Consider the following 72,089-nt stretch of genomic DNA (forward strand, 5'->3'; position numbering starts at 1 on the left):
GTATTTGGTTTTCCTCTAGGTCCATAGGCTCTCTAGTCTCAGGTTCTTGGTCATCCAAACAGCGTTGTGTATGGGTTCCATTTTGCGGAATGGACCTTCAGTCAAATCAGATACTGGTTGGTGACTCCCACGGGCTTTGCGCCACTATGGCATTAGCACATCCTGCAGGCAGGACGCTGTTGTAGAGAGAAGCATTTGCGGCTGGCTGGTGTTTACCTTTCTCCTTTGTATTATGCACAGTACCTTCAGCACCATGAACACCAGTTTGTAGGGGTGAAGGCCCTATGTAGGCAGCACCCGAACTAACTTCTCCCTGTCCCACAAGTTATGAAGGTGTTGCGTTCAGAAACAGGATCTTGCCATCAGTTTGAGAAGAGCAGCCAATAGCCTTGGCAATAGCTGGGGTTGTTTGGGGTTTCCCGTGGGACCCCTTGGGCCAACAGCTTGATTTGATTTAATCCATTCCCAGTACTGGAAGCTTCATTGGGTGATGAGACATGTCCAGCTGGGGCTCTGCTTCCCCCATTATTTGGCAATTTCATTTAGATCAACTTCCTATATGTCTATATTTAGGAAGTTTCTACTTTATTAGATTTTCAAATGATCCCTCAAAGTGGCCACTGGTTTTTGCTATCCCTCTGTGTATTCTCTTTTATCCCCTCCTCCCTCTCCCTCCCTGTTTGATCCTCCTGTTCCAGTCCCTCCCCCTCTTAGATCCATAACTATCTATTCTATTTCCCCTTCTTAGGGAGATCCATCCCTCCCTTCCATTCAATTCTTAAAAATCCACTAGAATTGATTTTATAGTTTATCCCTGGCTTGTGACTCAGTTTGAAAAACTCAGGATGTTATTTTCCCTTCGCTTTGTTTCTTCTGGTAACACTTTGGAGGAGACATTCTTTTCAGTGCTGTCCAAAAGTCCTCCTCGTTGTTCTGCCAAGACCTTGCATGCGGAATTAAAGGAAATGTTGTCCTGGTTAGCTTTGCTTATTTAAATTTATAATGGCACAAACAGAAGACTGTAACCTGATTTCTCCCATGACCTTAAGTCATTCAAGGTCCCCTACCTCCTCTTTTTTCCCTCTTTCTTCCTGACCACATTCCCAGGAGGGGGCAGATAGACCCTTCAAATTGAACCCTGTCATTTTCTGAGCTGATAGGTGGTTTGCTGTTTGAGGGGACTCCAAGGCCATGTCTATAAGAGGCAAATGTAGACAAGTGACCCACTGATTTGCATTTGGCTTAAAATCCCCTGAGTGGGTGTGTTGCGTGGGAGAGATGGTGGAGCTGGGCTCTGTATCATTTACCCTGGCAGTACTCCACCAGACAGAGTGAGCTTGGGTGGCCTGCCATTCCTAACTTATTTCCCGGCGGATGCCATGACGCTCTCATAGGGACCATCTGGGTCACCCATCCGCAGTCTTCCTTGGGTAGTGGTATATAAGTACTTCAAGTTCCTGGACCACGGTGGCATTACTTCTGAAGCTCAGACATTCCCTGGGTCTGTTAGTGATGATGTCTGGTTCTTGGCAGCCCTGACTCAGCTTTTTAGGTTAACAGTGTCACATGGATTATTTTATGGAATCCTCACAGCGGCCCTGATGATGCCGTTGATAGTATATCAGTTTACATTCCACTAAAGCCTTGGCTGGCTGGCAGGGGGTCTTTGTTTGGTAGGTTCTTAGAAGGGTATGGGAATTAGAGAATACGAGAAGAAAGGGAGTAGTCGAGATGAAATTCTCTCTCTCTCTCTCTCTCTCTCTCTCTCTCTCTCTCTCTCTCTCTCTCTCACACACACACACACACACACACACACACAGAATTTCAGTGTCAGAGTCAAGGCTGTCCTGCTTCCTTCTGTTTTAGGATTGATCATCTTGGTTCTCTCATCCTCTGTTGTAGCCCAAATTATGACAACTTTAAATTGTAGAATTTTGTCTTTGCTTTTCTCCTTCCAAAAGATGACTGAGTTTGTGTCTCAGATCTGAGCTTATTCTGTAATCACAGGATCACTCAGCTTCCCAGCAGAAAGTATTTCCTTCCTTGTTGGGTAGTTGTTCTTAAAGTTAGTGCACACACAAATCACTTAGGAATTGTTTCAAAATGAAATTTCCTGGGTGTCAAGATAAATTTATTTAATATGTCAAGAGGCTGATCTTGAACTTGTGACCTTCCTACTTCAGCCTTCTGAGTGCTGTTATTATAGGTGTTTGGTACCATACTTGTCCTGAAGTTATATATACGTATAGATCTAGTGGTTTGAAGTAAGTCATACTATAAACTGAAGATATTATAAGATATATGGAAAAGTAACCTGTATTTTGTCCCATAGATGTAATGTTAATACCCAGGAAGCTGAAGCAAGAGAAGCATGAGATGACTGGGCCAGCCTGGGCTATGTACTGATTTCTCGACCAGCCTGGGGTACATAGTGGAAATTCTGTCTTGAGAAAGAAAGACAGCATAATAACCGTAGGTGAAGAACCAATGAGAGAATGATGTTCTCTTGTACTGAGGGCTCCTTCATGTTTCTTAGCATCCTCTGGAGTTGGGTTGACCTGTAACCAGGTTCAGATAAATGGAATGTGGCAAAAGTGCTTCTGGACTGATTGCTAAAATCCCCGTTACAGTCTTTAATGAGCTGTAACAGATGATGCCAGGTGGCCGAGGAGCTGGAAGATGGTGGAACAAGATGGAAACAGCTGTGTGTTTGAGTCACTGCCTAGAGGAGAGCTGCTTGGCTCGCACTGAATTGTGACATGAGCAACAATAAGCCTGTCTGTGTTAAGCCACTGAAAATTGGGGGATTATTTATTTTGACTACATAGTCTATTGTATATCCATAAATATAATGTTATGTTATTATTGTGATGGAAAGTTTTCATTTACTATAGTAGGAGAGATGAATTGTTACTTAATTCCAGCTGTAGCCAACAACCTAACAGGATGAAATATGGGCAATCAGGCCATTGACTCTTTAAATCAATAGCCAACGAGAACACCTTAAATCTAATGTTTGATGAGAAGCTTTAAAAAATCTGTCTAATTTAACATGCAAGGAACAACTACCTTTCTTTTTTTTTCAATCTAAAAAAGGTTTCTGGCTTTATTGACTCAAACTTAACCACAACTCAATATTTTTTAATTTCTAGGTTATGAACTCTCTCCAATATCAGAAGAGAAACGACATCCATGAGTTAAATGATTCATGTATGCACAACCACTGTGCACTCAGTGTGAAAACAGACTGCAACTGAAAGGGTGAAAGATAATGAAAGCCCAGGAGTCTCTGGCTGCCATTCTTAAAATTTCTTGAGATGGGAACTACTGAACTGTCCTCTATTCTTCCTTCCCAGGAGCATCTAGTTCTGACTCTGTCTGCCACTGTGAGAAAGCCTGATTTCTATTCTATGTACTATGGAGCAGATTATTTCAGTGTTTCCCAACTGCCTGCCATGACCTATTCATGGGCCACAAGACCAGTATTAGGAGCTGAAACATCACGACCAGAACTGAACAGATGGAGTAGACATTGTCAACGTGAACACAGCAAGGCGATCTCAACCACAAATATTATTTCTGATGCACAAATACCCATAGTTTGTCCCTATTACTGAAATAACCATGTTCTATGGAGTTCATTGGACACTGAATCATTGCACTCAGAGAAAATAGTGAGGTTCATGCTAGTCTCTGCTTGTGACATTTTTCATCAACCAATCAAAATGTTCACTTGTTTATGTGTATTTCTGTACACACACACACACACACACACACACACACACACACACACAATTGATCCATTAACACTCAACTCACATCAGCATCTCTGTAACTCTTTCATGTCTGAATGGATTTTTACCTAACACACACAAATCTTTGGATGGCTCATCACAACCTTCTCATGTTTTAAGTCAGTGGACAGTACTCCAGCGCTGTTTGTGGGCCCTTTTAGACAGTCAGCTTACCAAATAAGTCACACGGCCACACCTACCTACCCACACACTTAAAAAGTGGTATTGAAAGGACACAGCAAAGGGACAGTGGTCCCCAACCACAAAGCTGAAGTGCTATTTAGTATTGTAATGAGTCCTATGGAGAAGTAGCTGTATTAGGTAAGCTAAGTATTCGTGCAGGAGATCTGAGATAAGGCTGAGGTTTTCCTCTTCAACTTGTGTTGGCATCATCATTTTTGGGTAAATAAATGTCTGGCTGCTCTGTTCATAAGCTTGTTCTTGACCAATGGTAAAATCATGACCTATACTCAGAGGTTTCACTAAAAATATAAGTGTCCAAGACATAGTACTAGTATTAGATTGTGGTATAAAACTCATTATGTATTGCTATGATTTCAGTGCATGCTGGGAAAGTACCATACTAATTGAGCTAATCCCCAGCCTGCTCCAGGCTTATGATTTTTTAAAATTTTGTTCTCTCGTGTATTACACCCTGGCAGCAGTTTCCCCCTCCCACCCTCCAAGCCCTTCCCCTACCTCCTCTCTCCCCCAAACACATTCCTCTTCTGTTTCCCTTCAGAAAAGAGCAGGTCCCCCAGGGATATCAAAGAAAGACGGCATCATCAAGTTTCAATAACACTAGGCACCTCCCCTCATAATTAGGGCTAGATGAGGGAACCCTGGAGAAGGAATAGGGTCCCAAAAGCAAACAAAAGAGTCAGACAGTCCCTTCTCCCACTGTTAGCAGCTCCATGCGAAGGCCGAGCTACACAACTGTCACATATATGCAGATGCACTAGGTCAGTCCCATGCAGGCTCCCTGGTTGTCAGTTCAGTCTATGAGCCCCTATGAATCCAGGTTAGTTGGTTCTGTGGGTTTTCTTGTGCTGTCCTTGACCCCTCTGGTTCCTACAATCCTTCCTCCCCCTCTTCTACAGGATTCCCCAAGCTCCACCTAATGTCTGGCTGTGGGTCTCTGCATCTGTTTCTGTCAGTTGCTGGATGAAGCCTCCCTGATGACAATTGGATAGGCACCAATCTATGAGTACAGCAGAATATCGTTAGGAATCATTTCATTGACTTGTTTTCTAGTTCTGTTTGGTTCTATCTTAGGTCTCTGGGCTATCTAGCCTCTGAGTCCCGGCCCTCCAGGCAGTGTCAGGGGTGGGCTCCCTCTTGTGGCATGGGTCTCAAGTTGTACCAGTCATTGGTTGGCCACTCACACAAGGTCTGTTCCACCTTTACTCCAGCACATCTTGCAGGAAGGGCAAAGATTGAAGGTTTTATGTCTGGGTTGGTGTCCCAATCCCTCCACTGAAAGTCTTTCCTGGTTACAGGAGATGCTGGTTCAAGTTCTATATTCCCCTATTGCTAAGAGTCTTAGCTAGGGCCACCCTCATAGATTCCTTGGAGTTTCCATTGCACTAGGTTTCTACCTTGCCCCTGAAATGCCCCCTAATTCCAGTCATCTCTGCCAGCACTCCTTCCCTCTCCCCCTCCCCCGCCCTCACCTGATCTCTCCTACCCACATCTCCACCAGTTTACCCTGGATATCTGTTTTATTTTCCCTTCCCAGAAGATTCATGCATCCCCTCTTGATCCCAACCCTGAATACCAGGTGAACTACATTTCAGCCTGCCCTGGGCTTATGCTTTTTTAAAAAGGAAGTTGGAAAGACACTGCTGTAGTGTTTCTATATTTATCTTAGTTTTATAAGCCATTTTCTTTGTTTAAAATCCATTATGTATTAGTGTTTTTCTTTGTGTGTGTGTGTGGCTGATAATAAATATCTCTTTTCCTGGTTTTGGAAAAGGGATTAAAATAAGTTTTCTCATTGTTGCATCGGACCTGATATCATGTTTGTGTTTAGAGCACATGCCAGTTGAAAGTCAGTAAGACTATGAGGTTATTTTCTTTTTTTTTTTTTTTTTTTTTTTGGTTTTTCGAGACAGGGTTTCTCTGTGTAGCTTTGCGCCTTTCCTGGAGCTCACTTGGTAGCCCAGGCTGGCCTCGAACTCACAGAGATCCGCCTGGCTCTGCCTCCCGAGTGCTGGGATTAAAGGCGTGCTCCACCAACGCCCGGCTAAGGTTATTTTCTTTTAGAGTCTTTCCTATCAAACATGTTGGAGACTGAAATGTTGTCATTGTTAAAAGCAGAAAGATTTGTGCCTTTTAGCAAATATGCACAGTGACACTTAATGAAAAAAATAATGTAAACTATGTACAATCTGCCAAATAATAGGTAATTAGTATAAATGACAGGGAGGGGTTGGGGTGTGGCTCCATGGTAGAGTGCATATATAGGTGTCCGGGTTCAGTTTCTAAAACTATAAAGATTGTATGTGTGTAATGAAGAAATGGCAGCTATGAGTCCCAAGTGGACTTTCTTTAAGAGTAAAGACAGGTGGGTTTAGCCTTAACCTTTGTCCTTCATGGAGCCTAGCATGAATTTTGGCCATGTGTTTGCTGACTAAATGATGGTTTGCAAAGTGTGGTATAACCAGTCTCAAGAGAGTTCCATTACAATCTAGAATAGCTGCTCAGCTGAGGCCAAGTGATGCTCATACCTGAGTGCAGGACCCCTGACCCTCTTTAGAGGTATCACTGTCATTTCTGCAAAGAAAATCATTCAGTGATCGCCTAAAAGCAGCCTTGTGTCTGATGACAAAACCCAGTCTTCAACCATCAAGTCTAGCAAATAAAAATACAGAATGCCCAGGTAAATGTGGGCAGTTTCTAATTGTCTATGTTTATGAACACTGAAGTAGAAGAAAAATATTTCCTGAGACCTGAGAGGCATTTAAACATAAACATTTGTTGCATGAAATAAACTATAAATACGGAGTTATGTAACTATCCCTTTAGCTCCATTTTCCTGATGATTTGGGTCCCTTGCAGTTACTTGTTTTGCAGAATTCACTTAGAAAATCCCTTGTGGTGATATATTGTGTATCCCAATAAAACTTACTTGGGGATCAGAGGACAGAGCCAGCCACTAAATTACACGCAGAGGTCAGGCAGTGGTGGCACACACCTTTAATCCTATCACTTGGGAGGCAGAGATCCATCTACATCTCTGTGAGTTCAAGGCCACACTGGGCTACATGAGAGAAACAGAACCAGGCAGTGGTGACTCATGCCTTTAATCCCAGGAAGTAATATGGCAGGAAACAGAAAGGTATATAAAGTCTGAAGAAACAGGAACTCACTCTCTTTAAGTTGAGGATTTCATAGCGATAAGCTAGTGGCTGACTGTTTTGCTTCTCTGATCTTTCAGCTTTCACCCCAATATCTGTCTCTGGGTTTTTTATTATAAGACCTTTTAAGATTCATTTTACAATCGCTGGTGGTTGCAATGCGTATGTAATTTGCAGTATAGCATGCTTTCACAATCTCAGGGCCAATTCTTTTGTCTATTGAATATGCACTAGTGAGAACCAGCTCTCACTACTAAAATTAACACTGGCCAGGAATCTGTACAAAGTCTTCAACTCTAAGAGCCCTTCAAATTTGGTTTGTTGAGGCACACAATGACGTCACACTTCCCAGCGCCGCTGGCTGGATTGCTCTTCATGACTGTTTCTCATTGCTCGGTGACTTTAAAACATTTCCACCAACCAGAGCTCTGCTGTCGCTGCTGCTCCCGTTGTCTCTCAACACAGGATGCTCACCAGTGTGAGTAACACGAAGAGGAAGGATGGCTCTTCCCAGAACTGAGCAGCTCCACAAGACTGGGCTAGTGCTGTGATCATCACCATTTCAAGTTGGAAACTCTTCCTTTCATAAGCAGTGGTGTCCACAAGACTGGGCTAGTGCTGTGATCATCACCATTTCAAGTTGGAAACTCTTCCTTTCATAAGCAGTGGTGTCCACAAGACTGGGCTAGTGCTGTGATCACCACCATTTCAAGTTGGAAACTCTTCCTTTCGTAAGCAGCGGTGTCCACAAGCAGCATTTGACTCATCCTGAGCATGTTACAGAAGCAGGATGCTCTGAACTTTGCTAGATGTGAACAGAACACCACCTACCCAGCACTACCCATGAGGAACACACTTATTCCTTATTCCTAAGAGTAAAAAGAGTTCTGCCTTATAAATTTATCAGAGTATATTGGGATCATATGAGCACATTGTTACATTAAAATCACACCATATAAAACCAGGCCCTAAAACTTACTTAACATACAGACTACAGAAAGGGGGCAACACCCGTACCTGGACACCGTAAAGAGGGGGATGGTTAACCCCGCTCTGCTGAGGGCCCCACTGCTTCCTTGTCTGCATGCCTGTTGTATACTTCAAGACACTGAAGGTAGGAACCTTGCAACTGCCCCGGGGGCTTTAGCTTGGCTCCGTTTCCACTGATAAAGTGGACTATTTGAATAGATGTGCGTCAGTCTGCCTGTCCATACACTCAACCCCAGCTCTGCTCTTTTCCATCACAGTCTCCAGCATGTTGCACCTCACTTGGGTGGCTGTACTTGACCCCGAGGCTCTGTTCAATGATGGGCTTGTAGTTGGACTCAGTAGCAGAGCCTCCTGCAGACCTCCAGCTGAGTTCATTCAAGTCTATGGAACTTCTTGCCGAATTTCCTTGTGTCTGCATCTGCTTCCTGCTTCTGTCTTATAGTAAGTCCTGTTTGGAGGCCCCTGAGCTCTGCCGTGGGTCCTCAAGCCATTTAATAGCATTCTGTGACAGATAGCAGATAGATTGATTAGATCGATAGAGAGATAGACATATAGAGACAGAGACAAATGCTTGCTAGATGATAGATAGATGATTTACTACATGGTCTGCAATGTATGCTCTGAGAATAAATATCAGCAGTTGATATTCGAATAGAAGAACTTGTGTTTGTCTTTGCCAGATATTATGGGGAAATTGAGACTGCTTGGCAAATTTCAAACCATGAAACCCAGCGTAGCTTGTTAATTCACCATTATTCAATAAATTCAGACACTGGAGAGACACAAATGTCTCTGTTTCTGACATAGTGTGTTCATGACAAAAGATCTCTCTGATGTGTACAGTGTGAGAGGGAAAGGGACCAGAGACCAGTGAGTCTGTTAAGAGGCTCTGCACTCACGAGGGGAATAGGAATGGGAGCCATTAACTTATGCTTTTACCAAAGGTTATATTTTACTCATACAATCAGATCAAATAATTAATAAATTTAGTGTTTTTTTTTTTTTTTTAAATCAAGACGTTGCTTGGTCAGTGATCCTAATAAAATTTGTGACAAGCACAAGACTGGCTTGTGGACTATCTTAATCCAAGTTCTCCAGAGAAACAAAGTCACTAATAATAACTTGTGTGTGTGTGTGTGTGTGTGTGTGTGTGTGTGTGTGTGTACACATAGGCTTATTTAAGGAACTGCCGACCTTCATTGTTGACTTTGGAAGTTGTCCACAGAACTCTGTTGTGATGTCATCTCTCTCCTCCTGATGCTGCTGATTGGAATCTTCTCTCCTTTCCCTGAGTCTGCATGAAGTCTTCTCCATTTTCATCAGCTTTTCAAAAGGTCATCCTTTAGCATCAGGACTTGCTGCTTCTTGTTGAATTAATTCCAGTACTGAGCACTGTTATCTCTTTTCTTCTGCTTTTCCTTTTGTTCTTTCTTTAGGTGAACACAGGTGTCTTAGTCAGGGTTTGTACTGCTGTGAAAAGACACCATGACCATGGCATCTCTTAGAAAGGAAAACATTTAATTGGGGCTGGCTTACAGATCAGAGGTTCAGTCCATTATCAACATGGCAGGAAGCAGGTGGCATGCAGGCAGACATGGTGCTGAAGAGCTAGTTCCAGTTGAGAGGTCTACATCTGGATCATCAGGCAGCAGAAAGAAAGAGGCACTGGGCCTGGCTTGTGCCCATCCCCAGTGACGCACTTTCTCCAACAAGTCCACACCTCCAATAATGCTACTCCCTATGAGCCCATGGGGGCCATCTTCATTCAAACCACCACAATAGGTAATTGTTTTGCATCCGTTTTTCCTTTGAAGCAAGTCATTACTCTAAATGTCTTGCTAAGTTTTTACCACTTTAGTGACATCACACACAATTTGCTGTTATACTTTTCTTTTCCTTAATTCAATATATTTTGAGGGTTTCTCTTAGTGTCATCTTTCCCATTGGTTGCTTACAAGTATGTTGTTTAGTTTCCAAATGTTTTCTTTTTTCTATTGATTTCTAATTGAGTTGGATTCTGTTCAACAGACTTTATACAACTTAAATTCTTTTAAATTTATGGAAATTTATTAATGCCAGTACTGGGAAGGCAGAGGCAGGTAGATTTCTGTGAGTTTGAAGTCAGCCTGATCTACATACCGAATTCCGGGTCAGGCAGAGCTGTGTGTAGAGGCCCTGTCTCGATAAATAAACAAACAAACAAACAAACAAGCTTAAGGAGATTTAATTTTGAGCCTAAAATGTTTGCCTTAGTCCCTCGTGCTCTTAAAGAATGTCCCTTTGTGTCGTTGGAGGGGTGCTCTGTGATAATGTAGTCATTAATTACTTCTGTTTAGACCCTGAAGCTCTACCTGACTCTCCATTAGTTGCTGAAAGACAGCTGCTGAACTCTGCAATTAAAACACTCATTAATTCAAGTTAGGAAAAGGAAGTCCAGTTTACTACTTTCCACTGGAGTCTACGTGAGCAAAAGTGCTGGTCCAGTCGGTGAGTTGGGCATTCTTAAATGTGACTGGGCCCTTTAAGATGCTCAAGAAACAGTAGCACTTGCTATGGAAATATAGCTTCAAGGAAACTCCTTCGTTCATCTCTCACCCTATTCAATAGACTGCTTTCCCTACACACACACACACACACACACACACACTCATACACACACACTTCTCTTTGTATATAATTCTGGAGATACTGTTGTTAAATAGTGATACTGTCTTTCTGATCTTACGTGTTTTATAGCCCTCAATAGTAGAACTTAAAAACAGGAGCCCATCCCTAAGTTAGTACACAGAAAGATACCATTTGCCAGCTGTGGAACTCATAAACTAGAGAAACAGTTCAGGGATTATCATGTACATCTAGGGCTCAAGGAAGGATGAGTTCAGGCACGTACATCTCTTTTCTAGAAGTACGGCTTGTTTTTCTGTTTTGTACTCCATCGTTGGCACAAATAATGGAGCGGAGACTGGATCTGTGATGTGTGTGTGTGCATGTTTACACTTGTGCGGAGACACCTTACAGGGTGCTTCACTTTTTGAACAGCTGTTTTCAAAATTTAGCTTGAATACTAAATTAATAGATTTATTTTTAAAACTTTATGTCACTGTTTAGATTAGATCAGAAAGGTTTCCTGGAGTTACTGTTTATAAGTTCTTTTAAAGATCTCTTAGGCAATGTCAGGACTGTTGCATGCGGACAGCCGCTTGAATTATAGCGCATCAACTTTAATATGTACCTCAGGAATGATAGGGGTCTTAAATAGCCAGTCATATTTACCAGAGAAACCTAGAGTTTTCTTAGATTGCCAACCTTAGCAAGACGAGAAATGCAGGGCGACAGAGTCTAAGTGGCTCTTTTCAGATATATCACACTGATTATCTATATTTAAGATGCAAAACAGTCTTCCAGGAGCTATTTAATTAAGTGAAAGTAAGTCCTTTTGGAACCAAGTGGTTCAGCGAACAAACACACACCAGCAAGCCAGGGAGTGGGGCGTTATTACGAGCTCCATGGGCACCGTGACACTTTAAACCCCCACATCAGGGATCCTAAACAGTGATTGGTTGAGAAAATTATCAAACTGAATTTAAATTTCGGCAAGCACAAAATTGTCATGCAAAGGCCCAGGACAGTGTACCACTGTCAGCCTGGAAAGAGAGATAAGGGGATCTGGATTTTCAAAGTCCCCTTGAAGGCTTTCAAGGTAAGATGGATTCTCCCTTCACAGGCGCCAATTGCCTCCTGTTGAAAGAGCTTTCAGCTTCAGAGATGAGATCTACTTGGGTTAAAGCTTTCTGCCTCTTAACTCTTCACGTCTAGGGTATATATTAAAAGAGTGGATTGTGTGGGGAGGGATGCTAAGCCCATCTGATAAGATACCGAATCACGGTAGAGTAGAACTGATTTTTGCCCCCAGACAGTGTTTGTTGAAAGACTACTGCCTATCAGAAAGATGAAACAAATACAGTAATTGTAATAATCTTAAAAATCAGCAGCCGGAATATTTTATGTATAATTCACTATAGCTGTATTTTTATTCAGAGCTTTAAATCGAGTCAAAGGCAGTTTTCAGTCTCATCATCATCGGGATGTGAGGAGTGATGGGATTTAACAGAAAAGGACCACACTCTGTCCTCCTCTTGAGAGAGGGATGATGGTGGCGTCCAAACACCAACTCTTCCTGAGAGAAAAGCAGGGTTTGGGATTTGATTTAATCACGTTTCTTTGTCTCAGGCTCTGCCCGTGTGCACAATTAAAGCTCTATGGTGAGGAGGGTTATGTTTTTTGTTTTTGTTTTTTTTCCCCAGGGCTCAGTATCTGGCCGACATTAGTCTTCAGATGTTTGCTGACTGGACTGAATAAATGAATCTCAGTTTAAATTTAATACCTTGACTCAAAGTCAACTCAGGGCCCGAGACAGTAGTTTTCTGGCATTTGACATGGAGTTCTAAAAGCAGACTCGTGAACGATTCTACATAGAATGCTCACAGATCTGATTTCTGTCAGACTGAGTTTTCTGAAGCTTCAAACTTCATGATGATAGGTTCAGAAAAAGGAGGATGTGTTGCCACAAGTTGGCAAAAATTGATGTGTGAATTCGATAATTCAGTGGTCACTCTTAATGGTTTTGATAAAAAATTAGATAATTTATGCTTTAAATCTCTTTAAAAACATTTTATTAGTTCCTTGAGAAGTTTGTGGCCTATGTTTTGATCACATTTGCCCCTCCCCAACTCTCCCCAGACCCACCTTCCTTTTTTACTCACATAACTTTGTGCCCTTTTTGTAAACAAATGAACGAACAAACAAACAAACAACAAACAAACACCATCAGGACCAGTCTTTGCTGCCCAAATATTCTCAGATGTGCACCTGCCGTTGGAACATGGGCCCTTGCCAGGGCCTACACTTTTAGAGAAAATTGCTTTTTTCTCTTCCAGCACCTATCAGCTGCCAATAGTTCTTCAGCTAGGGGTGGAACTTCATGCCCAACTTCCCTCTCCATGAGAGGATTTGGTCAGGCTTCGCCTTGCTCAGGTCCGGTGCATGCTGTCACACTGATATGAAGATAGCTCAGGTGGTAAATCCTACCTCCGGCATCCCAAGAAGGCCCTGATAATTAGGCCTTGCTCCCCCCATCTTCTTATTGACATATTCACATTAACCTGCCAATCACTACATCTCATTTAATGTGACTACAAATTCCATAACTGAACTCTAATGAGCTGGCCATTTCCACTGGGTCTTTGACATTGCTGACCTGCCTTGCCATCAGGTATGAGCATCACATACTGTAGTGCTGGAGTGGAAAGGCGAGAGACAGGGCAGGAAGCCTTAAATGGTCAGACTTTGGTTTAGAAATGAGATGGATATATTGATGAACTTTATGACAGGTACCTTTCCTGGACCAGGGATCCCAGGGTCATGGTGGAGACAGGGCTTCTGCCGAGACATAACTGGGTTTGGACTTGCCAGGGGCAGTACAAGCTTCGCTTGATAGACAGATGGCATTGACCACCTCTTTCCACCCTGCCCCTGCCAGCTCTGTCTCAAGGCACCTTAGCCTCATTTCAGTCTACAGACTAATTGAGTGGACCCCAGCTCTTCTTAGTACCTTTGTGCAGAGCCCTGGAGTTGTGTTCTTCTTCCTGTGAGGCAGTGCCCCCAATCATTCCTAATATATATTCACTGATACTTTTTTCTAGTCTATTACTAACCTTGAATTTAATCGAGGCCATTTTATGACCTGTGTGGCACTGTAATCATTAAACCTTGTTGTAGAAGGTCATGAAATAGGAGAAAACAATCCTTCTATAGTCACAATATCATGACACAAGGAAGTTAACTCTTAGAAAATACGAACCTAAATTTTTCATTTACATTGATTTTTATATGTTTATAGCCGCCATTCCATTGTATGCAAACTATGCATGTGACTCTTGGTGAATGTGCATTGTGACAGGGGTGAAAGGTTTTGCTCCCGAAGTCCCCTCATTCAGGAGGAGACGACGAAGTGCCCGGGGAAGGGCTGGGTGCTGTACGTACTCATAAGCCCTCCTTCTCCAGCACCATTTGCAGGTCCCGAGTCTGGACTTTGCGTCGGAAGATGATGATAGTCAAGATACTCCCCTGGGCTCCAGGGCCATATACCAGCGAAGAGGAACATAGGGGAGCCAGGCAACTTCCAAACAGTGCAATGTGCTGCCAGCCAGCTTGTGAAGCTGCTGGCTCTGGGGAAGGAGAGCTGAAGATGCCTTGAGAAAGCTCAGGGATGGTTCTTCTGCCAACCCTTGGGATATTCTGAGGCATGGTATTATTATTCCAGACGGAGGAAACAAAAGCCGAGTAAAGCTATTTAAAGTGCTCAAGCTCAGATGGCAGAGAGCAGGGGAAGAATTTGAATTCAGGGAATCTAAAGCCAACCCTGCGTTCTTTCTCCTTGCCCGAGCTCCTTCAGCTCATGGATTCCTCCCTCTCACAGTATTTACAGCCCAACTCTCTAGTCAGATGGCAAGTGCTTCGTCTTTTAAGTCACTCTTGGTAGAGTGAGTTAACAGAGCTGAAGGCTGATCCTGAAGAAGAGAGCTGTCACCCTCGTGGGTAGTAACACAGGGCCAAAGCCTCAGCCATGTGCTCTGTACCTCCATGGCTGTTGCCCCCACTGGCACAACGTGCCAGAAGCCATGACAGTATTGAGCATGCTGAGGACCCAACATGTCTCCACCACCATCCCAGCTTTATTCTGCAGCCTGGGAAGCCCTCTCATGTTAGTGCTCTCTCCTTGTCCTAGGAAGGGGCAAATGTAAAGACCAAAATGATGAATTACTATGCTTATCATCTTTCACTTTATGAGTAATTTTGTGGCATTCTTTGTTCTAAACAGACACTGACTATTATTCATAATGAAAATGAAGATAATTATATATATTTGCATTTGGGCAGCCGCATGGGCCATCCCTGTAAGTACACCTTCCTAATTAAGCCTTCTTACTTTGCTGTATCTTTTAACCCAGTATTGAAATGCACATATTTCCTTAAGGTTTTACAGAGAAGTTGAGTCCAAACAGATTTGCACCAAAACTATTATGTGATATCATTTGGGATCTCAACCAAGACAAACACGTGAACCAATCCATGTTCCCTTTCTTCCCATTGAAACACGTCTTATTAGAGGATGACATACTTTTAAAAGTTCATTCACATTAATTCAGTGTCCAGAAGTCACGGAGGCTTTTCTACCTCCGCTTCATTACATGTGAATTTCACTTCAATGTCAACACAGCTTAGACTAGTTGGGAAAAACTGAGGCAAGAATAGGTGGTAAAGTCAGATTTTCCAACATATGATCAAATCAGTGTTTCATGTGTGTTATTTATATGTTCACTGTGGAAAATCTGGAGCATATGAATATGTACAAATACAGAAACATTAAGAAAGGCAACCACTTGTAATTTTTAGGCAGCCTTCATGTCTAGCACTTTCATATGATTTCACATGACCAGGTGCTGTGTTGTTGCTGTAGTTGAGAATTTTCGCAAGCACTTCAAGCTGACTCTGGCAGAGCTTAAGTCGCAATGGCTTGATATCGCTTCTCCTGCAGCCCCTACTCACTGCTGTTTCAGGGGTTTGGGTCTGACTTTGAACTTGGGGTGGGTGCTGTACAGGTCACTGCTAGGAGTGGTCTCACAGAACAACAAGGGTTCGCCTTGTCTTTATACATGTGAGAAGAGTGGGCTTGTGATGCCCAGTAAAACTGATGACAACATTATAAAAGTCCTCCTTTGTTCAGTTTGAAATTCTTCATCAGCACTGTAACGGGCTGCTTTTCTTCTCTACCTGTCAGATCACGTTTTTTCTTATTCATAAAACAAGAACCCGCATAATATCTATGTTTTTACCTTGGCAGCTTCCTCAAATCATACCATTGGAAAGACGCATTGTTGAAAAATCTGGGAATGTACCTTTTCTAGCACACTCAGGAACTCCAGCACAGGTAACAGATATAAATGTTCCTTTCATTTTCTGCTTTCAAGACACTTTTACACTATGACTGTCTCTAAAATTTCTACCCATTTTTTTTTGTCAGTTGGTTTTATTTGAAAATGATACCCACAATTGACTTGGAATTGTGTCTCTTTTTCAGAATGAGTTGTATGTCAATGACACTGTTAAGGACAGTAGTGACCCCCCGAGAGGGAGTGAAATAGGAAGACAAGCGTATGCCAAGGACGGCTACGAAAGAGAAGGGATTGGCTCTGAGTCAACAGATGCGGGAGGGACAAATTCTACACGGCCCGTTTTAGCACACGAACAGGGGAACATTGCAGATGAAAATGAGGACGTGGAAACTCATGGTCGTGGTGAGATACATGTGAAAGGAGAGAACAGCACAGCAAAAGACATCAGTGGCCAAGGGAGCGTCACTGAAAACGCGGGAGAAGCAAAGGAGAGAAATGTCAATGGACGCGCTGGTCAGGACACAAAAACTGGGGGTGCTGATGATGCCAGCCAGGATGGAGAGGCCACCCTTGTCCAGGGAGGTGGACCTCAAGCAGCTGGAAGCGAGGGTAGTACAAACCACGAGGTTGGCATACATGGGGACGGGGTCGGTACCCATGAAACAACACCCCAGGGAGAAGAGGAGGGAAGTGGGATCAAGGGGGCTGAGGTAACACCAAGCATCGAGGGGGACCCTGGTTTGGATAATACTGATGGGAGTCCCAGCGGGGATGGGGAAGATGGGGATGAGGACATGGGCTCTGGTGATGATGAGGGTACAGAAGCAGGAGATGGAAAGGGCGGCCGTGATGTCCGTCAGGGCCAGGAGGACCAGTCTCATCAGGGGAAACAGGACGACAGAGGTCAGAGTTCAGTTAGTAGTGAGGATGGTAACTCTAAAGAGAAAGAAGGCTCCCCAGGTGGATGTGATGGAGACAACGCCTCTAGCAGCGAGGAGAACAATGGTCTCGATGAAGGCAATGGCAGCCAGGCTGTGCAAGAAAACCAGAAGCTCAGTCACAAAGGCAGCGGAGGAGGTCCGGACGGCGGAGTCACCTGCCAGTCAGAAGCGTGTCCTCTTGGGAAGAGCCAAGACCAGGTCAGTTTTGAAACTGATTCCGGATTTCTATGGCAGTTCACATTCTCCCATCCACGCTCCGATGGCTGTGCAAAACAACCACCACAAATCCAGACGGATACAAGATAAAACCCCAAACTAACATAAAAAAAAGTCACAATAGGTGTCTGGGTACTATTTTACCAACATTGTGTGTTTTAATGAGAAAGCTGGAGTCCTTAGAGATTTTGATGGAGAACAGTTTTTAAAAAGTCAACAATTTCTGAAAAATTAGAACTCTAGAAGTCAAGCTGAATAATGATTCAATCATGCTTGTGTAGAGCATTGCATTACTGTTACATTCATTACTCAAAACGATGAGTTTCACCACGACACTTCCATTATTGTGCACCTGTTTAACCCAAGGGCCTATGGGGTAGAAACCCGGATCGTTTATTGGAGGATTCGGACCCTGATACTGAGCACTTTGCACAAAAATCGCACTGGCGGCCAGCATCCTGTTCCCAAGGTCATTTCCCTGGACAGTTCTTCTGGGACCGTGGGCTTCTACAGCAAATATTCACTAATTAGTTATTCTTCTCTGTATTGTTCCACAGGGCGTAGAGACCGGAGGTCCCAGCGCAGGCACCACAAGGAATGTCACCAAAGAATCCGGGAAACACGGTGGAAATCAAGAGAGCAGTGGGCACCAGGGGAAGGAGGTGGACCAAAGGAACAGCCCGAGGCCCGGGGAGCCCGGCCGGCCTCAAGGGCCCGTCAAGGACTCAGAAGCCCAGAGCAAAACGGGGCGCAGCAAGATAGGGAGCGGCAGCAACAGTGACGCGCGCGACAGCTACGACTTGGATGACGAGTCCATGCAAGGAGACGAGCCCAACAGCAGCGACGAGTCTACCGGAAGTGACGGTGCCAGCTCAGAGCGCGACAGTGAGAGCGGCAGCCGCGGGGACGCTTCCCCCAGCTCTGAGGAGTCAAGAGACGCCGGCCACGGCAGTGACTCCAACGGGGGCGACGAGGACAGCAGTGACGGCAGTGACTCCAACGGGGGCCATGAGGACAGCAGTGACGGCAGTGACTCCAACGGGGGCCACGAGGACAGCAGTGACGGCAGTGACTCCAACGGGGGCGACGAGGACAGCAGTGACGGCACATCTGATGCCGAGGACAGCGACAGGGACAGTGAGAGTGATGACAAGGACGAGTCAGAAAGCAGTGACCGTGACAGCGGCAGTGACAGTGACAGCGACAGCAGTGACAGCAGTGACAGCGACAGCAGTGACAGCGACAGCAGTGACAGTGACAGCAGTGACAGCAGTGACAGCAGTGACAGTGACAGCAGTGACAGTGACAGCAGTGACAGCAGTGACAGCAGTGACAGTGATAGCAGTGACAGCAGTGACAGTGATAGCAGTGACAGCAGTGACAGTGACAGCAGTGACAGTGACAGCAGTGACAGTGATAGCAGTGACAGCAGTGACAGTGATAGCAGTGACAGCAGTGACAGTGACAGCAGTGACAGCAGTGACAGCAGTGACAGCAGTGACAGCAGTGACAGCAGTGACAGCAGTGACAGCAGTGACAGCAGTGACAGTGACAGCAGTGACAGTGACAGTGACAGCAGTGACAGTGACAGTGACAGCAGTGACAGCAGTGACAGCAGTGACAGCAGTGACAGTGACAGCAGTGACAGCAGTGACAGCAGTGACAGCAGTGACAGCAGTGACAGCAGTGACAGTGACAGCAGTGACAGTGACAGCAGTGACAGCAGTGACAGCAGTGACAGCAGTGACAGCAGTGACAGCAGTGACAGTGACAGCAGTGACAGTGACAGCAGTGACAGCAGTGACAGCAGTGACAGCAGTGACAGTGACAGCAGTGACAGTGACAGCAGTGACAGCAGTGACAGCAGCGACAGCAGTGACAGTGACAGCAGTGACAGCAGTGACAGTGACAGCAGTGACAGTGACAGTGACAGCAGTGACAGCAGTGACAGTGACAGCAGCAGTGACAGCAGTGACAGCAGTGACAGTGACAGCAGCAGTGACAGCGACAGCAGTGACAGTGACAGCAGTGACAGCAGTGACAGTGACAGCAGTGACAGCAGTGACAGTGACAGCAGTGACAGCAGCGACAGCAGTGACAGCAGCGACAGCAGTGACAGCAGTGACAGTGACAGCAGTGACAGTGACAGCAGTGACAGTGACAGCAGTGACAGTGACAGCAGTGACAGCAGTGACAGCAGTGACAGCAGTGACAGCAGCAGTGACAGCAGTGACAGCAGTGACAGCAGTGACAGCAGTGACAGCAGTGACAGTGAGAGCAGTGACAGCAGTGACAGCAGTGACAGCAGTGACAGCAGTGACAGTGAGAGCAGTGAGAGCAGTGACAGCAGTGACGACAGTGACAGCAGTGACAGCAGTGACAGCAGTGACAGCGACAGTGACAGCAGTGACAGCGACAGCAGTGACAGCAGCAGCGACAGCAGTGACAGCAGTGACAGCAGTGACAGCAGTGACAGCAGTGACAGTGACAGCAGTGACAGCAGTGACAGCAGTGACAGCAGTGACAGCAGTGACAGCAGTGACAGCGACAGTGACAGCAGTGACAGCGACAGCAGTGACAGCAGCAGCGACAGCAGTGACAGCAGTGACAGCAGTGACAGCAGTGACAGCAGTGACAGTGACAGCAGTGACAGCAGTGACAGCGACAGTGACAGCAGTGACAGCAGCGACAGCAGCAGTGACAGTGACAGCAGTGACAGTGACAGCAGTGACAGCAGCGACAGCAGCAGTGACAGCAGTGACAGCAGTGACAGCAGTGACAGTGACAGCAGTGACAGCGACAGTGATAGCAGTGACAGCAGTGACAGCAGTGACAGCAGCGACAGCAGCAGTGACAGTGACAGCAGCGACAGTGACAGCAGTGACAGCAGCGACAGCAGCAGTGACAGCAGTGACAGCAGTGACAGCAGTGACAGTGACAGCAGTGACAGCGACAGTGATAGCAGTGACAGCAGTGACAGCAGTGACAGCAGTGACAGCAGTGACAGTGAGAGCAGTGAGAGCAGTGACAGCAGCGACAGCAGTGACAGCAGTGACAGCAGTGACAGTGAGAGCAGTGAGAGCAGTGACAGCAGCGACAGCAGTGACAGCAACAGTGATAGCAGTGACAGCAGTGACAGCAGTGACAGCAGTGACGACAGCAGTGATGAGAGTGATAGCAAGTCTGGTAACGGCCACAACACCAGTGACAGTGACAGTGGCAGTGACGGCAGTGACAGTGACCACTCGACCAGTGACGACTAGAGCACAGAAGCCCAGACCCTGTGCGCGGGCCTTTGGTGAGTGATGGAGGCAGCGGGACTCCTCACCCACTGGGGACAGGCGAGGAGCAGGTCACGTGGGACCCCACAGCTCGCAGGGAATCAAGTCAAACCCAGATTTGGAGCCAAGTCCAACTCTCAGAGAAGATCGGGTGACCAACCTTGGCTCCTGTCTGTTAAAATACGTTCATGTTCAGAAAATATTTTCGGAAGTTTAAGTCTAGACGTAAAATAATTAAACAGAAAGTGAGGTAATCGCTTACTGTGACCCGTAGCTTTGATTTGAATAGCGCGTGCTTTAGAGAGCAGAGCAAGCCAAGCTACAGATGGCCCGCAGCGCCATCTTCATCCGCCGGTGGTCTGGGTACCAGAGAGCTGGTCTTCATGCCGTGGAGCGAGCGATGCTGTTCTCTGACATTCAGCCCAACTGCTGTTGAGCTACCTGTCCTAGGAAATACGCATTTGTGACATGAGCAAAGCATTGCAGCAACCATTGGCCCCATCCAAGGCACGGGGACGATCTTTGTGATGATAAAATAGGGCAGTTATGAACTATGGGTATTCTGAAGAATGAATCGGCAAGGAGTTCTGAGGATGGCTCGAACAAGATCTGACACATGCTATCACATTTCTGCAAAGTCCCTAGTCCCCTGCAGCGCTTTGAACAGTGTCTCTTTTCCGGCAGCCGCTCTCAGATCTTAAGTAAACGGGCAATGCAGATGGGTGAACTCGGGAGGTGGGATCATCGTCCGAGTTCTCCGTGCACCACTGTGTTATTTTGTCTTCCATTGGTCTCACGGGACACACTGGGTTCCACTGCTTAATCAGGAATTGTAAAGGTGTATGAGAACAGAGGGACCTTTTGTGGGCGCTAGGGCACTTCTGAAAGTTAGAGAGATGGCGAGAATGAACCACCAAGACAGGAGGTGTGAATTGGGATTCTCCCAAGGGAACCTTAAGCCCTAAGCCTGAAGCATACCTTTCAAGATTTGGTGGTGTGCTTCGCCATTTCTCTATTTTCCCAGTTATGTCAGATTTGGGTTGAATCAAAGCTACTAGGTATGTTAAGACATTAGTCAACTCTATTATTTTAGACAGATTTTTACCCAGCATTTCAGGTTTTTCCTGTACTCACTTCCTTTTGCAAGAGATTCTTAGCTAAGGAATGTTGGGAAGGCGTTGAGATGCTTTGATCTATAAACTCATCTATGACTCCTAAACTGTAAGACACCAGGCTTCTGCTTTGCCACAGCCCATGACACGGCTCCAGACCTCTTACCAGAAAATAACGGTTTAGACTTTGACTCCTACTAGACTGCCAATGTGCCTCTGTTTGCTTAGGCTAACTTGTGAATCACTGCCTCCAGTACCTGTCATACCTGGTCACAAGCGTTGTGGTGATCAGTAAACAATGGATAGGAAGCTCAATGTAAACTGTATAAGAAATGTAAATGAAGAGGTACTGCATTTCATATTACAATAAACATGTTTACACAATTGCTCCCAGGGGGAATTCTTCATCCTACTTAGTTTGCAAACAGTTGCCCTCCCTACATTTTGTACACACGTTAGCCATTTTTATTGAGAACCAGTATTTGTGAACACAAACTACAAACTTTCAATACTACAAAAAAGCATACACAACACTCAATCTTCACCATCCACCCTTCTATGTCTTTTCCCTAGAGGCGATTCCTCTTACTAATGTTTTACAAACATTTCAGAAACGTAGGCACATATAAATGACTATGTCCACCTTTAAAAATTCTGAGGTAGTCTACTGCATACAATGCACTAAGATCATCTTACATTTAAGCAATATACCTTGAATAATATTGGCTCATAGTGTGTCAATCAGCTTCTTTCTAATAGCTCTGCTCACTTCATTAACCTATGTAAGGTTTATCCTTTTCTCATTGTGTTATCATCTGGATGATAGCCTAAGTCAGTGTCTTAGTCACTGTTCTGTTGCTGTGAAAAGACCATGACCACAAAAACTCTTATAAAGTTGGTGCTTGCTTATAGGTTCAGAGGTTTAGTCCATAATCATCATGGTGGGGAGTATGACTGCTCACAGGCAGACACGGAGCTGCAGAAGTAGCTGAGAGTTCTACGTCTGGATCCACAGGCAGCAGGAAGAGAGACACTGGACGTGGAATGGGCTTTTGAAACCTCAAAGCCCACCCCCAGTGACATACTGCCTCCAACAAGCTCACACCCCCTAATCCTTCTCAAGTAGTGCCACTTCCTGATGAGCAAGCATGTGGAATCCATTCTTATTCAGCCCAGCACAGTCAGATACACTTGTAGTCAGATCTCAGAATGCTTTCTCCCTAAAGAGTGTTTTTATGAAGTTGGATGTTTAGGACCCAGACTTATATCAGAACTCATGAAGGAAGATTATGGTCTTGATTTTCTAAACACATTTGCGTTTGGAATTTCAAGGCAAGAATGTAAAAGACACAATTAAAAACATCTCAAGATACGATTTTCTGAATACCAGAAGTGTAGTATTAGAGAAAACCTTATTTTACTTTCTGGGGTAAAGATTAATAAGCAATTGTCTCATATTACTCATGAGGGCAACATTTTTTAGGTTTTATTTATTTTTTATTTATAATCGTGTATTTGTATGTGTGTGTGAGCACGTGTGTACAGGTATCCATGGAGACCATAAGAGGGCATAAGATCTCCTGGGGCGGGAGTGACTGGCAGTTGTAAGCTGTGGATGTGGGTGCTTGAATCACACTTGGGACCTTTCTAAGAGTAGTACATACTCTTAATTTCTGAGTCACCTCTCCAGCCTTCCAGAGCAGCGTTTCCTAAACCCCATGTTGCTAATCATAGCAACTCATTACATCAATTTTTTTTTTTTTTTAAGATTTATTTATTTATTATGTATACAGCATGTATGACTGCAGGCCAGAAGAGGGCACCAGATCTCATTACAGATGGTTGTGAGCCACCATGTGGTTGCTGGGAATTGAACTCAGGACCTCTGGAAGAGCAGTCAGTGCTCTTAACCTCTGAGCCACCTCTCCAGCCCCCTCATTACATCAATTTAATGAGTTACAAAAATACTTGATAGATGAAAGAGTAAGGAAAAATTATCATGCGAGATGGCCAGTGTGCTGTGAAACTTTCTATACACATATCTACAAATATGTCTAAGTGTCCACAGACTAGGAGAAGTGTGCAATGTCTTTCTTATTGTTGGCTGCAGCTAGAAAAAGCAGAAAGCCATTGGTTTAGGATGGCATTGCTGCACTAATAATTTGATAGTGAATTTCAGCATTCCAAACCTCTAACTTTCATGCCCTATTTTGAAGAGAGCGGTTTAAAAGAAAGCAAAAGAGGCCTGGGGATGTAGCTGAGCTAGTGGAGGGTGTGTCTAGAAGCCCCTGTTCCATCCTCAGCACCACAAACAACTAAAACTGGACATAGTGTCCCATTCTTGTGACCGCAGCACTCTGGAGGCAGGGGAACCACAAGCTCAAAGTCATCCTCAGCTACACAGTGAGTTCCAGGGTAGAACTCAGTGTGGGTAGCATAGCATTCTCAAGATCTTGAATGGGGGAGGGGGAGAGAGAAAGAGGCAGACAGAAACAGAGAGAGAGACAGACAGACAGACAGAGAGACAGAGAGACACACACAGAGAGAGACACAGAGAGAGACACAGAGAGAGACAGAGACAGAGAGACAGAGACAGAGAGACAGAGACAGAGAGACAGAGAGACAGACATATATTCCCTGGGTTTACTTAGGTCATGGAGGAAAGGTCTAAGTTAACATTGACATTCATGGTCTCCTAGCTGTGCTGGGGGATCGTTGGGAATTTAAGTTGTCTTCTTGGCTGTACACACAGGCTTCTCCCTGTGTGACTAAAGACAAAAACATAAAACAGGGTCTCTCAGCTTGTTCCTCCTGCTTGACCTGGCAATTCCTTACACACCTGATCCGAACACCAGTTAGGAAACAGTGACAGTCTTCTATTGTGGTAGTTGATGCTTTTACTTGAAAACCTAGTTCTCGAATAGCATGCTAGCATTTAGGGAGCCATACGTCACCATATAAATACATTTAAAACTATTAACTGCAGTAGAGTTTCCCAGAAGCCAGCCCTGCTTTATGGTTTAGTCATGGAAGTTTTGAAAAGCCATCGACCAAAATAACCAGGAACAATTTTCCTCTCCCTAAAAGGAGCAGGAACAGAGTAGAGCTGAACAGTCATGGATGAAAATACCATTGTGTTCTCACAGGGATCTCTTCACTGCTGTTCGGGAGTAAATCCTCTAGAGACCGAAACAAATCAGCTACACAATGTTCCCAACCTCACCCTCCAACAGGGTTCTAAGCTTCTAATGCCGTTTTTTTTTTTCTCCGAATGTTTTGCATGAGTTCACACAGTCCCAGCTCCGGTGGAAAGGTCTGGGTTGACAGACAGGGCTCTCATGGGATGCTTCCCTCCTTTCCAAGCGCTATTTTGGGATTTGCCACTGGCTTTACCCCTCCTTTCTTTACTCTGTTTCCTTCTTACCACCCTTCAAAGCCTTTTGCCCTTCAAAGAGCTAAGTGCATTGGGGAGGGCGTCCTTGACCTTCACAGAACTGAGTTCCCTGTGGGAGTCCAGAACTGCTCCCCTTCTGTCTGGTTCCTAAGTTCCTGGGTTCTGGTCTCAACCAGATGGCTCCAGCTCCATATTCTGTGTACTTTCCTCAGCTAAAACCACTGAATCATTGTTGGTGCCCACTAATTCTATCTCCATGTGATGAGATCTGACTGAACTACAGGTCACAGATGGACCTACAGGTGGACTTCACATATAAGCTGCAATTCTCTCCTGGGTCTCTATTCTGTTAGCTCACCTGGAGCAACTGAGTCAGCCAAGTCCTTGAAACAGATCTCGCTCTTCCTGTCTAGCCACACTCTTATACCCTGGTCACCTTCCTGCCACTTGACAGAAGATGATTCCTGTAACACTTGTCACTCTGAAAGGTGACAGTCGAAAGAGTCTTACTCAGCTCTGGAGATCACCAGTAAATAAATATTACATGTTTTTAGATAAAAAGTTCCCAAATAAATTTGATAATATAATATCCCATCCCTGCTATAGATTCCATGCTAACCACCAAGGGAGTTCAGGCGAGTTTTCAGAATTGATATTTAGCAATGTCGCTTTCTTTTGCTCTAAAATTTACCTCCATCCCTCTGCTCTCGTTCTCTTCCTGAGCTGGCCCACCTGTGTCTTATGTCTCGCCACCTGCCTCATGGGAACACTTCCCTCTGCAGCTTTTGCAAGGCTATTTTCTAGGCAGTAGAAATGTGGAAAGAAACCTCAGATGACTCAAGTCCTATCCAGCATCTGAGAGGCATCCTCCACTGAGAACCACTCGCCTGCGTCCACTCACAGAAGTATGAGATAGAAATAGATGCTCTAATCCATTAAGTTTGGGAAGCTGATGTGCTTCTTCAAAATTCATTGACCGTGATTCATTTGATGTGATGGGAGTAGTGTAGATGTAACCAACCATCTTATTAAATAAGAAACACAGAACCAATGCAAAGAAGAAAGCCAAGAGGTCAGAGCTCAGAGCTAAAACCTTACCCTTCCTCCTGCGGTGGTCCTACCTCTCTGAACCAGAGCTACTTCCTGTGTCTGTCTTTTTATAGTGTTTCTGTTCTGCCTTCTCATTGGTTGTAAACCCAATCACATGACTGCCTCGTCACAGCCTGTCTGTACAGACCTCCAGGTTTTCTATGATTGGTATTGAGATTAAAGGCATGTGTATCCAATACTGGCTGTATCCCTGAGCACACAGAGACTTACCTAGCTCTGCCTACCAAGTGCTGGGATTACAAGCATATGCCACCACTGCTCTGTTTTCCTATGGCTTGCTAATAGCTCTGACCCCCAGACAACTTTATTTATTAACATACAAATAACATTTTAATACAAATAAAATATCACCATAGAGTAGGGGTGAGAGTTTTTGGAGATGTAGGTTATGAGGGTGAGGGCTTTGTGAATTGGAGTCCAGAGAGCTACATTGCTCTGTCTCTCCATTATGCAGAGACACAGTAAACCATAGCCTGTAGAAGGTCCTCTCCAGACATCAGCAATGGAGCACCCAATCTTTGGCTTCTAGCTTCCAGAGCTGTGAGAAATTAATCTCTGTTGTTTATAAGTCACCCAGTCTATGATGCTTTACTATATCAGTGGAGGCTAGGACAGATTGTCTGTCAAAAAGCAATAAATACATGGAATGGTTGAATCAGGTCTCCTGCCTCAATGTCCAAAGGACCCCAAGGCTGTGTGCCGCTGTCATCGCTGTATTTTGTTATGGTGAGCAGTTTAGGTCCCTGCTTAACTTACCAAGGAACAGATGCTACGATCTATTCTTTTTTGTGTTCCCACTACAGTGCCCGGAAATCAATTTGATCAATAAACATGTGCTACACACTGAATGAAGGATAAACGGCAGGCAGTTTTTATGAGTGGTGACCATAGATTTGAAGAGGTGCCTTTAAAAGATACGTAGGTGGTTGACGGGGACAAGCAGGGCATTTCCAATATGGCAGACTCCTGTTTAGAAGCAGAGTATATTGAGGGGTAGAGTGGTCAGATCAGCATAACCACAGTGCAAATTCACAGAGGCATTAAGAAAAAGGAGATAGGGAGACATGACAGAAGTAACATACCGTAGTTGCTACATCTCAAGGGTTATATTTTTAACTTAAAAAACAGAAATTTCATATAGTATGATATAAAGCAATAATAAATCTGAGATAAACCTATTTGTTCCTTTAAAATTTTGCAAGAAATGTACGACTTTTCTACAGAGAACCTGTGTGGAGGGGGTCTGACCTGGTGATGAGCAGATGCATGCAGAAAGAAGAGAAGGCTGGAGAGGAGAAAATACAGAGATTAAAGCATTCAGGGAAAAGGAAATTAGAGTCAGCTATTAGGAACAGAATTAGGAACTATATAAAATGGGCACATAATTAGATTAAAATTCAAATTTATGTATATAATTTTAGGTTCTAAGGAAATGAACCTACTAGATACACAGATATTATATTCTATTGGCAAGAAAGAAAGAATTACTTTTTGGCCTTGAGGATAATATATGAAAGCTTTGAAAAGGTTAACAATTTATATATATCTGTATTTAATGAAGACAGGTCTAATTTAATTCACACAGACTCTCAAACACACAGATTACACTAAGGACCAAGAACACAGTAATATTCATGAGAATTCATGTGCAGCTGAGTGAAATGTGTGCCTGTCTGTGTAATAGTCACTGCTGTCAGAGGCGCCATTGATGATTATACTTTTGCTCATTGATGAACACGAGAGCCACCCCACTGTGGCATGTTACCTTCTTGACTTAACTGCTAGGTGAGTTAGAAGCCCATTTCATCTTCAGATTTCTTAAATTCCTCTGGCAAGTTGATGGTGAGGCTGGTGAATATTTTTTCACCAATATCAATTAGACTTATGGAAGTGTAAATACATGCCTAATCTGTTTTTTCAAAAATGACAGGCTTTTATCAAGAGATAAATATCACATCTTTTTTGTGAGTACAGGTGTGAACAAAGCAACTGGGAGAAATACACTCCACCAGATTTGTCTGCAGACCACCACTTGGCATCCATTGCGCTCTGAGGGGCTTCTGTCAGCTTGTCTGTCCATCTGTCTGCACTGCTTTGCCACTGCCAGCACACACACTCAGGCCAAGCCAACCCTTCTTCACACGGTTGATTTGACTCTTGAAGCCCAGTCATCAGCTCTGGGAGGGGTCGGAGCCTCAAGCAGGAACTTGGAGAGATTCTCTTTTCATCTAGTCTAAGCATCATTTAAGGCTGGCAGAGGAAACCCATGGATGGACAGAAAACAACATCATCCAACATTATTCTACTAGCAATTTCCTCAAGATCAGAACATTCTGAGGTCTCCAGATTAGAAAGGAATCCATTTTTGTGTAGATTGAAACTCAACTTTTTCAAATCACCAAGCTATGGTATTGTAAATTCAAGACTAGACTCTAGGTAGCTGTAATTTTCAAATGCTTAAAAAGAAAATTGGCCAAGTTATTTTTATATACTCCCCAGCCTGAAAACCACCACCACTACGACAGTAAAACCCAATTTAAGTACACTATAGAGAAGAGGAAGTGTTTGAAACACCAAGACTTGTGCCTCTGTTGCACTATTGAGTACATGTCTTGCCAGACAGCTTAGCACGCAAGGTCTAGAGTTGGGTGTGGTTGGTGGTGTCTTTTCTCCCCAATGGCCTGCTTGTCATCTCCTGGCAGTGTACACCAGCCAGTGCAGAGGACCTTTCCAGCTCAGTTTCAGTTTGATTTCTCTGCAATACAATACTTTCACAAAGATAGACCGTCCTTACCTCTGCTTTGGTTCAGGTCATACAGGGTTGGAAGAATGCTGCATCCTTTCCATTTAAATGCAAGCCTTTGGGTTAATTAGCTGGTTACCTCTCATCACCCTAAGGTGTTCAGTTCATTCTCTGTTTTATTTTTGGAAGGGCATTATAGAATCAAAGAAAAAAATTATTGAATTATTTACTGGCTTTCAGTGTGCTGTAATTTATTGTTGCCTCTTTAGCCAGTGAAGCCTATTCAAGTTCTTCCTGCGCCCATTTGACAGACTCCTAGCCTCGCACAGCTTCCTGCAGTTTAAGCTACAAGTGTTCTAGATTCACCTTGAAAATGTACAAGACCTGCCACAGACCAATAATCAGTCAGCTCCCCAGGAGGCCTTACATTCTAGAAACACCAGCTACTTCCTTATTTGTCATGACTTTTAGGTTTATACAAGGAAAGAGCAAATATAGCCTTTGTATGTGAGAGATTTGTGAGTAATTTACTTATTTAAAACTCACCTGATTATGGGATTTTTTCTTCATCAAACCTGTATGCCTTGTCCTTCAATCTTAAGACCTTGAGTCTTAAGGACACATTGGTCAAAAGAAAGGGAATAATTCAAAATAACTACATTTCTTTACCCCACATTATAAACACAACAGTCTTGGGATTACAAGGATATTATGGTCACTGGTATAATTCCTAAGAATATTCTAAATTACTTTTGTGTATGTATTCTTCATTTCTACCTCATTCTAAAAAGTCGTACTTCATCTGTGCTAAGTATGAATCTATTATATACTGTGGTCTTCCTCTTTAGTCTCATCTTCTTTTATTTGTACAGATAACACGTGTTACTGCTCACCACCTCTTCCTTCCATGACAGTTTTGTGTCACTGTGGTTGTGTTACACTTGTGTTCTTACACTGTCAGGAAAAGTTAGAGTTGACACTCACTTGTCTCTACGGTGCCGATACCAGTTTGTCTCAGGCCTGTCCACTTGGAAGTTTGAGAGTATGACGTCCTTGATTTACATATTCTCACACCGAAAGTCTTAAATATGTGATGGTTTTATTTTCCCTGCCAGAGAACCCTGCTCTCCACAGGACACAGCGGTCCAAATCGCTCTCCCTTGTGAGTCACTTCTTTTGCGGAGGAGCTCTGCCCATTGTCTTTTCTGGGCGTGTATCTATCAATAATAACATTTTATTATCCATCGGCCACTCCCAGATCTAAAACCCCAAACAGGTCCCTAAGATTTGAAAAGCATTAGTAGATAGAAAAAGAAATCATAATAAAGCAAAGCAAAGCAAAACAAAACAAAAACCAAAGGCACAAGACAACTGATAACCTGCCAGGCACACGGGCCAGAGAAACGGGCAGGCTAACGGCAGAGCTTCACCTCTCCCTCCCCTCTCCAAATCCAGGCTCTCAATCTCACCCCCAGATCTGCAGCAGAGCTCTCCATCTCCCTCTCTTGTGGATCACACACATCTTCTCCTCCAACCTTCCTTTCCTCCACTTACTGCTCCATCCCAGCCCCCAACTCCAGCAGGCATTCCCTGGGAACCTGCAGGCCACTCTGTATATTCACATGTATGTGGATGTTAGCTGTTAAGCTGACGCTAACCAAGCGGCAGTCTGTAGAAATACAGAGGTCAGGTATAGAGTCCGGGACTGGTGGTAGGTCGGTGCAGATTCATCTTCCTAGGAAAGGGGACTAGAGTAGATAGTTGTGAATGAATGAGTGGGGAGTGGAACATGAGGATCAAGTAGGGAAGGGGAGGGGGAGAGGGGGACAAGGGAGAGAATATGGAGAGAGACAGTTAAAATTAAGGGCATTTGAGGTGTAATATGGAAACTGAATATAGTAGAACACACACACACACACACATATTTATATATATAAAATGAAGTTGATCTAAATGAAATTGCCAAATAATATGGGAGACAGAGCCTCAACTGGACATCTCTTGTCACTAAATGAAGCTCCCAGTACTGGGAATGGTTTACTTCTAATTAAGTCGTTGGCCTAAAAGGTCCCATGGGAACCCCCAAACAACCCAGGCTGTTGCTAAGACTCTAGGTTGCTCTCCACAAACTGACAGCAAGACCTTATTGCTGAAGACAACATCTACACAACTCATTCAACATGGAGAAGTTGAGCTGGTGTCTACATAGAGCCTTCACACCTATGTGCTAGCAGGTTTGATATAGGAAGGTACTCTGCATGCTACCAAAGGAGAAATGTAAACACCAACCCAGCAACAAACACCTTATCTACAATGGTGTTCTGCCTGCAGGATATGCTAGTGTGATGGTGGCACAAAGCTTGTGGGAGTAATCAACCAAACTTTGATTTGACTTAAGACCCACTCAACGAGATGGAACCCATACCCAACACTGCTTGGATAACCAAGAACCTGAGACTAGACAGCCCAGGGCCCCAGGGTAAAACCCAAATAATAGTGGTCTATGAAAAGAACGTAACAATACAATGATTCCTAATGACATTCTGTTATACTCATAGATCAGTGCCTTGCTCAGCCATCATTAGAGACGCTTCCTCCTGTAGCAGATGGGAACAAATAAGAGACCTCAGCCAGACAATATGCAGAGAGTGAGAGGCCTTGGAACACTCAGTCCTAAATGGGATATTTCCATCAAATCCCTGTGGAAGAAGAGTGTGAGAGCCAGAGAGGATGGAGGACACCAAGAAAACAAGACTCTCTAAATCAACATGATCAAAGCTCATATGAACTCACAGAGACTGAGGCAGCATGCACAGGGACTGCACAGGTCTGCACCAGATGGGGACTTAGGGCTGAAAGGAAAAGTGGACACACACCTCCATCCCTAACCCAGAAGCTATCTCCAAGTGATAACCACTGCCAATGAAAAATTAGTTTTCTCCAACAGTCTCCCTGGGGAAACAAACCACTCTTAAGGGTAGGCCCCATGCCCAGCAGTAGAAGGCTCAGCAGCAGACAACCAACAGGAAATGAACTCAAGGGTGTCTTGGGAGGTTCCTTGTCTCATAATGTTGTATCAGGGCTTTTGGTTGTTTGTTTTATGATATATATATGTCATAAGATATATATCTATGTATATGATAAATATACATCTTTTTCTTACCCTATAGGTCCTTTGGGTATGTATATATTATGGCTTCCAGTTTAGTGTTTTTATGGGATTCCTGACTGTGCAAATGAGTGGATCTCTCCATATCTATATCTATTTATCTATTTCTTATGCCTTTTCTTGGGCTCTATTTCTTCTATTTGCTTGTGTTTTGTTCTATTCCAATGTGTTAGTTCCTTTTTTTGGTATTTCAAGACAGGGTTCTCTGTATAGCCCTGGATGTCCTGGAATTCACTCTGTAGACCAGACTATCCTCAGAGTCAGAGATCCACCTGCCTCTGCCTCCTGAGTGCTGAGATTAAAGGTGTGCACTACCACTGCCCAGCTCAATATGTTAATCTTTGTTAGAAGCATGCTTGTTTTCTAATGAGAGACAGAAAGGGGGTGGATCTGGATGACAGAGGAGATGGGGGAAGACTTGGAGTAGTGGGAGGGGTGGTAATTAAAACACATTATGTGAAAAAAAAGTCTATTTTCAACAAAAGAAAAAGAAATGTCACAAAGCTAATGGTGCAAATCCAGTGACCTCAGTACCAGGAAGGCTGAGGCAGAATAGATTCTCCAAGTTCCAGGCTGGCCTGTGCTATAGCATGAGACCATGCATCAGAAAACAAAACCAACAAGAAAAAACAAGAGCGTTGTGGAACAGGCCTGTAACCAGCCTTTTGGAAGTAGAGGTAGGAGTTAGTTCAAGGTCATTCTCTGCTATTGAATTGATGTCTAGCCTGGGGTACAGGTGACCTCTCGTGGAACAGATACAAGAACCTGGTCAGCAAGGCCTGGAAGGCGCTGGGCAGACATGGCTTGGCACACAACAAATCAGGCTTGGAGGGTTTCTGAATCTGTAGCCGGGGCCTCCTGAAGAACCAGTAGGGTCACACGCACCCCTCAGGGCCAGGTTCACTGATTTCTGCCTGTCTGCAAAGGTCCCTCAGTCAGCTGGAGGAAGGGGTTCCTGAGTCTTTTCTTTACCATTGAAGCAGTAGCTTTATTGGCACATGTCTCAGTGGGCTGGGGAGATAATTCTGTAAAGTGTTGATTGCAAAAGCATCCCTGTAACCCCTGTACAAAAGAGCCAGATGTGGAGGCTCATGCTCTTTACTCTGTGCTAGGGAGGTGGAAACAGGTAGGCCAGTCAGCCTCCTGCTAGATGGCCCCTGGCTAGTGAAAGTAGGCGGCCCCCCGGCCAGTGAAGATGTGTCTGTGCTGCTTAATTTTGATTGTCAGCTTGGTGGGATTTAGACTGGTCATGCTCAGAAATCTCTGGGGGTTGTGGTGGTATTGTGTTCCCCAAAACATTGTGCATGCTAATAAACTTATCTGGGATCAGAGACAGAATAGCCACAATATAACCATAGAGGATAGGCAGTGGTAGCACATGCCTTTAATCCTAGCATCTCAGAGCAGAAATCCATGGGTTCAAGGATACAGCCAAGCATGGTGACTCATCACGCCTTTAATCCCAGAAAGCGAGCCTTTAATCCCAGGAAATGATGGTAGAAAGAAGAAAGGTATATAACGTGTGAGGACCAGAAACTAGAAGCATTTGGCTGGTTAAGCTTTTAACTGGTTAAGCATTTGGCTGGTTAACCTTTCAGGCTTTCGAGCAGCAGTTCAGCTGAGACCCATTCTGGATGAGGACTCAGAAGCCTCCAGTCTGAGGAAACAAGAGCAGCTGAGAAGTTGGCCAGGTGAGGTTAGCTGTGGCTTGTTCTGTCTCTCTGATCTTCCAGCATCCACCCCAATAACTGGCCTCAGGCTTGAATTTATTCATAAGAACTTTTAAGATTCCTGTTACAGGGGGTGTCAGCGAGGGATTTTCTAGTCCAGGTGAAAAGGCCCACTCTAAATGTGGGTGGCACTGTTCCATAGGTTGGGGGTCCAGACTGAGTGGTAAGGGAGAAAGGGGTTAGCTGATGCAAATTTTTGGGGAGGCCTCGGGGCAGATCCGTCTTAACTCTTCTTTACAGGTGTTCCTTCTGTTGGCCACAGGAAAGCTTGAAGAATGCTTTGGATTACATGGATTTCAAGCAGGCTCAGGGTATCTGGTTACTAGGAACCAGTGAAGCTAGGGGAGAAATGTAGGGAGAGAGGCTAGTGTGCTGTTAACCTCTTCCAAAAGCCTTACTGCCTGGAGTTCTGCTTTCTCTCTCCTAAACACTACAGTTATGGTACAAGCCATAAGTCACCAGCAGGTTCTAATTCCTGGTTCTAATCTTGTGATGTAGGCTGGGCCTGAATGCACCCAAGGAGTCTCCTTCCCCACTGAACATCATTGCCCCCAAATAAGTTATGTGGGGGCGTTCTTTCTTGTCTTTTTTTTTTGTTCTTAAACTATTACCTGAATGGAGCATGCCTCAAAGTGTGTACCTTAAGCTGAGCATGTTCAGGAAAATGCCCACTTGTATGCCTTCCCACGTGAATATGTATAAGGCCCCCAAATAAGTGGCTCATCCCTTTCTTTGTTCAGTGAGAACACGCCATTTTGGGGGATGCTGGGCTGTCTTGCCTGCAGGCAATAAAACTGTGCTTAGCTCTCTCATGGCCTGATTGTGATCTGGACTTGGTACTCAAGCTGAGTGAGGCTGACCTGACTGTAATGTAAATGGATGTTTCCTGTCCAGACCACTGGGTCCCGAATAATCACTCAGAGGCTTAATATTACTTATAAATGTTGGGTCAGTAGCTCAGGCTTGTTACTAGCTAATGCTTAAATCAGCCCATTTCTATTAATCTATACATTGCCACATGACTCATGACTTGTTACCTCATTTCTATATGCCCTGTTTTTTCCATGGCTGACTGGCTGGCTGGTGTCTCCCTTACTCTGTCTTCCCATAATTCTCAGTTTGGCTTTCCTGCCTAACTTCCTGCTCAGCTACCGGCCTGTCAGCTTTTTTTAAACCAATGAGAGCAACACATATTCATAATGGAGAAAAGGATTGTTCCACAGCACTGTTACTGTTTTCTGACTGAGGACACAAGTGATTTCCTTCCCGCTGCTGACAGATGGGTCCTCTGAGAACAAAATAACTCCTTCAACTTTCCTTCCTTAAGTTGCTTTTTACATTTCTTATTTGTTATTATCATATGTGTACATGGTGTGTGCATGTGTGTTTGTGTACATGTGCATGTGTCAGTGTGTGTATGTGCTTGTGAGCACATGTATGTGTGCCACAGCACTCACATAGAGACGATAACTTTGTGAGGTCTCTTCTCTCTCTCCACCTTTATGTGAGTTCCAGGGCTGGACTCAGGTTAACAGGCTTGTGTGTAGCAGGCTTTATCTTTTGGGTCACCAACCAGCTCCCAAATCAAGACACGGAGACTTCTCATTAGTTATATTCATAACTAATCAGCCTTATTATGAGCTCTTATTTTAATCTGCTTCTCTTTATCTATGCTTTGCCTTGGGGCTTCTCGTCTTTCTTTCTGTATATCTTACTTTCCTGCTGTCTCCATGTCTGTCTGTCTGGCAGCTGTCTGGATTCCGGTCCAGGTGTGTCCCTCTCTTTCTTACCGTTCTCTTCTCCTTCTCATTCTGTCTTTTCTTGAGCCTAGATTTTTCCTCCTGTTTGTTCTCACTGCCTCCAGCCCCACCTATCCTGCTCCTGCCTTGCTATTGGCTGCTCAGTTTTTACTAGACCAATCGGGTGCTTTAAGCAGGCAAGGTAAAACAGCAACACATCTTTTCACAATTAAACAAATGTAGCAGAAACAAATGCAACACATCTTTTCCCAGTTAAAATAATAATGCACAACACTTGTGTAACAGGTGCCCCTGCCCACTGAGGCATCTCTCAACCTCCTTAGGATGTTCTGGGGCAGATATCTTGTCAGAACAACAATGAGACAAGCTATTAATATAGTGTTAAGGCTCATCTCTGCCTTCCACACACATACACACATATGTGCGCTCACACTCCCCCTTACATACTCATCAGTACACACTCAACAGGCCTACACACACACACACACACACACACACACACACACACACACACACACACACACACAAATGTGTCTTGGTGGTGGACATTCTGGACCAACATTCATGCTCTTCAAATATTGGTTTTAAATCTTTTTTCAACTCAGGAATGCTTTAATTAATTTCTTTAATTATGAAGCTTTTGTTCTTGGTAATATATCTATGGTCACTTATAGAAACCTTCAGGGCTCCTATCATCTAATCTGCATCTTCTGTGACCATTATCAATAAAAGTCTCTCTCTCTCTCTCTCTCTCTCTCTCTCTCTCTCTCTCTCTCTCTCTCTCTGTGTACATGTATGTGCCAAGTGTAGTGACTTGGGGTACCTTCCTCTATTAATCTCCATTTTATTAATCAATCGATTGATTTGTGCCTGTCTGTATACACATGTTGACGTTGGGCATCTTCCTCCATTGCTCTCCACTTTATTTATTTATTTATTTATTTATTTATTTATTTATTTATTTATTTATTTATACGCAATAGGGTCTCCAGGAGCTTGCCCTCTTGGCTGTACTGGCTGGCCAGCAAGCCCCTAGGACCTGCCTCTTTCTGCTCCCTCCCTCCCTCAGCGCTTCAATTACAAATGAGTGCCACCATGCTCGACCTTTATTTGGATTCTGGGAAGGAAAACTCAGGTCTGAGGCCTGCTCAGCAAACACTTTACCCCTAAGCTGTCTCTCCAGCGTCTCTACCTTAAGTTTTCAGAGTTTCTTTAATGAACCAAACTCATTGTTTGAGCTAACATGACTGATCAATGAGACCCAGATCCTCTTGTCCCTGCTTTCCAATGCTGAGGTCACAGGTGTGCACCCCTCCTGCCCTTACATGGTGCTGAGGTCACAGGTGTGCAGTATCCTGCCCTTACATGGTGCTGAGGTCACAGGTGTGCAGCATCCTGCCCTTACATGGTGCTGAGGTCACAGGTGTGCACCCCCTGCCCTTACATGGTGCTGAGGTCACAGGTGTGTAGCACCCCTCCTGCCCTTACATGGTGCTGAGGTCACAGGTGTGCAGCATCCTGCCCTTACATGGTGCTGAGGTCACAGGTGTGCAGCATCCTGCCCTTACATGGTGCTGAGGTCACAGGTGTGCACCCCCTGCCCTGACATGGTGCTGAGGTCACAGGTGTGCACCCCCCTGCCCTTACATGGTGCTGAGGTCACAGGTGTGCACCCCCTGCCCTTACATGGTGCTGAGGTCACAGGTGTGTATCCCCTGCCCTTACATGGTGCTGAGGTCACAGGTGTGCAGCATCCTGCCCTTACATGGTGCTGAGGTCACAGGTGTGCAGTATCCTGCCCTTACATGGTGCTGAGGTCACAGGTGTGCACCCCCTGCCCTTACATGGTGCTGAGGTCACAGGTGTGCACCCCCCTGCCCTTACATGGTGCTGAGGTCACAGGTGTGCAGTATCCTGCCCTTACATGGTGCTGAGGTCACAGGTGTGCAGCATCCTGCCCTTACATGGTGCTGAGGTCACAGGTGTGCAGTATCCTGCCCTTACATGGTGCTGAGGTCACAGGTGTGCAGCATCCTGCCCTTGCATGGTGCTGAGGTCACAGGTGTGCAGTATCCTGCCCTTACATGGTGCTGAGGTCACAGGTGTGCAGTATCCTGCCCTTACATGGTGCTGACGACCCAAACTGAGACACCTGCCCTTACATGGTGCTGAGGTCACAGGTGTGCAGTATCCTGCCCTTACATGGTGCTGACGACCCAAACTGAGACACCGAGGCTCAACATCAAGCACGCCATGCACTTAGCCGTTTCCTCGGCCCCATCACATTGTCTCTTAAACACTTTCTCACGCTGCAATTCTCTCACATGCAAAGCAATTTTCTCATTTTTTCTATTTCTTTAAGGGGTTGTTCTAATTTTTTCCTTCTTGTTTTCATTCTTGATAAGTCTTCAGTTTTAAAATAATTTTTCTTCTTTTATTTTAGATCTTTTCTTGATTCCTGACACTCTATTTCTGGGTAATTCAAATTTTATTTTGTTTTCATAATCAGTTGTGCTATTTCACTTGTTACTTTTAAAATAGAAAATTATAGTATTCCTCCCCCTTTAACTAGATCATTTTAACATACTTTCATTATCTATCAGGTTATATATGCATCTATGAGGTTTAGCTTTCAGAACATTTTTCTATTTTTTCCATGCTTTGACAGTTTCATGTAAGTCTATGATGAACTTTGGACATTTTCTTCTTGTTGTTTGTGGCTCTCCTGCCCTCACATCGACAGCTAGCCCATCGCTGTCCACTGCTCACCCGCACAGACGATGCAAGCCTCTGGCAGTTTTGTCCTCACTCAATTTGTAGTTTGTGGGACTGGCCTGCCATACAGGAGCATGACTTATCTTAAAGCCCGCCTCAGCATTTCCTGTTCTCTGCACGTCTACCCTGACCTTCAGATCGCGACGTAGAGTCTATGTTCTCTTCTGAATCTGATTTGTGACCAATAGAATGTGGAGAAAATGACATTCTGGGTAGCTGTTAGGGCGCCGCCACCATATTGTGAGAACACCTACCTACATGGACAGTTCACAGCCAGAACACAGTGATGGTTCTTGCTGAGTTTTCACGCAATGACCCCTTGAAGGGGTTATCTTGGAAGTCAATCCAGTCAAGCTCCCAGATGACTTCAGACTCCTCTGTAAGAGGCAATAAACTACCAGCTGTTTTCAAATACAAAGTATTAAGATAGTTTTTTTTTTTTAATGCAGCAGTAGATAATAAAACATCCAATTTTGTTTTAACTATTGTCTCATTTTTAGTTATCTAGCTAGTTCTCTGTTTGGGTGTGGGGATTTGGAGAGTCTAAATGTCCTCCTCCCAAGTCTTCCCAGAATTACTCTTGACATAAGATTATACAGTTTGTCTAGGATAGACTTCGGGCAGGATCGTGGAGCCACCAGGAAGTATAATTCAGAACAGAACATGTGTCATTTAGAGCTTCTCTCCATGAACACTATCCTTCTAACCAACTCTGTGTGAAAATAGACCCCTCCCACACACATCCTGCTCCTGCCCCCTGCCCAAGGCCCTCCATATCCTGCCCCCCCCCCCACTTTAAGTTCACACTGAGTAAGTCTAATAATCTACATATTTGAAAATGGTTTCCAGGTTGTTGTTTCTAAAAAAAGTGAATGAGTTGTGCAGGCACTTACTTCAGTCAAGGTAATTGTATACCTCAATCCATCCATTCATTCAAAAACATATTTACTGAGTACTTATGATGACCCAAGAGCTGTCCCATGTATTAGGGGCATTGTGGCATTGCGTATCCTTCAGTTAACAAAGCAAGCATCCTTACTCTTGGGGAAATTAAAGCCTGGTGGCATGTGTTATATCATTTTAGTGTTTATTTAGTGGTATGCTCTTGTTATTTGAGTCTGCTCCTGAGCAGGTGCCAAACCCACTTCCAGAACCCTCGACCAGCTTCAGCACACTCCTCAGGAAGAACTCGAGTAAACAGTGCTTATCCATTTCATTTCATTTTTGGTGATGAAGTCGACTCTCCTGGCAAAACTTCTCTGGATGTGATCCACCTCTTTAGCATTCCCCTAATCCAGATCTGATTTCAAAAATTACTAAAATGTGCTAAGTAGTTTCAGGGGATAGTGGAGGATTAAATTCTTTTTTGTTGATAAAAATAAAAGTTACTTGAGGGAGGTACTTTGACATTTCCTGTTCACATGGAACTGCGTGTATATGGCTTCCTTAGATCTGTAAGAATTTGGAGTCTCTGTGTACAGATGGGGTAAGGGGTGGGTAGAGACCGTTAAAAGAAAGGAGGAAATAGAACCCATATTCTCAACACTAACGACTTAAGAAAATCTAAACCTTGAGTAGCTTCCCTCATGTACTACCTGGAAGTATACATCAACAGACAATTTTCTGCCCTCTCAGGCTCTCCTTTTCCCATCCCTGGGTCTGCTGGGGTCAGTTAGTGGGCGGGAGACATTGTCATTGTTTGTGATGTCCACAAGCTTGCATGGATGAGAATGACATATATTTAGAAGGCAAAATGAAGCTTTAGGAAGATCTTCAATTTAATGGGAACTAGTCTAGTCATTTGAGAACCACAAGAGCTTTTTAGAGAACAGCCACTCTGCCAGCTGGAGGAAGCGTGGGTGGATGGGGTCCCGGTGACACCTCTGATGTCAGTCCCCGCCAGCCTGGGGCTGATTGGCTTCCGAGGACCTGCAACAGAGTTTAAATTCTGCACTGTCAGGCCAGTGCTCAGAGCAGCAGCTGGAGAGCCACTTCTTCCAGATTTGTCTGTGAGAACTTCAACTTGGTTTTTGACCTTTTGGGAAAAGACCTTGTGAACTAGAGAGGGTAAGACATTTTCATCATTCCTTTTTTTAAAGTAACTTTTGCTTTGGTGTTTGATAAATATGAAATATGTACATGTTACAAAGTATTGGTTCTCAGAGGAAGGTGCGGAGAGCTAAGCTTTGAGGAAAACAGACTCTTATTTTTGTTTGTGTGGTCAATGTCACAGGAGAAAATGATATTAAAGTGACAAGTTAAGTCAAAGAAGCCAGGTGCTTCCCTGGCAATGCTTTAATTGGATCTCTGTGTAATTACTTCTGAAAGAGAAAGTTTACTAAACAGGGGCTGATGGGAAAGTCTCCTTGGAGTTTAGCTTTAATTAATCAAACTCTTATATGTATATGTCTTAGATGTGAAAATGCGAAAGGATCTAAACTTGTGTGGCAGGAGTTTTAAAACACAGCCATGTAAATTAAGCAGCATGTAGCCTTTCAGAGAACAATGGTAGTCACTATGAGTAATGTATGCAATTGAAAGATGATGCCAAGACCATTGGGATGAACCCAGCATATGATAATTACGGTGTGTATTTGGGTAGCTGGATATTCACGTTAGTATGATGCTTTATATGCAGATAGACTTCAATAAAGTTTGAGTGGGATTGCCTTTTAGAACATTTTCTAGGATAGGACACTCAGGTACACACACACACACACACACACACACACACACACACACACACACTCCCATCAGACATGATTTTACTCTCTACATCACCTCATCAATAGCTGGAGTATCTGTCCTCCACAACAGAGAGTGGTCAGGCCATGTGCTCCTTATGACACCGAGAAGATGCTGCTTGGAGGAAGCAAGTTGTTCTCTGCAAGAGAAATGACTCCTGGTTACCTCAAGTTTCTGATTAACTGATACTCTTGTGGCCTCTCCTACCTTAACCTTATTGATTAAAATCATGTGAAAAATTTTCTAAAGGTTATTTAGTCATTTTACTGTTCACCAAATGGTGATGTGGACCAGGGTGTCTCAGATATCTAGAGGTTTCTTGTTTTTTAACTACCTATATTTGGGGCACTTCATGGTTATCCCACTGTGGATGAAGGTGTATATTAAGTATAATATTGAGTTGATAGCAATTGTCCTAGAGGCAATCTCAATCACAGGAAAGATAGGGAAATTTTATTTATTCATTTAGTGCTTTGAATTCTAATAGAATATACATTCTGATCAAATTCCACTTTATTTTCAAAGAGTTATGGTGAAGAAATTAAAGTAGGCACTGATTAGTTGATTGTAGTACTAACATTTTTTACTTTTATAGTATAGTAAGTATTGTTTTTCAGCACCTAGAACAGTGCCTGGTACATTGGCTGTTCTCAACAAATATTTCTCAACGGCTAATAAGTAAATACATTGTTAGTTAGTACTCTCAAGGCTAACAATAAGAAGAAAATACACTTAAGTTGTTTCCCAAGGGTTTAAAAAGAGCCTGTGACTCTCCACTCTTTGATTTCTTTCCTTTGGCCCATCCCTCATTTCAGTCCACACCAAAGATCTATACCTTACAAATGAAGCTTAGCTTTGAGGAAATTCGAAAACAAGTAGCTTTACTTGACACAGAGTTTGGACAAACTTAGAAACTAGATAGCAGTCCCTTTCCAGACCTTGACTATCAGATCTTTTCAATTCTGGGCTAACCATTCAGAAGGGCAGAAAGACCCTAGTACAGTGTCTTCCCAACTGACGAGTCAAGTCATGGCTGTTGAATTCCCTCACTTGAGTGCTCTTATGAAATGACCACATATTGAATGTAGAGGTCCTATAACCAGGAGAGAGCTTGTGGCTCTGGACTCATCATATACACACGGGCCTGCAGCTATCCTGTTAACCTGTTATACAGAATTTTCTACTCTTTCTTGGAGAGGAGCTAAAAAGTTCACAGGAGTTTGGTGTTTTCATTTGGAAATATGTTTCACAAAACATCATTAGACAGCAAAAATACTTATTGAAGACCCAACGTAGGCTTTAACATTTGATTTTCTTCAATGGGGCTATGTTCTCTAGGAGGCAACATCAGCTCTCCTGTGACACTAGGTTGTCTTGTTTTGGATTCCAGTCTTCTACTGAGGAAGTTACTGTTTCAGGTTGGGATTTAAATGGCATTTCTAGGGGCCTGAGCAAGGAAGTCCTTCTTCCTTGTGCTTCACCTCACTCCACTCCTGAGAAACTTCAACAACGATGCCACCCCCTTCCTGGTGGAAACCCACCCACAGCCTTCAGTGGTTCAGAGTAACTGCATATTGCATCTCCACATTTTTGTTATTAGGTAATAGAGAAATAAAAGGAAATGCAAGAGAACTCAGTAGTCACCGGTGTTTTCTGGGATATTTGATAAGAGTTATGAAGTTATAACTCTTCTCAAATTGTAAAGGAGATTTGCATTTGGGAATTTTTTGAAAAAACTTTTTCAAAAGAATGGATCTAAGAACTTTAAAAAAATGTTTTGATTGTAAGAAACCACATCTAATTAGACTTAATTTAGGTACAGTTGAAAATTTTTTAAATATGTTCTTCCCAGGTGATATTAGGTAAAGAACTTAAGAATAAAATAATATGTAGTATGTAAAATTATAATAAAGAAAATGTTTTTTAAAATTCTCATCTTATAGTAATAGATAGGCAAAGTTGAGAATCTATGGCTTAAATGTCTTTTCCCTTTATAACATGTATTTATATATAAAGAAAGAAACTAATGAATAGGGAGTTTGAAATGAATTTGCAGAATTTTTAAAAGCACATAAAAGTCAATCAAGTATGTCTGTCAGAGCAGCTGTGAGGTTTTACTATCATAGGAAAATTATTTTCCATCAAAGTGTCTTGATAGCTTTTTACATCAGCGTTGGGTAGGTCTGTGTTGAAATAAAGAACAAATTATTTTTGAAACCAGTGGTTCACAAAGTTTGAAATGAAGTGCAACTTGATTTGGGCTGTTTTTCTCAATGTGACTCACAAATGTACCCCAAACCTCCAGTCTTCTCCAGACCCTTCCTTGCTGTGAACAACACCTAAGAGAATTTAGCATAATCATGTATAATGTATGACTGAATGCATCACAGTAGGCATTAAGAGCTTTCTGCGGCTGTAATATGAACCCTGCCACAGTGCGTGGTTGGAAGACCAAAACAAAAAGTGCAAAACCAAGTTATTTTTGTCTAGACTTTATTATATAGCTATAAAAATGGGTGAGTACTCTCTCTCTCTCTCTCTCTCTCTCTCTCTCTCACACACACACACACACACACACACACACACACACACACACACACACAGAGGGAGAGAAGGAGGGAGAGAGAGACAGAGAGAGAAAGAGGTACTAGTTTTAGGGGAATAAACTGGCTAGGTTGCTCTGTAATACTACACCTCAGAATTATTATAAAGTATTTATATTTATCTGGAAATGTCTCTATTCTCTCTTTCTCTAAACCATTTTCTCATTTATATCTTATGAATTAGTAAAGAAATGTAGGTGTCCTCTTTGAGATTTTGTTTTGTTTCTGAAGAGTGAGGTTTTCGTTGACATTTTAAACAGCTTTATGGAGGTGTAATTTATATTGCACTTCCTCTGTTTGAAGCATACATACATCACAGACATGAACATTTACCATAATCCCTTTAAGGATACTTTCATCACCTACAAAAGACATCTGCACCTCACAGTTATCACTTCTCAACACCCCATCTTTCTAAGCGCTGAAAACCATGAATCTGCTTTCTTCGCCTAGAGATTTGCACATTTTAGATGCTTTATATAAATGAGTCATACAACTGTGTTTTTTCTATCTGTCTCCCTCTCAATCTCCTAATGCTCTCAAGGCTCCTCTACTTCGCAGCACATATCAGTGCTTTGTTCTATTTTATGGTCAAATGCTGTTCCATCATACAGATGCAGCACGCTTCTCTGTCCACTTATTCAACAGAAGATGAAGCTATTTAAGAGGGCTTTTTGATAGGAAAAACAAAGTATAAATGAAAGCATCCTTGTTTCTGTATCGTGAAGTGAAACATCCATGACTTTCTTTACAGGTGAAGGGATCACATGCAAATATGAAGACTGGTATCCTTCTTATGTTCCTGTGGGGATTAGCCTGTGCCCTCCCAGTAAGTACAATGGTAGTGATATCACCCTCATACTGAAAACAACATCGTTTTCAGTGACTATGAACCAGGTGGTTGTGCATGCTTCAGTAAGATAAGAATAATGGTCATTTGTTTAGGAAGCTGTTTTCTTTAAACATCAGCCAAGTCATTTCTTATTCTGTTCACCTCCGTTCATACAGCTATGATTCTCATCTTCTTCCTCATAGCAATGGTCTTCAAGGTGTCACCCCTGAGTTGAAGAATCAGCATTAATTAGGCATCTGTTAGAAATTTGCATTCTTGAATCCCATCTCAGACCCACTCCCCAGATTCTCTGAGAATGGATATAGAAAGTTGAGTTTTAGCAAGACCCCCAAGATGGGCTAAAATTCATCTCTCACTGCTCCCCAGGATGTGAAGGGTTAACAATTGCTGCCTTGGGAATTCCCCTGTGGGTTTATTGTGTGTATTCTTCTTTCTAGGTTGCCAGGTATCAGAATACTGAATCCGAGAGCTCAGAAGAGTGGATGGTAGGTAGAAAATAAAACACTCTGAAATATTGTAATTTAATATATGATTAGTATAGCCTAGTTGACTCAATGGCAAATGATAAAACTGGTGATAACTCAAAAGCATGTAAATACCAAGTAGTAAGAACTATGACTTTTAGTTCATTTAAGGAAATAATGCTTCAGTTCCCACGTAGTGTAATTTGATGAGGAAATCTTTTTAAGTTTTATTTTTATAATGATGGGGACCACAGGACACGGGGATGACTAACAATGACCTGGCTGTTCTTGAGAGACCAGAACTTGAAGTCTGCAGACAAGAGCTGTCTAGAAGGCAAGGAGTAGAGAACCCGGGAATGAGCGAAGAAGGATGAAAAGACACTAGAGTTCTTGTCACGATGGTGATGTTGACTGAGTGCTGAACTCTCAGTCACTTCATGATTGCCAGCCACCAGTCACGCAAGAACTGCTGCTGGGCAGAGTTCTGACTGTTTCGTATGACTCCTATTTCTCATGTTCCCACCAACACAATGAACTAGGTGTATTTTATTTCCACTGTAATCAGCAGAAATGGAGGCACAGGGATTGATATCGTCTGTCCAGGGTATATGCTTGACAAACGTTAGAGGAAGACCTTACATTAGCGACACTGTGCCTGAAGGGTCTACATTTTTACTTCATATGATAGATCACCGCCACCTCTCATCCCCCTGAGAAGGGAGCCAGGCCCAGGAGGTCTGCATTTCTTGAGACTGGTGGTGCAGGTCAAGGTTAAAGACTAACTCAGAGTGCTTTGCACATTGCTTGGCTTCCTGTTGGCTTTTTCATAGGATGCGGCTTGGGCCCAGCATTCTCACTGTTTACCAAACAAACTCAGAAGCCTGGAGTTGGGTCCTGCCCCTGCCTAGGGCGAGAATAGAGATTGCAGGATATACTATGAACTTTTTTGTCCATTGGCTGACTGATTTAAAAGCATCCACTGTAAATCTTCTCTCTCATTTAAACGGAGACTTACAACATGCCTTGCTCTCAAATCATGGGAAAAACACCAATGTTTTGTTCTCTTCTGGTAATTCCAGGCAATAGCTGATTGGAGCAGTTTGCAGCTGGGCCTGCTTGCTGCATCATGGAGCAAAGACAAATGTTTGCAGCACCTTTCTCTGATATCCCCCAGGCTAGCACTGTTGAGAGGCAGGTGGAAGATACGCCAGTAGCAACGGTCCCCTTTCTATTCAGTGCCTTGGGTGTGTCACATGGGACTTCTCTGTGTTTAGGAGAAGGAGAAGAGCAGAGATGGTGGGGGTAGAGGACCGGGCAGAATGTGCCCAGCAGTTCTTAGGCTTCTCATGAGAGCAGGGGAAGTGAAAGAAATCGCAACTGTGACCGCTGCAGTTACATTGAACATTGATGTCGTCCTCTGCAGACTCCACAAAGGGCTGAAAGGCTTTCTCAATTCAATCCTGTCTATTCCTGAATTTTGTAAGGTGGAAATACTTAAAATGGATGATTTCTTTGATCTGCATCACACTGAGCAGTATCCATGACGTTCCCATGCCACTGGCTGAACCCACTCTCAGCCATCTTGTAGTATCATGCGGTGCACGGTGATTTTCTCAGTGTATGAGTAAGAAACTGTCCATCAGTCGAAGAGTTGCCTCCTCTTCCATATATAAGCAGCATTCCAGATTACCTGAGCCTTAAGAGTTTCCTGGACACGTGACTGGAAATGCCAACAACAAGATGGCTGTTTTGAAGGTCGAAGCCAGGAGTCGGCGAGTTAACTAAGACTGACTCTGGATTCTGAGTCCCAGCGCTGTCCTGTATTACATTTCCTTTGGTTGTAGCAGCAGCCAGCTTCAGAGCAGATGTAGTTGGAGAGGTGTCAGAAATACAGGAATCTTCCATATCTATTTCAACATATCTCAGGTTTTTGCATATTTTTGCCTCAGATTTTAGACATTTTATTATAATATAAGAGTATGGCACATACCCCTTAATGTGGCTGGAGAATTTCTCTCCAGCTCCCACCAAGTCCTGCCATTCCCAGAGCCCACTTATAAAATAAACACACAGACTCTTACATTATTTTAACTGCTTGGCCATTAGCTCAGGCCTATCATTGTCTAGCTCTTACTCTTATATTCAGCCCATTTTTATTAATCTATTCTTTGCCACATGGCTCATGGCTTACATCTTCCTTGTCCTGGCAGCGGCTTCAGGCAGTCTCTTCCTTCCCTTCCTGTTTCCTCAATTCTCCTCTCTGTTAGTCCCACCTATACTTTCTGTCTGGCTATTGGCCAATTCGTGTTTTATTTATATAGAGCGATATCCACAGCACCTCAAATTTAAAAATCACTGGAAATGATTGTAAATATTTGCAGCAACGTAACTACTCCTGGAGAATAACCGGCTTTCCTTTCTCCACACAGGGCAGTCTGGCTCATTCACCACCCCCGCCCACGGTAACTCTCTCTCTTATTACTGTCATGAATGTCTCGTGAAGTGATTTTAGTACTCTATCCCATTTCACCGTTCTGAAAGCAGTAAATAGAAATGTTGAGCAAGTGATGCGTATCATATTTTTCCTTGGAAATTACAGAAGGGAAATAAACATTTTTCTTTTCCCTTTCAGAACAGTGAGTCATCAGACGAGACTAAAGTTAGCTCAGAGGAACAGGTAATTAAACAGGCTTCCTCAGCTTCTCTGGCTCCTTAGGACTCAAGGGAAAACGATGGGAGATTAAATTACCTGGCAACGGTTCTAAATATAATATTTTCTAACCATTGGTTATGCAGGATAAACAGTCCTATAAAATAAAAATGGAAAAGTGAGAGAAGAAAATTCAAATGTGAACATATTGTTCCTTTGTTTTTTTTAATCACATGAGATATTGTGTCCTTAAATGTCCCTCTTAGTTAAAAAAAAAAAAAAGACAAAACAAGGGAGGAAACCAAAACAACTGAAACACATACACACATACACACAAACACATACACACATACACACAAACACATACACACATAGACATACACACATATGTACACACACACACACACACACACACACATACACTGCACACACTGACCATGCTAGATAAGTAATGACTTTAATAAAAACAACAAAACAACTGCTTTAAGGGTGCCTATCTTTTTAAGACAGTTCCAATGTGGTCCTGGGGGATAAGAAAGGCAGAAATCTTTTATTTAAAGGTATCCTGTGTGTGTGTGTGTGTGTGTGTGTGTGTGTGTGTGTGTGTGTGTGTGTGTGCTGTCATACTTGGTAAGGAGGGCTCTACGACCGAGTGAGTGATCTCCCTAGCTCTGTTCTATTGTTATGCTCAGTCCCATGAGTACCTCAGCAGGAGTGTGGTTCTTTCCGAAGTGCAGACTCCTTTTGTACCCTACACAGGGCTAGGTCTAGGAGATGAGTCGTTAGCCTGCTTATCCGTATTTACTAGACTTTCATCAAAGACCTTACAGAAATTCAAAACCATAGCATTTTGGAAAATGCCCCTTTAGGGGGGAGTTTGTGATTTATTGACTTAGGATTCTCTCATTTCTCAAGGGTGGGTAGAAACTGCTGCTTAAGAAAGGTGTGATGTATCATACACGAGGCAGTCAGTGTAGGGCTGCAGCGGAGGGATGTGCCATATACAAGAGAAAGTACCTAGGTATGGTGGCTCATGTCTGCAATTCTAGCACGCAAGCAGTTGAGGCAGGAGGATCACCGTTAGTTTAAGTCCAGCCTGGGCTACACAGTAAGTTCAAGGTCAGTTTAGTGTGCAATATAAAACACTAGAGAGAGAGAGAGAGAGAGAGAGAGAGAGAGAGAGAGAGAGAGACAGAGACAGAGAGAGACAGAGAGACAGAGAGACACAGAGAGAGAGAGCACAGAAAGAAAGAATTCCCTTGAGTTTCAACCTATTCCTGTAGCTAGAGTTTTCCTGCCTTGCCCACAGTCAGGACAAATCTCTGTCACCTGCCAGTCCCACAGCTGCTCAGACCCAACCAAATAAACACAGAGACTTATATTGCTTACAAACTGTATGGCTGTGGCAGGCTTCTTGCTAACTGTTTTTATAGCTTAAATTAATCCATTTCCATAAATCTATACCTTGCCACATGGCTCATGGCTTACCGGGGGCAGCTGGCAGTGACTTCTTCTACCTTCCTGTTCTCTCTTTTCTCCTCTCTGTTAGTCCCGCCTATACTTCCTGCCTGGCTACTGGCCAATCAGTGTTTTATTTATTGACCAATCTGAGTAATTTGACATACTGACCATCCCACAGCATATTCCTCCTTCTCATGTAAGTTCTGATAGTGATGTGGGAACACGTGGAGGAGAAGCAGAGAGAGCTCATCTCTAGATAGTTCCCTCTCCATCAGCTCATGGACACTGACTGCAGCTGTTTACCTTGACTTCAGGCAAACGCTGACCCCAGTGACAGCACTGAGTCTGAAGAGGATGTGGACTCTGACGGTGACCAGCATGCTTACAGACCCGCGGGTGGCCTCTCTAAGAGTGTGGGGACAGAAGCCAACAAGGAGGATGACGAAGACGACAGCGGGGACGACACCTTCGGGGACGAGGACAACGGCCCAGGACCTGAATGGGGAGGACGCTCCAGACCGGACAGTGATGAGGACTCGGCAGACACCACACAATCCAGTGAAGACTCTCGAGAAGACCATGCCCAAGATGCCCCCAGTGACAGCAGGGACCGTGAGGACGAGGCGGACAGCCGGCCTGAGGCCGGTGACTCCACCCAGGACAGCGAGAGCGAGGAACACTGGGTTGGAGGTGGCAGTGAGGGAGAGAGCAGCCACGGGGACGGCTCTGAGTTTGATGATGAAGAAGGGATGCTGAGCGACGACCCCGAGGGCACCAGGAGTGACCGAGGCCACGCCAGGATGAGCAGCGCCGGCATCAGGTCCAAAGAATCCAAAGGGGACCGGGAGCTGGCGAGCGCTCGGGATCCAGACGACAGCCAGTCTGTGGACCCGCCAGGCAGCAAGTCCTTCAGAAGGTCCCAGGTCTCCGAGGAAGATGACCGAGGCGAGCTCCCAGACAGCAGCAGCAGGGGAACCCAGAGCGACTCCACAGAGGACACCGTCTCCAAGGAGGACACCGCCGAGAGCCGGTCCCGGGAAGACAGTCCAGAGGGACAAGACACCAGCAGTGAGTCCAGCGAGGAGGCCGGCGGGCCGTCCCAGGAGAGCAGCAGCGAGTCTCAGGAGGGGGTGGCCAGCGAGTCCAGGGGTGACAACCCGGATTACACGAGTCAGGCGGGCGACCGGGAAGACAGCAGCGAGTCCAGCGAGGAGGACAGCCTGGACACACGCTCCAGCTCAGAGAGCCGGTCCACAGAGGAGCAAGCCGACAGCGAGTCCAGCGAGAGCCTCGGGCTGTCGGAGGAGAGTCGGGAGTCGGCCCAGGATGAGGACAGCTCCAGCCAGGAGGGCCTGCAGTCCCAGAGCGCATCGGGGGAGAGCAGGAGCCAGGAGAGCCAGTCCGAGCAGGACAGCCGTTCCGAGGAGGAGGAGGAGAGTGACAGCGACTCCCGGGACAGCAGCAGGTCCAAAGAGGACAGCCACTCTACAGAGAGCACGTCGAGCAGCGAGGAAGACCGCCACCCCAAAAACATGGAGGCGGACAGCAGGAAACTCACAGTCGATGCCTACCACAACAAACCCGTCGGGGACCAGGATGACAACGACTGCCAAGACGGCTACTAGCCTCAGCTTGACTCAGAGAGGGCTCTCACAGGAGGGGGTCTTGGGGGCCCAAGGGTAGGGAGTCCACTGCAACTGTAACTTATACGTTTTGATCAGACGGAAAACCAGGACCTTTGCTTTCTGTGAGGAATTGCTCACGGTACTCTGTTTCCTAGGGAGGTGAAGTAACGCGGCACGATGTCGGAACACACACACACACACACACATACACACACACACACACACACACACACACAGTGAGGGTGAACAAAGGGAGGTGTGCACAGTGGCCTCACGGATGAAGTTGCCCTGACTCACTAACCCGACAGTTGTTGGGGTTCTGTGAAGCACCAGGCACAGCACTAGGGGCTGGGGACGACGGGCGGGTGTTTCAGGCTACTTTGCTCCCGAGGAGCCTACAGAGAGACCCGCAAAACGGAAACACTGAAGAGCGCCAGTGAAGGGGGCCCATGCCACGGCAGAGGTCTGCACAGAATGTATGGGGCACGGCAGGGGAGACCAGATTCGCCCTGGAGAACTAGCGGGTTTCACGGCCGCAAAGCCTGAGTTGGAGGGTTCCATAGAATCTCTCAGCTGAAGACAATATAAATTCTATTTATTCTTGAGGGAAACAGTATTAAATCTTGTACAATCAATGTGTAGTTTGTAAAGGAGTTCTCAAGCCATGGCACAGTGGGTTATCTTGGATAAACATTTTTTCCCCCCAATTCATTTACCCCATTCAGTGCTTTTGTGGACCTTCTGTAAACACTGCCTCATTGATGTTGATATGGACAATTTGGGGGGGGATAGGAGAAAAAATTAATTTTAACAAGGTTGTATAGCTTTATTTTCCCCCTCCATAACTATCCAGAGTCTTTTACATGTGTTGCACATAGCAACATTCTGTACATAGGACTGTTTTTTGTTTTTTTGTATTTTTTTTTTTTTTTGGTCAAGTGCTATTGAAGTTTTACCTCATGAAAAAGTATTTGTTTTGTAATAAAGATAATAATAACCAGAGGAATTGTGTGCTTATTTATTATGGTGCCTTTGATTATTAGGATATATTCATGGTAGACAATTCTTTCTCTGAAACATTTCTGATTATTTTATTAAGATAAACATATTTTCTTAAATTACTTCATGAAAAATTTCTTTGTAATTGAGGTAGCAGTATGGTAAAAATGATATGTTGAAGAGGGCCAGAGAGACAGTTTATTGGTTAAGAGCTCACCCAGGTTATGTAGAGGACCTGAAGTTGGGTCCCAGCACCCACATTTGGTGGCTCACAACTGTCCATAACTCCATCTCCAGGGTGCTCTTATGCCTCTAGCCTCCAAGCACATCTGTACTCGTGTGCACATACACCCCCCCACATACATACACATAACTGAAAACAAAGAGGTATGGGTTTGTGATAATTCACTAAATACACCTGCTACAGATAAGGAGGGGAGATTTGATTCTTAGCTTTGGTATGAAGCCACATCAAAAGCTTAGGATGTTTGAGATCGGTATTAGTTCTTACTATTCTCCAGAGGCTCATCTGCGTATTCTAGAAGGTCCAGGAAAACAAAATCCTGAAGCATTTGTGTCTGGGAGGGAAACATTTCACCTCTGCACTTCTGGCTGACTGGTGTGTTTACTCTTAGATGCACACTGCAGGACATGTGGATTTCCCCACCACTGAGCTAAAAGAATCCAGACTTAGGTGTGATGCCTTTAGCTGTGTTCCTTTGAGGATATATACATGCATGCATATGCACATCTAAATATGCATGTGTATTCTCTGGTCCTTCCCTTTGAGATTTTAATTTAGGGTGTCTGGAGCATGACCTGGAATTAATCTGCTATAGCCCACTCACACATGTATGTCTGGGTTCTTGGCTCCTTGTAGTGATTGTCAGAGTTCCTGCGAACTCACAGCTCCTTCAAAGACAATTGTCCCATTCTGAGGCCTCTTAGGTGCTTGAGGCATAGGTGACAGTGTTTTGAAAACTCATTAAGACAGGTTAATATTCACCCTCACTATATATCTATATATCTATATATAATATGAATATAACATGTATCTATATAGTAAGAGAACACACAAATGTATTTGTAATTACATAATATTCTGTTTCTTAGCTCAAATATTGAATGTCTTTTACTAGCTGAAGAGAAAAGTATTTACTGGGCTTTAGAATGATTGTACCTTACTGGCTTTTAATTTTATTCATTTATTATTTAATATTATTCAGATGAAATTGATTTTAGACTGAATTATCAATGTGACATTAAAAGATGCACAAAATTCAGTTAAAATCAGTAAAATGTTGGCCTTTGGAAATGTGGGCAATGGCCGAATGGTGGTGGCACACGCCTTTAATCCCAGCACTTGGGAGGCAGAGCCAAGCGAATCTCTGTGAGTTCGAGGCCAGCCTGGTCTATAGAGCGATATCCAGGACAGGCACCAAAACTACACAGAGAAACCCTGTCTCGAAAAACCAAAAAGGAAAAAAAATGTGGGCAAAGAAGAGATCCCTCAGTGTGTAATCCACCCTGCAGGAAGTTAAACTGTCTCATGGCCTGATACCACTTGGTAAATTACGACATCAAGAACTGCAATTATTCATCAGAACTTTAATTCATACACAGCCCGTGGATCCTGCTGCTATGAGTGATCATGGGAACATGAGACGGGGACGTAAACAACCCTCTTCCATGCCACTGTACGTATCCAGTGACGGTGGCTCCATGAGATGGGGACGTAAACAACCCGCTTCCATGCCACTGTACGTATCCAGTGATGGTGGCTTCCAGGCCTGCCTGCAGCCCACCTGAGGGGCTTTAAAAAGCCTCTGTTCTGGCTCTACTCATAAAGTTCTGGGGTTAAAATCAGCCTGGGGTTAGTTTGGGGTTTGATGGTGTTTTAAGGTACCAGGTCGTTTTAAAACATAGCCAGTGTAGAGAGCTTGTACTACCCTATAATAGTCCATTCTGGAACCTTCTGACTATTCTTAAGCCTGAGTACAGGTGAAGAAAAAACCCTAAACAAATTATAACCCTACTTCATTTGATGGATTGGACCCCACCCCTGCTTCCCCCAACCCTCTCCTCCTCCCTGCTCCTCAGTTTTACAGGTAGGCTTGATTCCCCTGGCAAGAAGTTAACCAGAGCAGCCTCTTGGTATCTCTACATGCACCTCATTAGCTCCCAGATGATAACAATTACGACAGAGCCATCAGAAAACAAACAAGGATGTTTTGCCTTTTGAGAAAATGCCTATGGCAGGTTTAGTTAAGAGGGGGCTCCCTTGAGTTTTCCTCTCCCCGGTTTTCCATCAGCGTTGGTTTTGTGGTCAAGATAAATCAAGATTTACATGTGTACAGGGTTTCCCTCTGTCTTTGTACCAGGACACACCGGACAGAAATCACAGCCAGAGAAGTGTCTTCAGGTTAGAGGGCCCATGGTCAGAAAGCCCGGCGGCCTTCGCACAGATCCTGACTACGTTTGAGATAACTGAATATACATGAAGGGACTGCTCAGAGGCCTCTTTGTGTGGCTGACCCGGAAGTAATGCTGCCGCCCTCTTGTGTAACACGGTCCGGCCTTGATAACCGACAGGCCTGCAGATCTGCTGGAAGTTCCCCGTGGGAAGAAGGCCCTGTGATCCTGGGGGAAGGTGAACCACCGCGGTCACTATGGCTTTATCGTTTCACCCCGTCTCCTCCCTGCGGGGGGCTGTGCTCTACCCCCACCCTGGCCGGCCAGACTATGTAGGTTTATATTCCTCCGTGCCTTGGGAAGGCAGGAGTGCAAGTAAGGGGGATATGATTCGTCTTCAGCTGCGTCAATCTGGAGTCCCCGAGGGACTGCCTCCCCAGCTCTGTCCCGCGTAAGGCCAAAGGGAGGTGAACCACTGCCTCCAGCCTTCCCTGCTCCAGCCTTACCAAGGGGAGAGATGGATAGAGACAGGGGACCTGGAAGGATGAGAAAGTTCTAGAACAGGGAGCGAAAAGAGGCAGAAACAGGAAGACACGGAAGAGAAGCCCACACGAGACCCCCTTGTTCCCCTGAGAATGGGCTTCCATTTGGGTTGATAATTGTCTTTTGGGGGAAAAATGAAGTATTTCCACCATTTTCTAAAAACTGGGAGTGCAGTTAAGGGGCCCTGTTGGGAGTTTCTCCCTGGAGTACCGTTTGCTTGCTTTGCTTTTCAAACATGAGGAGAATAACCAGAGCGCCATGGAGGACACAGCTCACTCACCCCAGTGCAGAAGGTCCCTGACGTGATTTTCCCGTTGGCAGACAGTTCAGCCTCTTGGCCATGCTCTGTAAGCATCTTCTATAGTTCCAGACAGAGTCATTTTCATTTGCTCATCAGTAAACGGTATCTTTCAGTGTTTTATAGTTTTCACATCATCACAGGCAACCTAGAGCATCTGTGGACTTTATTTTTTATTAATAATATTAGTAATGAAGCAGCAAACAGTTTTGTACTAATAATTTGCTACTTACATTCCTAAGATGACCGGTTCTGAATTAAAAGTAAAAAGTGCATCCTCTACTAAAAGTCTGCCACGATGCCCGGCCATTTACTCCACCAGCCAGTCTGAATGGCGGAGCATCCACGCAGGGTATGGAGTCTATTCTACTGCAAAGCACATTTAGCTAAGCTGGATTTCTTGACTTAAAGTTAGAAGTTTGATGGTATCATCTGAGGGTAAAAATGCAACTTACTCAAAGAGAACAGCAATTCCTAAATTGCAGCCTTTCCAGAGTTCAATGTAGACAGTTACAATTTAACAATACCATTATGATTTAAAAGATGAACAATATCATTATGTGTAATTGGACCCCCCCCCCCCCCAAATTCTCCCTCCCTCCTTCCTTCCTTCCCTCCCTCCCTTCCTCTCCCAGGCTGGCTTCAAGTCCACTGTGTAGCTCAGGCTGGCCTCCAGTTCTTTATCCTTCTCAGACTTCTGAGTACTGGGATTAGCTATGTATGCCACTATATCCGAATCTATGTTTCTTTTTCTTTCTTTTAAATAGGATTCTTTATTAAACCTTCAAATCCTGAAACTAAGTAACATTTGATTGAGAATGATCCAGTGTTGTAATTTCTACAAACGCCAGAAGATGGCAGCATTGCCTGCCGTTGTAGCCCTGAAGCTCCTGGTGGTGATCCAGAGCACAGGCGGACAGGTCGGTGGTGGACAGAATGCAGTTCGGGCAGTTCTTTCCTTTATCTGCCGCCAATAGCTTCATAAACTATGTATTACACTGATCTAACTGTACGACTTAAAAACAACGACCCCTGCACAGGCCTTGTGCATGATGTCACGCTTACTGCTGTGTTCATATGAGCATCAGTGCCCTGGTGTCAGGAAGACACGATTTCCTTGGGATCATTCATCACCTCTGGCTCTCACTATCTCTCTGCCTCCTCTTCTACATATACTGTATGAAACAAAATCAATAAAAAACAAGTTAAAAAACAAAAAAACAACTTCCCCACACTACCTCTCCTTTAAATTGTCCTTTTTACTTGAGAAATCTACTACTTAAACTAGAAACCAAGTGTTTTCATCCTCTGACTCCTATTTGCTTTCAGGTCAATGGATAAGGAGTTAAGTTACACTATCCCTAAATAGGTCATTCGCTGCAACACATTAACTGTTTGGAGATCACGGTCACCCCTCTCTTACCTGTTTCTTGAGAGCAAAAGACAAAATTCACATGTGAAAGATGCCCTCCCCGCACCAAAAGGAAAGGATAGCTCTTATCATCCCTGAGGGGGGTAGAGGCTGAGAAATAGGAGCAAACATCATTTGACATTAACCTCATATATACTGACATTTCTGCACCCAGCTAACCACGCCCTCCTCCAGCCCCCTTTCCGCGGTCTGTCTCCACAGTGTTCCTCTCTGTGTCCACCTCTGTGCCTCTGGGTCTTCACTTCAAGCTAAGGCTCTCAGGTCATTCTGAAGAACCCACACATAGAGATGAAGTTCTGTTTCCCCCATAGAAGCACACACCGCCGAATCAGGAAGCGAGAAGCACAATTAGGAGATTCCCAGGGTGCATTAGTTAGGACTATTTAAATGACTGGAGGAATTAAAAATGGAAATTGTCATAAGTGTAGCTAGAGTTTTCCTGCCTTGCCCACAGTCACGACAAATCTTTGTCACCCGCCAGTCCCACAGCCACTCAGACCCGACCAAGTAAACACAGAGAGACTTATATTGCTTACAAACTGTATGGCTGTGGCAGGCTTCTTGCTAACTGTTCTTATAGCTTAAATTAATCCATTTCCATAAATCTGTACCTTGCCACATGGCTCATGGCTTACCGGCATCTTCACATGCTGCTTGTCATGGCAGTGGCTGGTAGTGTCCCTTCTCTGCCTTCCACTTCCCAGAATTCTTCCTGCCTGGCCACTGGCCAATCAGTGTTTTATTTATTGACCAATCAGAGTAATTTGACATGCAGACCATCCCACAGCACATAAGGAAACAAAAGATTGAAATGCAAGAGGCCCAAGGAAGGAGATGATGACCCAGACTTCTGCCTTCCATGCTTGTCTCATCTCTGTCCTTTGCATGTTCTCTTCCTCTTCCTCCTCCTCCTTCTCTTCCTCCTCCTCTTCCTCCTCCTCCTTCTCCTCTCTCTCCTCTTCCTCTTCCTCCTCCTCCTCCTCCTCTTCTTCTTCTTTTTCTTCTTCTTCCATGACTGGTGTTCTCTTCTTTTGTTGACATGTGAGGAGAAGTATGACTACCAATAATCTAGACCCAACATTTCCAGCACTGCAGATGATTTCTTTTTTTGTCAGATCTAGGGAAAGACTTCACCTTGCCTAATTTGGACCGATCCAGTGTTATCAGCGGAACAAGATCCAGTCATTTAAAGTGGATGTAACCTAGCGTTATGACAGAAGCAGACCGTTTCCAGAAGATGTGAGATGGCGACACACAGATGCAAGAATGTGTCTAATACACACCGGGACAGGGACAAAAAGTCACAGCATGCAATGCCTTTGTGACACGGTGTCATGGTGCCAGGTGCCATGATGTAGGGTGTAATGCTGACACAGTGTCATGGTGGCATCGTGGTGTGACAGTGATAAGGTGACTGGAGATATGGTGTCATAGTGTAGGCTGTCATGGTGATATGGTTTGATGGAGATATGTGGTGCCAATGAGATATGGTGCCATGGCATATGATGTCATGGTTCAATGGTGAAATGTTTCCCTGGAGATATGGTGGAGTGGTGTTATGATGATGTGTGGTCATGATGATGTGGTGAAATGATGATGTGGTGACATGATGATGTGGTGACATGATGATGTGATGCCATGATGATGTGATGCCATGATGATGTGGTGACATGATGATGTGGTGACATGATGATGTGGTGACATGATGTGGTGACATGATGATGTGGTGACATGATGATGTGGTGACATGATGATGTGATGTCATGATGATGTGGCGCCACATAGTGACATGATGCCATGGGTGATTGGAGAAAATAAATAAAAAGGACAAGTAGATAAGATACATTTGAAAGAAATAATTTGTAGGAATGGAGATGATGAGATATGTCACGGCTTGTAGATATCACAAACTAAAACAAGAAAGGGTTATAGTTGGGCATGTGGGAGGAAATTTTGTGTGTAATTTTGTGACTTGGTGATGTTGATGATTTTAAACTGGCCCAAAAAGTCCACTTGCATTTTTTGTAGAAGATCATAACATATTTTGAGAGGATTCAAATTTAGTTTTTACAACCTCCAGTTGAAAATTCAGTAAATTGCCTTACATAGTCATATCTTGTAACAGAGCAGAACAAAGGCGCTAAACTGATTTTTTTCTTTGCTTGTATGTAGACTGTTTGAGGGCTGGCCACTTGGGGCCGGATAAGCATTTAGGGTGTTCATCTCCGGGGAAGACTAATTCTCCCTCCCTTGGCAGTCTTTAAAGTCTTGTAGATCTTCATCTAGGGGTTAAAAAACCTTTTCCATGTTCTATTCAGTTAGAAAGGTACTGAACTACTCAGACCCAGTTCTGCTGATAATTTGCTGTCTGTAATTTACAAAATTAAATGTGTGCACAGAGAAGTCTTGGCTGGTTCAGGGCGATGGGAACTCATTGTTGGATCCTTAAATCAGCACAGAACCCCATGACTCTGAGGAAGGCTTGTTTCCTTCACGTCTTCACTCCTTTTCTTTAAAGCTCTTTCCTAGTCGCTTTAGCAGGGACCTCAGGGCTAGGATGGTTCTCCAGCCTCCCTCAACACATTAGTTGACACTCTAGTCATCCCCAGTTCAGGTAGGATGGGCTGGGTCCCTGCAGGCTGTTGACTGGAGGCCGCCTTCAGCTTCTTGATGGATGGGCTGCTGCGTGAGCTGCCAAGCGAAGACAAACAGGAGGGATGTCCCACCTCTTCTGCTGTCTACATGTGTACCACATGGCTGCTTAGTGCCCACAGGGGTGAGAAGAGGGGGTTAGATCCCCAAACTGGAGTTAAGGATAGTTTCACACTGATGCATGGATGCTGGGAGCCAAATCCTGGTCCTGTGCAAGAGCAGGAAGTGCTCCTAACCATGGGGCTGTCTCTCCAGCCCCAAAGAATATTGTTTTTACCAAGTGTGTTCGGGGATGTGACGGTCAATAGTTATGCCATGACAGTCATTACTGTGTCTACTATAGGTGATGTTGTGGTGCGCATAAGCTCTTGTAGTCTCTCTTATGCTGATCTATAGAGAAATTGTTCTCATGACTGGGAAGGGTGTGTCTCATAAGCAACTGTTTATTCTAAACTCACACGTCGTATGAGTTATACATCATGCTTCTCTCTTTTCTCACCTAACACAGGGTTTGTAAGGCATGCCTGCGGCCAGCTTTGGTGTGTGAATAGTAACTCGGGTGTGCTATGCCTTAGATGTGCTGATGTCCTGACTGTCCCGTGGCTTTCTCTTGTTTTCTTACCCTCATTCCCTCTCCACTCAGATTTGCTCGTCGGTTTAGTCTCTCCTAGTTTGTGTGTTTCTGCAAGCTGCCTTGGATCCTTTTGTAGCGAAGAGCCGTGTTTTTCACTAGCTCTCACCGGACGCGCAGTCCCCGTTAGGAGGCTGCGGCACTGCCAACACCTTGCTGGTGAGTCCCATTGCACTGTGAGGACGAGGAGGGTTACAACATTGGACAGCCCTTAACATCCAATGGAAATTCACCATTACCAGGTGAGACCCTTCATAGCAACCCGTTCTTAAGCTTTTGGACTGCTGTGATTAAAAAAAAACAAAAACAACAATAACAAAGATTCAATACTCTGGATGCATTCCTAGCCCACCACTAGCTTCCACCAACCCCAAAGCTGAGAATGTCAACAGAGCCCACCTGAAGCCTCCAGCAACATTCCCTGCTTTGTGAAACAGTGCCCACCTGTGGTCCTGACCAGTGTATTTGGTAAATGCCTTGACTTATAACTCTTTCCTTCTGTAACTATAAAAAGTTCAGGAAATCATTTCCACATTAGGGCATGATATTCAGGGCAACCTAAATCCGTGTCCACAGGCCAGGATCACTTAAATTTTGCTCAGAAAAATAAATCTCTTATTTCCTTTGAGGTAAAAGCTGTGTTTTGTATCAGTAGTTCTGGATCTCACCACTGCGTCCCCAAGCACAATCCATGTTTACTACAGAAGTCACTGGAGTGGGCACCAGGTTTCAACGGACCTTTGTGAGCAGTTCGGTGACTTCTTCCCGGGGCCCGGATTGCTCTTTGGTTTGGGAAGGGTCCGTGTGTTTACTCTGAGCTGGTTGTGGGATATTCTTTTGTTTGTCAGTGCAGTGGATCAGAGCACATTCATGTTTTTTTCAAAACATTTGCTTGCTAGCATCCAGTCTTTCCATCATTCCTCCAATATCTAACCCTTCGTCTTTTTTTGCGGTATCTTCCACTTCCTGTGAACTTCTCGCTGTTCGTTTGGGGATTCCATGAGTGTTTGGTTATAAAGACACTGAAGGTAAGAGGCACGCGCTCCTTCAGTCCATCCGGGTGGTGAGTTAACTAATGAAAATTCTTTTCCGGTTTGATAGATGGCTCTGAGATAGACTTCGAGTTACCTATCTTTTAATAATGCCTGACACCCACAGTGGAGAAGCTGAGGCAGAAGGTCCGCAGAACAAAGGAAACCCTTGCTTCAGAGATGGTGGGTCTCTGAGCACACAGCTTAGGGAAGGCCCTGGGCAGAACACAGAGCTATTGCTTTATGAAATCAAACCGAGAGAATCCCTTAAAATGAAAAGGTAATATAAGTTATTGTAAACACTCCAAGAATTTATAAAATATTTCATAGGATAAAAATAACTGTGGACAGAAGGAAAAAACAAACACAAACAAACAAACAACAACAATGAAACCAGGCCTGCTGGTTAAGGAGAGTGAGCCAGAGTGAGCACTTGTGGTTGGTGAGCGTGGCAGTTTTCTGAATCTGCCATCTTGGTTTTTTAGGCCATACTGTGTTCTTGATTATCTTAACTTTAGATGTAATACTCCTATTGTACATCACATGTGAGGTGTTGTGTCATGTACAGAGGAACAGAGCGAATCAGAACCAGAGCCTAATAGCTTCTAATACTGATAAGATTTGGAGATTTTCTTCCTGGCTGCACGATTTCACTTTCTCTACAGACTGCTGTCCTGCCTGCCTTTGCCAATTTTCTCTGAAAGTTCTTTGCCTCCCAACTTTATTGTGTTGTTCATTTTATTGAGTTGGAAGAACACACACACACACACACACACACACACACACACACACACACACTGCATTTAATGTATAGTGCATATGTCTTCTTAACACTTTCTCGTTTTGTGTATTCTCACAATACCTTTGATGAGAGTCCTCCTATGACAAGTCTGGACTGTTTGTCCTTCCACGTGAAGTTTATAATCAGCAATGAATTTCATCAGGATGGCATTGTCTATAGATTTGGGAAGGTTTGACTCGGGAACCTCACATCTGCATGACATCTGCATCTTTTAACCTGTGAACTTATGTTTTTTAATTCCTTCTTTAATATTACTAGTAGTGTTTCATGTTTTTAACAAAACATCTTCATATTTTTGTTCAAGTTTATTCCTAAGTATTATATTTTTAATGTTGTCACTCTAGTCTCATGTTTATAATTTGTAGATTTTTTTCTGTCTCAGTCTATCTAGTAGGACGCTTGTCAAGCTGATTAACACAAAGCTTAACTGTGGCTTTCACCAATTTTCTGGGTCCCCCTTTCTTTTGTTTCCTAAAGCTGATCACAGTTTTTTTTTTTTTTTTTGGTTTTTCGAGACAGGGTTTTTTTGTGTAGCTTTGCGCCTTTCCTGGGACTCACTTGGTAGCCCAGGCTGGCCTTGAACTCACAGAGATCCGCCTGCCTCTGCCTCCCGAGTGCTGGGATTAAAGGCGTGTGCCACCACCGCCCAGCTGATCACAGTTCTTTACTATTTTCATCTTCATTTCATTTTAATTTGCTTCTGTTTTCGTTTTTAATGCAGAGTACAAGCCATCTGTTTAGTTTTATTCCACAGTCTCCTATGCCTCGTGACCAGTTGTGCGTCTCTGTTAATTGTCGTCCACTGCAGGAAGAAGCTTTTCTGGTGAGGGTCGAGAGATGCGGTACTAGATGGGTAAAAGGACAAGTCAGTAGTTGTCAATTGAATTCTGAGTCAATCTAACAAAATAATAGCAGTCGGTTCTCCCCTGGGGCCCATGACCCGCCTAGTCACAGGTTCTTGGCCCCACTAATGGTGCTGGGTGAGGGAACTTGTGGAGTGGACCTTAAATCCAGTCAGGAGGTGGGTAGTACTTCTAAGACACCTCTGTCACTGCAGTTAACAGTGAGCGTGTCTTGGCAGGCTGGTCACTGATGGAGAGGCTGGCCATCCCTGATCTTCCCCTAGCCCTAGGAAAAGTAGCCAGTCTGTATGACATTTCGGGTGAGAATGCTTGACTGCTCTGTGTCCCACGACTCAAGTGTGTTAAGTCTTCTGCAGAAATAATCAAGTTCTGGAGCACAAGCAAGAGCAAGGCAAGGCGTTGGTTTTGTCTTCTCCCACAAGCAGTCAAAGCTGTGTGTTTCCCCGTATTTGCTACACTGGCTACTTCTTAAAACATTGTCTAAACTTACTGCTCAGCTTCTTCTCTGACTTAGGACAATTTATAAATGGTTGATAGTTCACAGATGTGGAGATTTCTTTTTGATATATTTTTATTTATTTTTAATTTAATTCCCTGTTTCCTTGGCAACATAGTTCACAGTATTTCAATCCTTAAATTCAATTGAAACTTTTTTCCTTTTCTTTTTCTTTCTTTCTTTCTTTTCTTTTCTTTTCTTTTTTTTGAGACAGGGTTTCACTGTGTTGTGTAGCCCTGGCTATCTTGGATCTCACTCTGTAGACCAGGCTGGCCTCAAACACACAGAGATCCACCTATTTCTACCTCCTAAGAGCGGGGAACTCCATACATGGTGGTTTGGTATTACAGAACCTCTGTCTGGATTAAGCTGGATGGTAGTGCACCCGGTTCTATACCCGACTTTTGTTTTTCCTGCATAGTTTTAACAACACAGAGGAGGACAGACAGGCTGCCCAACTGCAGTGAAAGGTTTGTCTGTTTCCCCAGGGTTTGCCAGTTACTGCTGCGTCTGTTTTGAAGTTCTGTTACCGTGTGCACACTTCTAAACATGACTTACTTTCTCGAAGTACAGCTCTTTACCTCTGGTAACTCTTCCTTCGCTGAAGTGAATACTCCAGCATTAGTGCTTCCATCTTCTGACAGCTCCTGTACGGTTACTGGATTTATAGATCTTTCACTCATCCCTTCGCTTATAGCCCGCCTGTGCCTTTGCATTTGGAGACAGCTTCTTGGAAATACCCTCTCTTCATTTTGGTTGGCTTCAGAGCCTTTATGTTTTATTCCCTCATTTATATGGCTAGGTACAGTTTGTTTCTGGACTGGCCCATCTAGTCTTCTCCATTTTTCTTATTTTCCTTTGTTTTAATTTAAGTATTCTTCCCTTCTTTTGACTTACATCATTGTTTTTTTTTACTTAACAACTTCTGTAAATGATACAATATATATTCTTCAACCACCATCACATCCTACTTCATGCACGATGTGGAATATTTCTTTATTTCCTCTCCTTTGTGTGTGCACATACATTTGCATACATTACAAATCCCACAGCATATTTTATTATTTATGGCTCAAATAGTCAATTGATTTTTTTTCTTTAAAACATATATTATCTTTTGACAGTTTCAACATTCATATAATGACACTGGCCATTTTGAGCCCCCATTACCTGCTTTTGTCCCCCCTACTCCCATGGAAGCCCTTCTGCCCCCTGCCCCTTCCTACTTTCACATTGTTGAGTGTGTGCTGCTCACTGAGTTAAACGAGGGTTACCAGTGTGATTGTGCATGGGAGGTTATGACTGGAGGCTGCCTGTCAACGGGCACACCACTGAAGAAAGCAGTCAACTGAACTGTAAGGAGCTATGAAAGTAGGAGAAGGCAACCCACTCTTTATTTCATGCACATTTGAACATCCACTTGCTATAATTTATTTTTAACTTGAATGAATTTATTTAATACTTCTTGGTGTGCTGGTCATCATTTTAGCCATGTAGAAATATCTTTACCTTTACTTATGAAGAAAAATTCATTTGTTATAATTCAGATTTAATGGTGCAGCTAGATCTAGTGGCATGGGCTTATAATTGCAGCTACTTGGGAGGTTGAGACATTAGGAATACAAGTCCAAGGTCAGAAAATGCGACCCTATCTGAACTAAGAATTACAAAGGGTCGAGGGATGTGGTTTCATTTGGAAGCTTGCTGGCATGTGCAAAACTCTGGGTTCAATTTTCACTATTTCCTCCCCCCACCACACACAAAAAGCTTCTCTCTTGGTATTTTAAAACTGCTGTTCTATTGTTTCCTGGCTTGTGTTGTTTCTAATGAGAATTCGGTGGCTTTTCTATTGCTACTTTGCTGTATGCAATGTGTCTTTTTCTTCTGGGTGCTTTGAAGATTTTATTTTTAATTTGGAGTAGAGCAGCTGCACTGGGATCCGCCTAGATGCGGTTTTCATTGTGTTGTTTGTGGTTCATTTTTCCATCACGGTCCAAGTCGGATGTTGGGATTTTCAAAACCAAGTTTTTCAATGTCTTTTTTTTTCCTCATGAGGAAATAAATGAATGTACTTAGGGACATTAGTTTATCTGGAGTCGGACAATGTTCTCTCTGTGTTGTTATTTTTAAAGGATATTGTTTCTTTCAGCTCATTATTTATTTTACTACCAGGATGTCTCTTCTCCATCTTGGATTTCTGTTCCACACAGGTTGGATTTCACGATATCCCACATGCTGCTGAGGCTCTGTTCTATTGTTTTCTTGTTCTGTTTGAACAGTTCCTATTTAGTTTCTTCAGAATCTTTGTTTTTGCAGTATCCAAAATGCTATTATGCCAAGTTTAGCAACTTTTTGTTCCAAATGGTATACTTTTTAGTGCTGCAGTTTTATTTGATTCCCTGGCTCTTTACTTTCCATTTGTTTGCTGAAATTCCCTGTCCGTCCATTCATCTCTGTCTTTAAATTCCTGGCCATGGACTTTACCCTACTACTTACATGCCAGTAAGCCACCAGCCATGTGGCAAGGTATAGATTTATAGAAATGGGTTAATTTAAGATATAAGAACAGTTAGCAAGAAGCCTGCCACGGCCATACAGTTTATAAGTGATATAAGCATCTGAGTGATTATTTTATAAGTGGATTGTGGGACTGTGGGGCTTGGGGAACCTGGAGAGAAGCCCTCCAACAACAAATGGCGCCCAACGGCTTGAGTTTCCACCTCAAACCTGACAATGTTTAATAACCAATTCTAAACAGAGCCAAAAACAGGTTCCTGCTTCTTGTCTCATATGGGCAGCTAGACGCCGCAAAAACGCGGGTTTGAACACTGGCGGGTTCCAGGGGTGTGCGTTTGACCAGCAGTATGGCAAAAATAAGGCATCTGCCAGCGGCACATTAAGCTGTGTGGTACATTTAGTCTTTACTATTATTTTAAAAAAAAAAATTAAAAAAAAAAAGGTTTCTGGGCTACACGCTGCTTTGATAAAAGCTTAGACCCACTATTTCTGAGACTTGATGACTCACAGAACTGGTAAGCTGAAATGGGCAGAGCCAGCAGCCACAGCGCCGTTTCAGTCTTAAAATACTGCAGTTTAAAGCAATAGATTCACAATACATAGGCTTAAAAGAGACAAAAAAGATAAATTAATATAAAAAAGCCATGTAAAGATGAATATTACACAGACAATCTGTATTGTGTTGTCTTTGGGATTTTTAACTACAAAACATTTGATCAAAAAAGATGTTCAATTAAACCAATATGTATATTTTAAAGGTACCTTAACTTCAAAATTTGGATTTAAGGATATGTTGCTTTGGAAAAGAGGTTCTGCTTTTGTTTCCACAGAAAGCCAGAGGCTGTGGATTTGTTCCAGATTAAGATACATCAGGTTTCACCAGCCAAGACCCCCTGAAAGGTCTCCGATGACACCATGGCCCAGATGATCCAACGTCCAGAGCAGTTTCAAGGCAACTGGTTCATACAATACAGCCTCACGGACTACCCCATAGGCCTAAAATTTTCTTTGCGTCCCCATAAGATACAGCGCCCCCATCCAGCAGGAAGTAGTAAGAGATGCTACGCCCAAATCCCCAAATATACCAAGCTGACTTTAGAGGTGGAATTGGCTCACTCCCCCTCTAAACCCAGACATATTGCTTTAAAAAAAAATGGTTAAGAGAGTCTTGTGTCCCAAATCAGAAGAGCCCTCTGGTGTGGGACAGAGAAAAACCAATATTTTTATTTAAAACAGGTTGATTATAAATGTGATCTCTTTCTAAAAAAGAAAAGGGGATATGATATAGATATATAGGAGGATATAGAGATGATAAGATAAAAGGGTAGATTAATGAACCTACTTTTAAAGAACAACTTGTTTAAAATGTTTTACATTGGTATTGATTTTAGTTTATGTTTAAAATGTTTTACATTGGTATAAATTTTAGTTTATTGATACAAACTTGAAGTTAATTTTGTTATACTGTATATATATATATATATATATATTTCTATTCTTGTTTGAGGTATTATGTTTATGTAACTCATTTAAAATTGTAATGGATAATTAAAAATAGATTAATAATTAGTCATCTATGATAATCATATTTGTAGCCATGTTAGTTAAGTCTTCTAGGTATACATAGATATATTTCAGATAGATAGGTAATCTTCAAACACTTCATAGACCTAGAGAATATGGCATTTAAATAACTTAGAATTCTGTTGACATGAGACACAATTGCTCCTGGCTGCACCAATTTGATCCCAAGAGAATGTTGGGCTTCTAAGACATTTCCATTTGGAAGTTTGTCTTCTTGGCACAAAATGGCCTGCTGGGCAAAGAACTGCCCTTGCCTTGACGGCTGACAGTACGAATGCAATGCTGTCCTTCCTAGACAAGCGGGACACAAGGAAAGCGACCACTGTACTCTGCCAAGACAGGGTAAGATGGTCTCTCAGAATTCCTGCTTCTGAAAATGGTTTGTCATATACTCTAGGCCTGTAGCCAATTTGAATACACCAACAATGCTGAGAAACATTAGGTGACTGTCCAGGCTGCCAGCTGTCTTGGTCTACTCTTGCAAGATTCCTGAAAGTTGCTTGTATCCATCTACCATTTCTCAGGTACCATTATGTTCCTTCTCAGGTCTTTGTTGTGGTTAAAGACTAGATAGTTGTAATTTCCTTAGTTATGATAAAAGATAAGTTAGATATAAAACTTTAAACTCACAAATATAAGATAGATAGGACATCTTCTTTAATATTGTAACTGTAATTCTTGCTTGATAATTGTTTTGTTATATGTAATTTTACTATGTTAAAGTTAAAACTTTCCTCTTTAAAAAAAGAAGAAAAGGGGAAGTGCTGTGGATATTACTCTATATAAATAAAACACTGATGGCCAGTGACCAGACAGGAAGTATAGGCGGGACAAGGAGAGAGGAGAATTGGGGAAACAGGAAGAAGGGGGGAGAGACACTGCAGCCACCGCCAGGACAAGCAGCATGTAAAGACGCCGGTAAGCCACCAGCCATGTGGCAAGGTATAGATTTATAGAAATGGGTTAATTTAAGATATAAGAACAGTTAGCAAGAAGCCTGCCACAGCCATACAGTTTATAAGTAATATAAATGTCTGAGTGATTATTTTATATGTGGATTGTGGGACTGCGGGGCTTAATGGAACCTGGAGAGAAGCCCTCCAGCAACAGCTGTGTGTTGACTGTAGCCTAGAAACAATTGCTTTGCATTTTTTTGTCCAACTTCAGAAGTAATTTGTAAGGGTCCAAGAAAACACTGAAGGAAGACCCCAGACTCAAACAGTATGCTAGAACAAGAGCATTTATTTACCAGCATGCAGGGCCGTTCACCTGAACAGTGTCGACAACCCTGAGAGGAACGTGCAGGCTCCTTTGAAAGCACAGTTAGGGGAATTTCAGGAACAGTTAAATCATCTCAAACACAATTGGCCAAGCAGGCAGCAGTTACACTAGCATATTTTTAATTGGCTGAGGTTCAGTTTTACCATTTTTGGACATACTTGAGCAAGTTTGGGCAAGTACAGACGTGACTCAGAAGTGGGGGTGTTGCCGGATTTGTCCTTGAGACATTGTGGAGGTGACTCAGGCCTTGTGCGTGCTCTGTCCCTTGTCCATTGATTAACAGCCCTTTGTTGGGAGAGAAACCTGTTTTGCCCCTCTCAGAGAACCGAACCCTAAATTCAGCTGTAAAAATGGGAAAGTTTAAACCCTTCAACTAATGCGGGAGGATGAGTCCAAGTCCACTCCTGCCATCATGGCCAGGGCCAGAAGCCAGAGTTTCTTGTCTGGTAAATGCTTTGAAGACATTAGTGATTTGTTGACTGACTAGTGTCTTCTAATCTCAAAAACATGCTTATTGGGTAGTTCATTTTGCTAAGCTTTTTTACTAAATACTTCACATACATTTTAAAATTAAATCTTGCAAATAAATTGGTAAAGTATGGGCATTTCTCTGAATTCCATTATCTATATGAGGAAAATGGAATTTTAAGTGCACCAAATCCTTGCCCAAGAACGCCTGTCTGATAAGTTTGGTAGATACAAGAATTGGACTGAGATCCTCAGGCCTAGAGTCCCAGGCTTGAGAAACCGTGTGTGGGCTGGAGAGATGGCTCAGAGGGTAGGAGCCCAGTCTGCTCACAGAGGACCTGAGCTTGGTTCTCAGCACCCACATGGCAAGGCTCACAAACACCTGTAGCTCCAGCTCCAGGGGATCTGACACTTGTGGCCTCCAAGGGCACTTGCACTCATGTGCACATACCAACACATAGATGTGCACATACCAACACACAGACGTGTAGCTAGAGTTTTCCTGCCTTGCCCACAGTCAGGACAAATCTTTGTCACCTGCCAGTCCCACAGCCGCTCAGACCCAACCAAGTAAACACAGAGACTTATATTGCATACAAACTGTATGGCCATGGCAGGCTTCTTGCTAACTGTTCTTATAGCTTAAATTAATCCATTTCCATAAATCTATACCTTGCCACGTGGCTGGTGGCTTACCGGCGTCTTCACGTGCTGCTGGTCATGGCGGCGGCTTGCAGTGTCTCTCTGCCTCAGCCTTCTGCTTCCTAGAATTCTCCTCTCTCCTTGTCCCACCTTCTTCCTGCCTGGCCACTGGCCAATCAGTATTTTATTTATTGACCAATCAGAGCAATTTGACATACAGACCATCCCACATCACAGACATGCACATACCAACATACAGACGTGCACATACCAACAACACACAGATGTGCACACGCATACATACAGAAATAAAGGTGGAACCTCTTTTTAAAAAGGAGCCCTGCTAGATTGATTATTCTGTACCCAAATGAACTGCTTATGTAACTAATGTGTGCCTCCAGTGAAACATCGTTTATTTACTTTCCACAATGGAAAATACAGCCACACTCATGGGTGCTGAAAGCCTGGTAGAGGTAATGGCTCTAAAAGAGACTTATTCTATCCGAGGGTAGGGAAGCTACATGTATGTGTCTTTTGGTTATTTTTAGGGATAAGATACATTGATTCCTTTAACAGGGTAGAAAAGAAGGAAGATCTGTATGTCTACTATTTGTATGAAAGCACGCCTCTGTGTTTTCAGGTTAGCAGACCTCATCTGCTAGTGCAATTTCAAGCTGAGTAGAAAACCATACATTTTTTACATATCCCTCTACCCAATTCATGTGGTCCCCTCTGACCTCGCTATGACAGCTCCAAGGTAGTGCATCTGCTGTGGTTAGTGAGCCATGATTGGCAACACATTGTTATCAGCCGGAGTCCACAGTCTACATCTTTAATTATGCAGACGGTAGGACACACTGCAGTGTTCATGCTTTACGTACACCGTCTGTGAATTTTGAGAAACACATGACATGTTCACCACTATAGTATCACATTTTCTAAATTAGCAAAATTAAACAAAACCAAGTAAGTACCTCTATGTCTATGTTTGTCACAGTCTCTCTCTCTCTCTCTCTCTCTCTCTCTCTCTCTCTCTCTCTCTCTCTTTATACCAAGAGCATTATGGAAACTTGATTATTGAATAGAATAGTCATACCAACAGTGGATTTTTAATTAAGGCTGGTAGAAGAGGACCAAGGGAATTTTGTGGGAACGTGTTCAATATTGAACAGGTTCAGAGTGAGAGAGGCTGTTGTTAGGAACATGGGCTCTGGCTCCCAGCAACTTTCCCGTTCATTAAGGGAGGAAGCTGACAGAAAGTGGTTGTTGTTTCCTCACTGCCAAGCCCAATACTTTCTCATTTTTGTGATGCTATTTTGAGCATCTTTCCCAAGATTTACTCCTCTAATATTTCCCTTCCCAACAACATTACCATCAGCCTCAAGTTTCCACGTTGAAATATTAGAATTAATCATGCTTCTCTTTTCTCCCCTCCTCTTCCTCATCTCCCCTCGCCCGAATTTCTCACCCATCCTCTTTATTTTGAGACAAAGTCTCACTTTAAGCTGGCCTTGAACTCACGGTCATCCTCCTGACTCAGCCCCTCAAGTGCCGTGACCTACCTTGCCCAGCTTTCTTCCTCCACAATAATTGGAAATGAAAGCCTGGAGGGTCTGTCTCTGGTCAGTCTCTTCTTCCCGCCCATCTCCAACTGCCTCACTTCAAGCACCACCACAGCCAGCCAGACCGCCATGTGCTCTACCAGCAATCTCTTTCCATTTCAGTTCATCTGAAACTACTGTTACGATAAAGCTGTTTGAGGATGTGATGAACACTGATCTGGAATTCCACATAAACTCCCTGCTCATATTGGAACTCCCTAATGCAAATTTGCCAGAGGTCTGAGGCCGTTATTTTTTCTTTCGAATTATCATCATGTGTCCCATCCGAAGGACTCACCTTCCTTGCCTCCACTCTAACTTGTGGGAAGGAAAAACTCTGGAAGGAAAGGGAAACATCCTCTACAGTCATAAACCATAAGCAGCATACACCGACTCTCAATCTCACAGCTGAGTCTACGCAGGGCATTGGGAAACAAAGTCTTCCTGTTCATAACTATAGTTCACAGACGAATCACTCTAAAACTAAAAAACAAGGATGAGAAACATTATCAAACACTTCTGCAGTAACAGTCCTGCTGCTAACTGGTACATTAGCATCCAGACTCTTATCTAAATTGGATGCCAGTCATTTATCTGGTTGGGCTGGCAGAAAATTCAACCTTACTCATTCTTAGCATGCACTCTCCTGATTAGGACTGTGAAGGGTTTTTAGGGTTTACATAGGACCAACGTCAGGGGAGTTTGCTTGATGCTCCAGTGCTCCTCACTTCTCCTGACACACACTACGATCAGCAAAGCTGGAGCTCCCGCTGTGGGGTCCCAAGTCTTGGGAAAGCTGTCTCACTTACCTAATGCTTCCAAACTACCAGCCTCAGGTCAGTTCTCAATCCTGGAGGGAAATTCTTTTGGTCTGGGAAATAGATTTCTCTCTTTCTCTGCCATTTTCTACAAAACACTGACACAAAACCTTTCCTTTGAAAACAAGAGCCATGAAGGTGAAACCATGCTTCAGAGTTTCTGTGAATGGATGGTGTGGACCATTTACCTCCATGGATGGGAAAAGGACCAAAGAAGCAGTGATTGAGAACATAGAAGAGTGGAATGACTTCTTAAGAGCCCCTGGGGCCTCAGCCTTGCACTGATAAT

The 72,089-nt window shown here is 43.8% G+C and overlaps 2 protein-coding genes across 2 annotated transcripts; both read left to right on the forward strand.

Moving 5' to 3' along the window:
- The first annotated feature begins 11,765 nt into the window (after positions 1-11,765).
- Positions 11,766-21,995, forward strand: LOC114691858 (dentin sialophosphoprotein). The gene is made up of 5 exons (XM_037209235.1): positions 11,766-11,843; positions 15,024-15,099; positions 16,047-16,133; positions 16,284-17,237; positions 17,813-21,995. Exons 2-5 carry the CDS (start codon positions 15,043-15,045, stop codon positions 20,516-20,518), a joined length of 3,804 nt encoding a protein of 1,267 aa, XP_037065130.1. The 5' UTR covers positions 11,766-11,843; positions 15,024-15,042; the 3' UTR covers positions 20,519-21,995.
- Positions 21,996-40,177: 18,182 nt separating this feature from the next.
- On the forward strand, positions 40,178-51,722 carry Dmp1 (dentin matrix acidic phosphoprotein 1). Its single transcript, XM_028867454.2, has 6 exons — positions 40,178-40,396; positions 44,432-44,506; positions 44,968-45,015; positions 47,424-47,456; positions 47,627-47,671; positions 49,420-51,722. Exons 2-6 carry the CDS (start codon positions 44,453-44,455, stop codon positions 50,728-50,730), a joined length of 1,491 nt encoding a protein of 496 aa, XP_028723287.1. The 5' UTR covers positions 40,178-40,396; positions 44,432-44,452; the 3' UTR covers positions 50,731-51,722.
- The last annotated feature ends 20,367 nt before the right edge of the window (positions 51,723-72,089 follow it).

Source organism: Peromyscus leucopus, chromosome 10, assembly GCF_004664715.2.
Source record: "Peromyscus leucopus breed LL Stock chromosome 10, UCI_PerLeu_2.1, whole genome shotgun sequence".
Classification (NCBI taxonomy): Eukaryota; Metazoa; Chordata; class Mammalia; order Rodentia; family Cricetidae; genus Peromyscus; species Peromyscus leucopus.

Excerpts from the sequence above, each read along its gene's own strand:
- LOC114691858 (XM_037209235.1), top strand. The coding sequence starts at position 15,043 with ATGAAAATGAAGATAATTATATATATTTGCATTTGGGCAGCCGCATGG. Across the intron at positions 15,100-16,046 it reads CAGCCGCATGGGCCATCCCT|CTTCCTCAAATCATACCATT; the intron begins GTAAGTACACCT and ends TTACCTTGGCAG. Across the intron at positions 17,238-17,812 it reads TTGGGAAGAGCCAAGACCAG|GGCGTAGAGACCGGAGGTCC; the intron begins GTCAGTTTTGAA and ends ATTGTTCCACAG.
- Dmp1 (XM_028867454.2), top strand. The coding sequence starts at position 44,453 with ATGAAGACTGGTATCCTTCTTATGTTCCTGTGGGGATTAGCCTGTGCC. Across the intron at positions 45,016-47,423 it reads AGAGCTCAGAAGAGTGGATG|GGCAGTCTGGCTCATTCACC; the intron begins GTAGGTAGAAAA and ends TTCTCCACACAG. Across the intron at positions 47,672-49,419 it reads AAGTTAGCTCAGAGGAACAG|GCAAACGCTGACCCCAGTGA; the intron begins GTAATTAAACAG and ends CCTTGACTTCAG.